Source organism: Anas acuta, chromosome 1 (assembly GCF_963932015.1).
Source record: "Anas acuta chromosome 1, bAnaAcu1.1, whole genome shotgun sequence".
NCBI lineage: Eukaryota > Metazoa > Chordata > Aves > Anseriformes > Anatidae > Anas > Anas acuta.
In genome coordinates, this window is record NC_088979.1 from 10,744,051 (window position 1) to 10,816,139 (window position 72,089).

Consider the following 72,089-nt stretch of genomic DNA (forward strand, 5'->3'; position numbering starts at 1 on the left):
TTTCATCCATATCCTGTACCATTTCTCTGTAACTCATGCAACCCTCACCTTCTGCCAGCCAAGCTTCACTTTATAAAGCTAGCTGTTCTTTTTCCTTTTTGTTAGTTTTAAACATAGTGTCATTATACCATGTTCCAAATAGAGTCTCCATTCTATGATTCTGTCTTCATTTGATATTTTGCTTTCAATCATATCCTCCATGTCAGGAATACCAAGTCTGGAAGTACTTCATTTCTTATTGAATTAATAATCATACTGAGTTAAAAAACAATTCTGAACCACGTCCGCAAACATACCTCCAGGCCTTTTGTCCAGTTAATGAATTCCAGTCAATGCATGAATAGTTAACATCTAGCATAAATATAACTTTGTCCTCTAATTTGATTTTGTCCTCTGTGCTATGAGAGTGCCAGAAGAAATGCATAATTATTTGTGCACCCTAGATGAAAAAATAGTTTGAGATTCTGTTCAGTCCTTTTTGAGACTGACATACTGAAATCCTAAACTAGATGTATAATTTCAACAGTAAGTAGAAAGAGTCTAGTGCAGTGAATGACCCCATAACCCATAAAACCACACCCCACCTCAACCACTTCAATAGATGAAATTCACCTGGAATGAAGTGCTCACAAGAGCACTACACCACTTCAGTCACTATAATAGCGTTTGAGAGAGAAACCTTAGTAGTCTCAGTTTCTGTCTCAAACACTATTATAGTAACTGAAGCAGTGTTTAGACTTCATGTTAACTTTCATTGGAAAGTGTCACATGAATGCATTTCCCCAAAACAGTAACCGTAACTAGGGTGGCAGATAATTTAGTGGGTCAGCTTTTGTTATTCAAGCAAAGTAATTAATCCAGACAATAATTTTCAATTTACATAATCTGTTGTTCTGTCTCCCAAGCCTGAGAGTTGTCATCTTTTACTTCAACTGAATACCACCGTACCATCATCCATTGCTGACTCACTGGTACTCTAGTTATTTATCAAAGTGAAAGCGCAGACTCTTGCCTCTGACTCATATGGTAACAGTGAAAAAACAAACCCAGCTAAGCATGTTATTTGGTCAGTGTGAAGCTGGTTTTCAGAAAATGATCTGTTCTAATCAAGCAATTGCCAAGTCTGGCTTCGTTTTTATTCCCACCAGTCCATCGTGTTCCCACTCCAATTTCAGTCCTTATTTCCCTGGCATACAAGAACCAAGTGGATACAACACCTGGTAATCTGCATAGAAGAACCCTAAGTAACCAACCTCATGTAACCTGAATTTCCCAAGGAAATGGGATTTATGATAATCAAGCCTTCTATTAACACATCTGTTCTTTTGTAAGTCTTTCCAAATCACTTTTAAACATTAGCTAAAGCACACCAGATTTGAGTCATGGCTTTGACTCCAGGTTATTATATTCCAAGTGGTTTTGTGAAGATCAGGAGCTGGCTAGAAGTGAAAGAGCCAAAATTCCACTCCTTTGAGAAGAAGGCAGTTATAACTCTATGCCTTGTTTTTGTTGCATCAGCCACCTGGTCAGTCTACATTGCACACAGCCAGACCAACCTGAACATACAAAGCCTATGGGAATTTGTTATGTTTGCCATGCCAAGTGGAGAGGGAACAGGAAAAGGGTCTGTGGACATAAGGAGTTATCCTTAGAAGATTAGGGATATGGAAGAGAAAACCACGGGATAAAGAAACACATGGGAAAGACACAGTAAGAAAGTAGATTGTGGAACAGCCTTGAAGGCTTGCATTAAAACTTGGTTAGAAGGAGAGGGATCTGTAATCCTATTCTTGCCTCTCCCCATTTCCTTTTATCCTGAGTTTTAACAATAGAAAGTGTGATGTGGATGACTTTTTCTATGGATACAGCAGCTAATCGTTTGCTGATTTTCTTAACTGATGCACAATGCATAACAGTTGCATTTAAAAATACTGGAAGATGATATTAAGGGTCCTGACGAGGAAATATACAGGATAGTAGTTCCATAGATATTTCCCATATTCTTCAAATTAAAGAAATCTGCACCCTTGCTTTCTGACACAAAGATAAAACTCAACATGTCACATTTTTGTGTTTTGTTTTTCTTTTTTAAAAACATTTTATCTTTAAGAATGAAGATGAAACTTTCAGCCTACATGTTAACAAAAGCAATAAGCAATTATGGACAAGGTATTTCTTGGGGATTAAAAAGTCCTTGGAATCAATGGTCCCAGGCTGCAACTGAGCCCATTCAGCCCTAGGTACCCTTAAGCCCCAGGAAATTTCCTGCACCTCAGTCCTTCTTGCTGTCATCAGCATACAATTCAAATGCCCACTCTATGTTCTAAACAACACATCTTTAGTGTTCAATAAAATCTTGAATACAGTTACTTGCTACTGTTTTCCCCAAGCCTGTATTTGATAAAGACTTTGCATGAAATTTCTCTTACTCTTCTTTGTTCCTGTTAGGGAGATCTGGCATCAAATACCCGACCGAAGCATTGTCCAGCTTGATTACTATTATAACTCCTGAGGTCATATCTACATTTAATCCTTAGCTGATGGTTATTTCTCCCATATTCAACAGCATGAATTGAAGGGGTAAACTCACTGCCCAATAAAAAGGAGTTTCACAGACACCCAGACGGATGAGTGCTTCATTCCATTCTCTCAGCTGATACCTTGCCACCATTGCAGAGCTCAAGACAGCACAGTTCATACTGTCTTTGGGACAACACTGATGGAAACAGGTTGTGAAGGATGAAACTTGACCCACCTCCTCATAAAAAAAAATATATTAGTTGTGACCTAGTTTGAATCACCAAACCCAGTTCTCCCCTGGTTGGAAATTTCAGCTGTTGTTGAACTCATGGTCAAATTTGTGAAGCAAATCATCTGTTCCTGCTCATACTGGCAGAGAAAGACAGCCTATTTTTAATGCAGCATAGGTCATCCATGGCTTTTCTGCATTAACTTAAGCAAAATACAATACGCTGCACACCAAAATTAAGTACATTTTAAGTAATTAACTAATTAACTCTCAATTCCCTTCTGAGACATACATTAGAGTGTTTCCTTAGCCTCATTTTAATGCAACAAAAGAGACAAAGAAATGAAAACAGATTTGCCATGGCTGTGGCAAATCCATGGTACACTCACTGCTAGGACTTCAGAAGCTCCTGGCTGCTGGTGCAAAGCTCTCTCCAGCCCATCTTGGCCTGCTGGCTGTGAAAAACTAGCAGCTGCTTGCAAAATAAGCTGAAGGATAGAGATAACAACTCCTGATTGCTATACAAACAAGGAATTGTGGTAGCTCACTTTAATAATATAAACCAATTAATTTCTTCTGCCTCCATTTTCTATCTTAAATGGGATTGGCCAAAGGGTTATGTGGGATTATGGAATTAGCCTTTCAACCCCACAAAATATAAATTTGAATATGAGGTTGGGTCAGAAACGAAAATCAGTTTCTTTCATTCCAAGCCTAATGCTTACACATTGGAAAAGCACCACACAATCTAGCAGAAGAGTCCTGGGAGTGAAATAGCAACAGTAGCTTGTATATAAGTATACAGAGGAAGTGTGTGTGTGTGTGTGTGTGTGTGTGTGTGTGTGTATACATGTGTATATATATATATATATATATGCTTACACTGTATATATATATATATGTTTACACTGAAGAATAAGCAAGGCAGAATAGATGAGCATATTTGAAATGATGACACTGGATCAGAATCAGGAGACCAAGTTTTTGTTTTGGCCTTGCTGAGACTCCTTAGAGTAATCTTCAGAAAGAAAGACTCACTTTTAATCACCTAACAGTGAAGTATCTAGTCAAAGCTGGTCATCAGAGCTCCTCTTCAGTTTCTGCAGAAAGGCAGGCACTAGGTTGTGCCTCCAGCACTTCATTCCAACTGCATTCAACACCTGTCCAACAGTGACAGACATGCACTTCCCTTTGGATGTCTCTCTCTCTCCCCCGCTCTCTACCCGTCCCTCTGTCTAGCCCCCTCACCTCCCACAACTCTCCCAAGCTGACTTACAGACAAGACAGATGACGAATTTACTACTAAATGGCTGAAGAGAAGCAATGAGATATACCCATCCTGAACCCCTTCATTCTCCCCATCCCCTTTGTTTTGCCCAAAATATTTAGATAAAAGTTTCAAAACTAGGAGACTCTTTCTATTGACATTTCATAGCAAAAGGATCCTGTTATGGGTGATGGAAAATCAATCTGACTAAAATACCAACAAATTATTGAGAATTAGATGGCAGATCTCATTTTGTGGCAGGAAATTTCTAGCAGGAAAAAAAGGGATGGAAATTTATGGACAACAAAATAAGCCTTCCCCCACTAAGACTTAGATTTCTACCTAAAAATATTAATATTGCACAGTGAAAGAAATTGAACTCAGAGTGGAAAATGTTGTCAAGTGAATCTTCTGTTTCTACAAAGACAGCCACTCCTTTCTTAAAGGAAATACAAATTTTCTGTTCAGGCTCATAATCAGTAAACCAGCAACGGACAGGAAACAGGCTTTTGTTTAAACAATGGTACTTTGGCTTGAATTCACTCAAACTTCTACATATTAAAAAAAAATATAGAAATGGAAGTAGCACAGGAACCCAAACTCCAGCTTCAGCCATGGTGTACACTATAAAATTAGTTAACTCAAGCTGATAAAAGTAAGAACACTTTTTAGAATGTGCTTTTTTAGCTCTGAGTATCCTTCGATCTTCTTGAAATGTGTGATAACATAAGCATAGCAGAGACGTAATTTCTTCTGCTGCTCAAAATTCAAGAGATGATGCCAATAGGAATTTCTGTCTTCTGAAATTTCATTCATGTTCATGAAGATTTTTTACTTCTGTAACCAATTAAAGATAAGTCTCTTCAAAAAATCAAATCAACAAAACCCAGAAAACAAAGAGCATGAACATATCTCTAGGAAGCAGCCACTTGTGTTCAGAATGGGGGAAAAAAATGGCAAATGAGAGCACAGCCTCCAGCCACTGTGTGAAGTACGGAATAGTTGATTGTTCCACCATCTAGGCAATTCCCAGTCTCAGCCTACAGCACAAGTACAGTTTGCTTTAGGAAACTTTCGGGATTGCTTTCAGAAATAAACACAAAACACAGTTACTTTTCCTAGAAAAAGAATTATACAAAAATCTCCCGAAACTTAGAAGGGTCTTAAAATTCTACCCCTTTCTTTGACATGGAATGCTTTCTGCAATGAAATAAATCATATTGGGTTGTGAGGCACTGGCACAGGATGCCCAAACAGGCTGTGGATGTCCCATCCCTGAAGGCATTCAAGGCCAGTCTGGATGCGGCTCTGGGCAGCCTGCTCTAGTGGTTGGCAACCCTGCCCAGGGCAGGGAGGGTGAAACTAGATGATCTTTAAGGTCCTTTTCAACCCAAGCCGTTCTATGATTCTATGATTCTATGATGATATTAACTGTAATAATCAATATGTTTAAACACACATTTCACTTTTGAAAAGAACTGAATTAATTTGAAATAAGGTCACTAAAATGCTGACTAAGGACTTCCACAGTGTTTAATGCAGTTTAATCACTCATTTAAAAAAGCAAATCCAATTAACTTTTATAACATATCCTTGTACAGATAACCCTAAATAAGCATTCTGACTTATGCTACTGATACAAATGAACAGAGTGAGAATTCATATGAGATGAAGAACCTGCTCTTTACAGATTGCTGAGGCAGAAGGACTATCATTTTGATTCCGATCATGTTTTGTCACTGTCAAATGGCAGGGCAACCATGGAAGACAGGTTGCTGTTACAAAGCCAGCAACACTTACTTCATCTCATACTTTGCAACAGGCTTGTACTTCAGGCCAAGTCCAGGTTGTAGCTTTCTAATTTTTCTCTAAATCACTTGGCACACTTTGGGGAGCTATAAAACAAAATGAGTGATGACATATAACAATTGTGTGTGGCAGGCAAAGATGTACAGCACTCCTCTTGGGTGGATAAACATAAAAGCTGGAGATTGCCAGGAGTACAGCCTATCTCCAAAAGTCACATTTATGCTCAGGGACAGTTTAAGCCTTTAACAAACACTTAAAGATAAATCCTGTAGTAATAACACAAGGACAACAAAATGGTACATTTTTCCTAAAAGCACTTATGTAGACCCTGGAAAGATGCCCAGAAAGAGCCCAAGGCATGTAAACCAATGATAATGTTTATATGTTCTTCAAAATAAGACAGTGCCTGTACTGTCTCATTAATAAGACTAGAGTAGTACATAGATAATGGTCGCTGAGGATAACAACTTTCTGAAAAGGGAAACTGGAACACAGGCAGATAAAGGAAGACACTATAGTGCAAAAACTCTTCTTACAGGTGTATTATTATTCACTGGGGAAAAAAAAATAAATGTTTTTGCACTGATCAATACAGAAAATGGGCGTTTCCTTGGATAAACTTCCTTTTAAATTTCTGGAGGAAGGAAAAGAAAAATCAAGTAAACTTCTGCTTACATCAAGAAATAGTCTGCTCTGCAAATGTGAAATACTTTCCTATAGCAATGACAGAACTGCAAAATAACTATTCAGAAGCGATACTTCTCAGAAGACAGTCCTTCTTTGGTTCAAGCCATGAATCATCTGTAGTTTGAAAAGAAACAGGATACCTCACATACCTTACATACCTTTCTACATTAAAAAAAATGTATCAGAGGTATGGCTTTTTTTTAATTGGTGCAAATAAAACTGGTGCAAAAATCTACATGTGCACTTTTATGAAGATTTCAACCAAAATTATTTTAGTGTATCTAAGTGATTATAATTTGACATCCATAAACTATTTTAAACTGGAAAAAGAAGTACCTAGAATAATTTATAGTATTTTAAATAAACCAGTGCACATCTGTGTAGAGGTAAGTCTCAAAGAAGCAATATGCCATATATGTGCTGCTAGAATAGACAGAAACTTGCTCCACGATTTTTGCAGATTAATTTAACATAGGTGGGTTAACTCAAGACCTAATTCCTGAAAAACTATGGGGCATACTTATCCCTCTGAGTTGAGGAAACACGGAGAGGAAGAATATAGCTACATGGTAACCTATTCTGAAGATGTAGCTTCAACAACATTTTCAAAAGTGGGGCAAAACCTTCAAGCAGAAGAAGGACCCAATGTAGTTTGGTTAGCCTGGCCCTGAAAGCAATACAAAGTAGGGCACAAGACCCTTTGGAGTTATGTCTGCTGTGAGCAGCCTGAATTGTCAGCATGTGCCATGTGAACCCACTGATACACCATCAGTGGCACCTGGTAACTGTGCTTGCCATGCTGGAAGCCGGGCACAGGGACATGCAGGGCCTGTCCTCCTCTGTCCCATGCATTTTCCTTGTATTACAGAATCACACAGAGTCACAGAATGGTTGAGGTTGGAAGGGATCTCCAGAGATCTTATTTGATGCAAATAAGAGGCACCTGCCACTGTGGGACCTCAAACCAAGCTATACATCTCGAACTTAATTTCTGAAAAAAAAAGTTCATTCTCACTCCACTGTCTACCCCTGCAGCTTGAAAGGAAAAACTGAAATACATGTATTTTTCAAAGCTGATACTTTTGGAGCTGTTACATTGCATGTCCTGTCTGTCACTTTTGCAGTTGTCTCATAGAATCATGAAGGCTGCAGAAGACCTCCGGAGCACAAATACTGTGAGGAACGGCTAAGGAAACTGGGGTTGTTTGGTATGGAGAAGAGGAGGCTCAGGGGAGACCTCATTGCTCTCTGCAGCTACCTGAAAGGAAGCTGTGGGGAGCTGGGGGTCGGCCTCTTCTTGCAGATAACTAGTGATAGGATTAGAGGGAATGGCCTCAAGTTGAGCCAGGGGAGGTTTAGATTGGAAATGAGGAGACATTTCTTCTCAGAAAGAGCAGTCAGGCACTGGGATGGGTTGCCCAGGGAGGTGGTGGAGTCACCATCCCTGGGGGCGTTCAAGGAGAGGTTGGACGTGGTGCTTGGGGACATGGTTCGGTGGGTGACATTGGTGGAGGGGGACGATTGGACCAGATGATCTTGGAGATCATTTCCAACCCTAATGATTCTATGATTCTAAAATCATTGGGGTCCAACCTTTCCTCAAACACCCCCAGGAGTGGTGACTCCACCACCTCCCATCCCAATACCTGTCTCCCCTCCCTTCCCTCCATTCCCTCCCTCAGGAGCTGGGGACGTGGCCTAGCGAAGTGCCCGCCCCCCGCCGGCCCCGAGCCCCGTGAGGGGAGGGGCGGGGCGGGGCCGTGCGCGCGGCGCGGCCGTTAAAAGCCTTGCCGCCCCGCCGCCTGCCCAGTCAGCGGAGGGAGGGCGGCACGGGGCGGGCGGGGGTTGTGCGCGCCGGGCGGCGGCGATGCTGGAGAATGGCTCCCTGAGGAACTGCTGCGACCCGGGCGGGAGGGGTCGCTTCGGCTCGGCCGAACGGGAGGAGGAGGCGGCGGGCTCCCCGCGGCCCGCCTGGGTGGTGTCGGCTCTCTCCAGCGTGCTGATCTTCACCACGGTGGTGGACATCTTGGGCAACCTGCTGGTCATCGTCTCCGTCTTCAAGAACCGCAAGCTCAGGAATTCAGGTAAGGAAGGGGTCGAGCCCCCGGCAGAGGGCAGCGGGAGCCCAGGGGTCCCCAAAGCCCCCCCTCTATGGGGGCTAACAGTGTGAGCAGGGAGCTCAGCCCTGCCCAGCTGTGCCGTGCCCTGGCACTTAAAGAGGCGTTGCAGGTCATTAAGCGGCTCTTAATGAGGCGTTATGTAGTCTTCGTGGAGCTAAAATATTAAAATACCAGAAGCTAAGAGTGCCCGAAAGTCTGGGAGGAAGAAAGAAGTTGGTTAAAGCGTGGCTGTGAGCTGTGGGAGCTCACAGCATCCTTGGGACACCGTCCTCCTGGCTGCTCACCCAGTGCCCTACAAACAGAAATAAAGTGGTTTTCTTCTCACTCGTGTCTATAGTTTTTGTGTGTGTATGCTCTGAAATGTGGCTCCGTGTGTTTTAAGTGCTGAACTTTTTGCTTCCCATCCTTGCCGGGCTAGCTCCACGTGCCTCAGACAGCCAAGCTCTATAGGTAGCAAATTCTTGGATTTTCCTTGCCCTCCACCACCTTATTTTGTCAGGTTCGCCCACCTTCCCGGTGCTCGTGGGGCAGGGATGCTGTCCCCTGTCCCTGCCCAAGGTCTCATAGCACCAAGCAGCTGCTGTTTGCTGTTTCAGGTCCTAAAGACCTTGTTTCATGATGGGTGTGCAGGTCTGGGTGACAAAACTTTGACTGAGCAAAGTCAGGTGCGTGGGGGCTCTACGTTGTATCTGCTCAACTTCAAACCTAATTAAACAACCGGGTGCTTCCTTATGGAGGGGAGGAGGCACTGGGAGCTTGAATTTCCCGGTTCTTTTTTTTTTTTTAGTGGGTTCCAGTTCCTCCAGAGTTTCACGTGCAGTGTGACTAGAGTGCCTGCTAAGCAGGATTGTGTGCTCATGCTCTCACTGGAAAGGGAGGCTGATCCCTGGCATCAAATCATGGCTGAGGGGGAGCAGAAGAGGGGATTTTGGAACAGCTTCATTTGCTCAAATCTCAGCAGAGGGAGGGTTGAACTGGGAGAGTTTGCCTGGGAGAATAAGGTTCAAGAGTGATCAGTGTGCTCCATGGCATCCTAAGACTCTTGAAATAAGACATGGCCTTATTACCTAATTCAAATATATACTAATTGAACTACTTCTGGGATCATCCCTCATGTGATGTCACTTGACCCTATCACAACCATCTCTTCATCTTTGATAAGTACCATGAAAAACATCAGGGAATCCATTCTGCATAATCTTCATGAAGTTAAATACCTTAAATAAATGGCCAGCTTTTAGTTTGCCATCAGGGAGAGATGGGTCTTGAGGATAAAGCTGAAAGAGGGTGGTTTGGTAAATGTTCAGAGATCTTTCCAGAGAGAAATTTATAAGGAGGGAGCAGAGTGGTAGAGAGTTGTAAGGTGCTGCAGGTGGAGTGATGGGGGAATGGGGAGATGGTGGAGATCTAAGGCAGTGCTTGGGAGCCTTTGGTCTCAGACAAGGAAAGAAGAATTGCCCACAGGTGGACTTAGAGTTGCTCCTTTCTGAGCAGACCAAAACAATGTGTTAGCACTAACAAGAGTATGTGGGAGAAAATGAAAAGGTGAGGGGAAAATGATGTGCAGGGGGTTAGACTTGTAGGAAGCAGTATCAGAGAGCAACCAGGTGAAGCCAGTGTAATGATTGTGATAGGAGAGAAAGGGTATGGATGACTGCAGAAACAAGGAGAGGCACCATGAACACCTGATTCTTTGAAGAAGTTAATGAGAGAGATTTTTAGATAGGTATGAGAGTATGGAACTTCAATTAAGCCAATGTTCTATCAGAAATAAATCAGGCAGCTCTGCCTGCTTCTGTAGTACAGATAATAATCTTCCCTTCAGAAAGCAAATCAGGGCTTTATCATACTTCCAGGACTTATCAACACTATTCTCTTCTAGGATTTCCAAGGAAACCTGATAATTGCAAACAATTTAATTATACATCACTCCTCTTAAAGTCAAAGCATGGTCAAAAGCAAATCTATTTTAATGCTGTTATATAACATGAGACATGAGGATGGAGTGAAATAAAATGACCTACTACCCTTTCTGTTGGTAAGTATTACGCTCAGTAGGTGAGAAATGGAGAATGGGTAGAACTGAAGTTTGTAGAGATTGCTCATTCACTCCTTAAGCAGTGGGAATTTTGCCAGCCTTACAACAGGAAGATCATTTCATATCATGCAGAAGCCTCTTTCCCACACCTCAATGTTTTCGGAGGGGGAGGGGAGGACTTGTGCAGGCTCTTCTAAGTAACACACAGCATAATTGGTATGAATCAACATGCTTGTCTTACATAACTGCACCCAGCCTGCTTGTGAGAGGCTGAGCAATTTCTGATCTCTAAAAGTGACCAAATTTATAGAAACTATTGCTTTTATCATTTCTAATTTTAGAGGGAAAGTAGCTTGGTAAAAACCCTAGAAAATTAAATAAAAACTTGTATATCAGAGAGATTAAATAAATTAGCTTTTCTATTTGGCATTGTATACTGAATTTTCAAAAGAGACTATTGATTTTGGGTGTCTTCATTTAAGTATGCCTAATTGGAGGCAGCCTTTAAACTGCTAAACTTTTCAAGTGCTAAAGTTCACCTGTGCTGAACAATCAAGCTGGATGGTCAAGTGTTCTGAAGGTGTTTCAAGTTCAAAATCATGAGATGATTTTAAGAGTTTCAGGACACGCTCGTATAGGCATAGCTATAGAACATTATGGGCTTGGGAAACTGCCTAACTGGATGCAATTCAGAAAGTAGGAACTGACCAGGCATCTCCTATGGGAGGGAGATAAAGCAAACCATTTGTATTTTAGTGGCCTTAAAGCCAGCAGAAAACAGTGAGGTGAGAATTAGGCACATTAACACCAATATAATTTCAAATAACTGTGCAGAACTGGGAACTAATTTTTATTAATCTTGGTGCACTGCCAAAGAATGCATTAGCAGAAAGTGATATTTCTAGTGCGTTGTGTCAGCCCTCTTTACTCTCTTCCTCCGCTATTTTCCTTTCTATATATAACTAACACAGCGCAATAAGACTGATTTCTTTTCAATGGCAAGATGATCTTACCATAGAAAATAAATTAAAATTCATGGGGTTTTGTTCCCACCCATATGAACACAGATACATTTGCATGTTTAATTAAATAATGATTGTGTATGTGTGTGTGGCTGTTAGAGTTGGACATGTTACTCATATGCATAGACATCTGCATGAAATGAAACATTTTTACATATGGAATTATAATTTTGTACTTGTCTTATACTAAATAAAAATGTTTTGTAATATAACCAAATGTTGTACTCTTCTTCCTGTCTGTTTCCCTCTTTGTATTCTTCACTCCACGTTTCTGTCTGTAATATAGTTTTTTCCACTGTTATACCCTGTTTCCAGTTATTCTTCATATATTTGACTACACCAGTTCTCTTTCCCTACTGTATGCCTTTCCTATTATTATTCCTGTGCAATGGGATAGAGGACAGCTGTCTGCTGGGAAGGAATTTATCTTACCTAACTTTAGAAGACTACAGTGGAGATACCTGTTTCTGAACTTCTTCCTTTAGCATCCCCTTATAATCATGGGAGAGAAAACATAATTTTTAGTGCGCAGTTAAGACGTTATTTTTTGACATCTATGTTTGGACAACATGATTCAGCCCACAACATTGTTCATTACTCTCCACTAAATAGAACGAGAATGAAGACAGACTATCTCAGTGTAGATATCCACTTCAACTGATGAAATCAACTTATGATGGTTTCAGGTAGGACCACACTAAGCAGAACTTTTGTATTCCTGACTTCTTGGATCCTGGATCTGTAGATTTATTTTTCCTAGGACTGTGTGTATGGCCAGCCAGCCTTCACATTCTTTCTCACATTCAGGATCTCTAGCCTTGAAGCTACTCAATACTGAGGAATTCATGGGAACATGACTTCAATGTTCACAAAAGTTCATTGAACCCAACACTTAAAATAAAGCTCTGTTATCATCTTATCACATTATAATAATTCTGTCATTCAAGCTTTTTTTTTTTAATATAGTTTTAAGTTTTTGCTTATTAGTTGCTAATTTATAGTGGGCTTTATTTGTGGAACTAAAATTCTCATTTAACTTGGATATATTATTTCTCTCCCTATTGAGAACTTTTATGCCATATTAATAGAAAACAAACAACTATTTCTCTCTCAGCCTTTGTTTTTCCAAAGCCAAATGCTTTTACTTTCCTTTAAACACTCTTCATTTCCCTGATTGTCTCATACATTTCAATTCACCTATACAAGCTGAATTTATCTTTATTGAACAAGAGAGGACAGAACTGATAAAAATAACAAAGATGAAGTACCACCAATACTTTCACTGAAATAATATTGACATCTTATTCTGTTCTGTCCTTCCCTGGGTGGACAGAATAGACATGATATGTCTTAAGACCTGTTTTATGTGATAGCATCATATAGATAACTCTTCTTGGTGCAGTAACTTGCTAATACAGGTTTTCTTTTTCTTATGTATTTTCAGGCCCCACGATTTCTTACTTGACCTCATACCCCATACTATTATACTCTATCCGCTTTCTACTCTTTTAATTCTCAAGGAAGAAACAAACAAACAAACAAACAAAAACAGATATTGACAATTCCCTATAGCAATGTGGGGTCCAAACTTTGTGTTACAATAGAAATTCATCCATTCTCTCTCTGTTCAGTGACCTAACTTTTCTGAAGTAAAGTTAATCTAATGTAGGTTATCTCCCTCTGGTCCAGCAATTTTCTTTCATCACTATCCAGCCAGTGGTAGCAGCAGAATGTGTGGTACCATAGCAAATGTGCTTCCAAAGCTAGATCAGTTTAGAGCAATTTTCCAGGTACAGAAAGTCCTGCTTTTATTAAGTAAAGATGATCGGATTAGTTTGTACTGCCTCTTTTTATAAACTTACATTGAAATTTACACCATTAGCCTTTACCTGCATCTTTGTTTCTTCTTTCCTTCCAAATGTTGTTTCTATAGCCTTGTCTGCAGTTAAAGTGAGATTAAAAAGCCCAAAGATTTCTCAATCCATTCATCCTCTCCAGCTAATTCCCCACCTAATTCAGGTGCCGTGTTACTACATAGGATACGATCAACAAATGGATCTTCTAGAGGGATTAATAGTATTTTAGTTTTTTCATTACTCGCTGATAATTGTTTACCCAACTCATTGCAAGCACCATTCATGCAAAACGGAACAGCAACTGAACCAGCACCAGGGAAGGAAGGGGAAGATGGGTACTAAAGTGTGGGAGCACCACAGCTGCAGGGGAACCATGGCAAAGCTGCTGTCAGGGTGCATGCAGAGCAAAGCTCTCTGCCACAGGCTGGCAGAAATCAGGGCTTCCTGACCAGGAGGGAGAACAAGAGAGCACAATCATCCCCCTTTCAAACATCCCACAAGTAACTCTGTCCTGTCAGAGCCCATGACACCACCTCTAAGATAAAGGACATTAAAAAATTCTTGCTATCAAGTATAATCAATCTTTCTGACCTGCAGACACTTTTGCTTTATTGCATGTATGATAATTCCTCATCTGACAGACTGCCTTGTCCCTAAGCTCACCATTACTGTCCTTTTTATAAACTGTAGCAAAATCTCTCTTCAGACCAGCAGCTGGTTTGAGTTGATTTTAAGTTTCTGTTCAGATTCTTTCTCCCCCGGTAACTCCTTTCTCCTCCTTCCTTTTATGTGTGGTGAGTGGGCACTTCATTACAAGTCTTTGCAAAGCCAATTGAGTTTAGGTTTTTGCCAGTTCCCACTTTATCCATATTATTCTCTCTAGAAGTTTTCTTTTGTGGAAATATCTTTCAGTTCCATCTAGCCTCTTTTCTTGTCCATGGTGTCTTTGCTGAGAAAACTTCTCCTGCACCTAGATATGGAACTTTTCCTTATATTTTTCCTTGTTTTGGATGCAAGTTCCAGATATTTATTTATTTGTATCTCCAATATGAAGAAATGCCAAGCTTCCACCACATTCAAGTCCCTAAGGTCCTCAAAACAGTTGACTTCTCTTTCTTAAATATCTTGTTTTATTTATCCAAATGTGTGTTGTTGTTTGTTTGTTGGTTTATTTTTTAACAGAAGGAGTTTTGTTGGATATTTTCAAATATCCAACAAAGTCAAAGAAGCTAATGCTACAAAAAAAAAAAAATGGAGAAAGTACAAAATGTGTTACTGATAGATTTAAAACAAATCCTAACACCTAAGGATTAGAATAAAATTCTAATCTGAAGTAGGTTATTGTACAACTGTAGTGTATTTTGTGTCTTCCTTCAAAGCACCTGGCAATACCGTATTAGATGAGAGCTCCAAATATTTTATTATTTTTTTTTAATACTGTACAGAAAGTAATCCATTTCTTGATAAATGAATAGGAAACATATCACCAAGATAAACTCCAAGATACTTCTATTTTAGAAAAAATTATCAAGTTTTATTCTACTGGGTAAATAGAGCTATTGGTGTTCTTATCGTTAGAGGAAAGAAAATGATAAGCATCTAGTTGGACTGGGGAAATGAAAGAGTTTACTTGAACCTGTAAGAGAAGAATCTAAGGATATATTTACACTGTGTGTTTCAGTTGGCACAAGCTTACGCTGCTCATGCTTTGAGCTAAAGGAAAGCCAAATGATGATGTAAGCGTGATGCTTTGCATGCAGTACCATAACCAGGCTCTCCATAGATCCAGCTGTAACACAGTCACACAGCCTTTTTTTTTTTTTTTTTTTAATATCAATTCAGTATGAGTAAGCTTGCTTTAATCTCCCTGAAACATACAGTGCAAACATATTCTCAGGGATAAGAAATTAGAAAGACCTCTTGGCAGCTGAGAATGCAAATTCCTATGTCTCTTAGCAGCACTCCCTGTGCAGCCAGCTCTCTCCTGGACTCTGGACAGGCTTTTCCTTCTCAAGACTCACTGACTGCATGAGGCATGACCTCTCTGCAGTAAAGCTCTGTTCTTGGTTGGACCAGCAGAAGATCTTCAAGGATTTATGGTGCTCTTTGACACAACCAGCCAGTGAGCTAAGAGACCAAATCTACTCACAGAGAGCCAGCACAGCTGAAGTTAAAAGGCCATAATTTTTCAAGTGTTCTTAGGAGACATATATTTACCAGGTGGCTTGAACCATTATATGGAGGTTGCTATGGGAGACTATAGTCAATTCATTAAATCAGTGACAAACCATGCTCTGCCTCTAGGAGTAAATCCTACTCCTACTCCAACTCAGACTTATTCTGAGTAACGTTATCTTTAGATATGCTCCAGATTTTAACTTCTTCTAAATTATCATTTACAAGGAAATACTGGTACCTAGCTTTAGAGTGTCAAATACATTACTTTATTCCCAAGAATACCTATGAGAACAGTCATATTATCCGGAACTGATAAAATGAAACCTTTTTCTCCTTTGTGGAGAGGAAGAAAGGCTATGGTAGTATACATCTTTCTAAAAATCAGTCTGAGCAGTTGCTCTGGTCTTTAAACTTCCACCTTCATAGGGATATGAAACAGATTTCCAGCAAAAGCTAACAAAAATATGTCTAAATCACTGTGGGTGCAGCTTCATTGGGCTCTTTAACGAGAGTAGCTACTTTGGCAGCTCTGGAGTCCTGCTGGCCTCGATACTGGTAGTGAATGAGCTGTATCGGTCAATGTTTTCCTGACATTGCAGCTGAGTATGGAACAGTCATGTCTCGGTATGACAAGTGATGACGTTAGCCTAAACACATTCATTGAACGGCATTATTGATTGCCGGTATCTGGACTGCTGGGATTCTTTCTTAATTATTTATTATTTATAGAGATGTTTGATTATACTGTCTAATAAATTCTGCTTACACTATGTGTAGAGAAAAAAACATACCAATTCTCACAAAGATACTAATTTTCTTCAGCCACTATTTATGGACTTGAACTGGGCTAATTTTCAGTGTTTAAATGCCCATATGAAGACTATACCAATATTGCATCACTTCCACAAGCATCATATTATTTCTGCTATAGAACAACATCTGTTCATCTGTTCTGTTAGACTGCTGTATTTGCACAGTGAGCGCAACACCTGCTGTCAGGAAATCACATGCAGCCACTGGAGTTAGCAGTCTGGCTAATAAGAAATAATATCTGCTTAATACATTGGCCTTGTAAATTTCATTATGTTAACAAAATATAAATTCAGAGCTAACATTGAAGAGTAAAATATATTCCAATATAAAAGACAGGGACCTATAAAGGACATCCTCATATCTCCAAGGTTGCTTAAAGCCTGCCTGAAATTCTCGGTGTCCTCTCATACCAAAAACAATTATTTATTTTTTTCCCAATTATATCAGTATACACAATATTTAATTTGAGTTCAAATAGTGAAAAGGACCTTATGGTCATCACATACCAATATTGTTATCTGATCAATCTAGGCATTTTTATTTCCTTCTGTCTCATAGCTTGGACAGTCTGTTTCATTAAAGTAAAAATAATCTACTTTACTGAATGTTATCTGCATAGTTTAGAAAGAACGTGGCTATTTAATCTAGTCACACTGTGATCCTGCCTGTGGTGAGGTTCATCAGCAATGTAGTTTTTAGGGCTCTTTTTTAGGCTGTTCTTACAAGTAGCCAACTCTATTCAGCTTTTCTACTGACAAATAAGAGAATGTTCTATTAGGACATGATGCTTCACTTCAAGATCAGGCAAGATACGTAGGTGGTGTAGTCACTACGTGCCGACTGGGAGTTATTTACGTGAACCACAACTTGTGGTTCTGAAACACTCTTGGGAATCTAAGTTGAAGATTGAGTGTTCCAGCAAACTCATTTAAAATTGGGTGTTACCCACTGGAATGCACAGAGTGCAAACTATGGGTTGTTAGGAAAAGTTTCACACAGCACCTTAACTGTAATTTCTGTCTCCACTTAGACAAACCGTCTGTGACTGAATCTGCAAATGCAGCCTGCAACTTTAATTCACCTTTGTACATTGTTCCATGTTGTCCTTTAAAAATAAACAGGTATCCTTTTTAGATTCTCGGGTATAGTTAATTCCTATATTTTCTCAAAAGAATCTCAGCAAATCCATTCTGATGTAGTAAAACGTACAGTAGTTGCTACTACGCTGCTCTGAAATAAAGCCACTCATCACTGCAGGTGTTTTTAGCCTAATTCATTGAGATTGTTATCAGTTCTGGGTACTGGCTTGAGGACCCTATCTCACATAGCCAAGAGCTAAGAAAGGCAGGTGTCACCCACCATATCGGATATAGAGATTTGCACAAGGAGTCAGCAGTACCCAACAACTTCTGGATAAGTATGAAATGAAGGTAATAGATTTCCCAATGTTGGATGTCAAGCTGTTCAGAATCTGTAGCCCCCACATTACAGCTATGTGCAAGATTGCTTAATTCCAGTATGTACGAACTTCAAATTTACAAAACCCGGATGTCAATCTCCCTACACAATTAATACTTGTATACATTCTGAAGCAAACAGATTACTTTTTCCAAAGCCTTCCTACAGACACCAGATAATTACACTATCCAATATGTAGTAGCTCCACCAAAGTTTTTCATACTTTCTATTTTCAGTAAAATGCTCTTGGATTCTCTGTGCTTCATTCATGAAACATAAATAAAAATAATCTGCCAAGGACTGAGAGAGAAATACTTTGGAAACTCTAAGAAATGCGACTGTATATTCTCTTTTACCCCCAAACACTGCCAGTACCACTGAGGCCAACAGAACTTACTTGAAGATTTGAAATGCTTTCCAAATCACTTACAGAAATTTTATTTGTAATAGTAATTTACAAGACAGATCTGTGGATAACATCAGCCTATGAGAACACGTGACATTACTAATTATTTTCCTGTTCTTGGATGTCATTTTTTAGGTTAATTACCTCATAACCTAAGCAAAGTTTGCCTTAATAAATGCTTGGAAGACAAGCAGTCAATAAAATTACAGGATGCTATAAGAAGGTAACACTTTTGATTCAGCATTAAGGTAATGAATAGTAAATTAACTGATCGTGGAAAACATTTCCATACATATGATGGACAAGAAGATGATTGGTAGTAACCAGCTTGGATTTACAAGTGCATAATTATGCTTATCCAATCCTCATAGCCTTCTACAAATACATGATTAGCTTGGGGAATGAAAAAAGAGCACTAGATGTTGTCTATTTTGACTTTAGTAAGGATTTGGACATTCTTTGATAACATATTCTTAAGACTAGCTGGGGTTAGATAAGTGGGCAGTGAGGTGGATTGAAATGAATGACTGAACCCAGAGGGTTGTGATCAGTGGCAAAAAAATCCAGTTGGAGACAAGTCACTAGTGGTGTGCCCAGGGGTTCACTAAGATAAATACTCTATTAATGACCTAGAAAATGAGGCAGAGTGTACCCTCAGCAAATTCATGGTGCACAAAGATGATCAAAGTAGCATATGGGAAAGGGTTCTGCAAACTGGGTACGTTGAATCTAGCATTTGAATATCTAGATGAGGTGAGAAATTCTGGCCCTGCCCAAGCCAGTGGGAATTGGTTTTCAAAAGTCTTTTTGCTCAGATCTGGTGCTTCTTCCCGTTTTCTGTGCAGCCCTCACCACACTCCACCCCCAGCCTCCCAGGTCTGTAAATTTTTGTTGGTACAGATTCTCTGTTTGTCTCAGACCATTATATCCAGACAGAGACTGTTCAGATTTTACTGTCATAAGAAATGTGAGGAAAGAAGCACAGTCAAAAAAAAGTCCTACCTGCTCTAATCTGCATTAGGACCTGTTGTTCTGACCAAGGAACTCTATCTCTTTGTTAGTATGTTGTTTTTCCTACCTATATAATAACTGGTAGATTCTTAGGTGTCCTCTGCTATTTAGTAGATCAAGTCTTTTTGTCTTCCCCCTATTCCCTAGTAAGAACAGTAAATGTGCTGTATACCTGCTCCTGCCTGGAGCAGGTTACCCAGAGAGCCTGTTGAGTATCCATGATTGGAGACACTGAAAACCTGATGGGACAGAGCCTTGAACAACCTGCTGTAGGAACCCTTCTCTGAGAAGGTGGCTTGGACTAGATGATCTCCAGAGACCTCTTCCAACTTCAGTGATTCTCTGGTTATAAGCTTATGTCTACTACCTTCATTTAACTAGCTCACCAGTATCATGACTCATGGGCTCAGAACAAACTGAGTGTATTTCCAGTCTTTTTGCAACATTTTTAGCATCTCAGAGGAAAGACCTTAATTCAGGAAGTGGTCATTATACACTTTGTTTAAATTGAGTTGAAGCACAAACCAGCCAATGCTTTAGAAGAGAATATATGATCACTTTTTATAAAAGCATTTTATTTACTCATCAGTTTAAATGTTGTTTACAAACCTATGAGTATCATTATAAGATGAATCATGTCAGTGTACTTTACTTTAAGACCTTGTTTCCAAAGAAGCAGATGGCACAGACTGACAACATCTTCTGAAGATATTCAACTCCATATGCATGTGCAGTTATGGGGACTTCTAAAAGCTAAGAACAAAAAGGGTAAGAGTTTTCTTTACTGAAAGGTTTATAATGGCTCTTTTAATCAAGTGTCATCTATTCAAGGTAGAACTAGATGATCTCAGAGGACTCTTCCAACCTGAATGATTCTGTGATTCTGTGATTTTCTTCCTTGTCAAAATAGGAAACAGGAGAGAAAAAAATAGGGATTTAAAAAGAAAGAAAAAGAGAGACAAAGAAGGGAAGGAAGGAAGGAAGGAAGGAAGGAAGGAAGGAAGGAAGGAAGGAAGGAAGGAAGGAAGGAAGGAAGGAAGGAAGGAAGGAAGGAAGGAAGGAAGGAAGGAAGGAAGGAAGGAAGGAAGGAAGGAAGGAAGGAAGGAAGCAGTTGACTAAATCCTTGTGGAAATTACCACTAAAAGCCTTGATCTGAATCAAGTTTTAAGCTTCAGGGTTTTGGTTTTATTTATTTATTTATTTATTTGTTTGTTTATTTATTTATTTATTTTTAACAAAATAAGACACTAAAATTGCTATGCATTTCACTTTTTGTATATGAAATACAACATAGAGTTGGAAGACTAAAAAAAAATATACATTATTAACAAAAATAGGTTATCTAGCAATTTATAGGGTCTGACTAGATGCACCCATAGTGTTTTACAGCTTTCCATATTGGACTCTTCGTCAGCAGCAAATGAGGTTTTGTACTTGCTGTTCTTCCTGTAGGCTTCCTATTCTTCCTCAGTTGAAGCAATTGACAGCTGTGGTTACTTAAAATGAAGGAAAATAATCTGCTATGTACTTACAGATGCAGGAAACACAACTTCCTTCATGTATTAGTGAAAAAAAGAAAACACACCACTCTTCTTGTTGTTCAGTTACTGCGCTCAGCAACTGGAGGTTTTTAAGTTGGCCTATCATGTGTGCCCACAGTGGTAAGCACTTGGTGCAAATGTCTTCCCTTCATCCCCTACCTGAAAAGCAACAGTACCCTTAGGTAGAGACATTCTCTTGGTAACAAGAAAGGCCTTTCACCTTCTCAGACTACAATGAAGGCAAGATCCTGACCGCAGTGTGAGGGCAGTTGTGTAAGGGAACTTTACCCCTATGATCACTGCAAAATGCAGCTCAGTTGCAGGTGGATGAGACAAAAAAAAGGGTATTGCTCCTTCAAACATTTTGTCAACAAAAATGGGCTGCTTGTGTAGAGGAGTGGCTGGTAAGGATCTGAATCAGGATGTTGCACCATACAACTGAGTTTGGCAAAACGTGGAGGCTTAGAAGGAGCTGTGCTCCTGAATAGTGTCACTGAAACCTAGTGTCCTCTTCATAAAAGCAAAGGTATTGATACAGACCAGGGTCATAGCTAGCCTTATACATTTTCTTTAATTGTAGATGTAATCAAATACTCAGGGAAAAAATAAGAACAGAAAAACCATAATAATAGTTCCCCTCTGTGCTCTCTCAGTTTGTGATTCCTTGCCGCTCAGAGGATTTAATGAACCTAGTATGTTCTATCTGTTCAGTGACCTTCAATTTATACCTCTTTCAAGTACTTTTCCAACCTTCCATTGAATATAAGTAAACTTTCTGCATTTTCAAGTTCCTCTGTTAAGTAGTTCCACAATTTTACTACCTATTGCAGCAACCACTCCTTCTGTCTGCTTTGAACCCTACTAACTTTACTTAATAGCTCTGACTCTTCTGTCGCCCCATTCCTCTGTACCAGTAACCCACTGTGGTGTCATTTTGAAGCAGTATGCTGGACAGGTACACATTTTTTTTTTTGCAAGCTGTGCCTAATAGAGGTGGAATTATCCATTAATGAAGAAAAAGGCTCATGAACCATGACTGTTCTTCCAAAGCTCTGTTTTGGGAGAGTCCCTGCATCTGTCATCTCAGTTTCCCACCAGTTAAGTCATAAGATTATTTTTTTTTGTGCTTTCACACAGAGTGATGAAGAGCACTTGTACTAACCACTAAGGCAATAGCGTATTCTCTAGAAGAGACTGTCTTGCATCTTTGGCTTTCCCTTTTCTCTCAGAAAAAAACACACAGTACTAGGAAAGTTCATTCAGTCTTAGAAAGTATCAGAAACTCAGAAAAATATTTATCACCCCATAAATGTACTATCTGAGTAGTGATCAGATTTTTGCTCTGGAAGAACAAACTTTTTTTTTTTTTTTTTACTGTTAACGCAGTACAATTTCTTGTCTCTGGTTTGGCTAGCTCTGGTGCAGTAGGTGGCAATAGAGAGTCACCACCGTCCCTACTTGTTCTGAATAATTGCACCAGAGAAACCACAGACTAGTAAAATTATAAGCCTACGGGTTACAAAGCTCAAGCATTTACTAAATTTTTAACAGCACAGCATTATAAACATTTTTTTGAACCTGCAGATGGCAAACTCAGAACAGGTACTAGTGATCCCATGTTTAACCACAGGGAGAAGTCTGAGCATGCAGAAAAAAATGAAGCTTTGCTCACTTGAATTATATTAATACCTAGCTGCTAAGCATGCCAAAGTCATGATCTCCAAGAAATACTAATCAGCAGTGCAAGTTAGGTGCCTCTTTTCATCATGACCATGTTGGCAATTGAGACCTATAGCTTACTGGCCTAAAATTCAACTCCTTCAAATGTAGCTTCCAGCTACAATTCACAGTTGCAAATGTGGAGCCAAGAAGACCAGTCTGTCCCAGTCCAGCAGTCTGCTGGTCTCTAAACTACAATCTCAAGCTACCTTTTACATTCTGAGCTTCTAATCCTGTGAATCCTGTATTCTTTACATTGGAGCACATCTTGAAAAGAAGTGTACAGAGCATTCTCCACTAAAATAAAATAAAGTCAGGTGTTCGTATTGTTTTATCTGAAAACGAGGAGTGCCTTTCTCATATTCTGCATAACAGCATGAAATCAGATTGGAAAAAGCATTGTTCAGAATGTGTATGGCTGGGGTTTAAACCTGATTTGGTCTAGATTCTAGACTTTTGTGTGAAAACTACTGGGGAACACAGACTTCTGACTTTCAAGGTATCTAAGCCTGAATTTCTTCTTAACAGAAAGCTCTCTCAAAGCCCATAGGTAGCTACACATGAAAAAGATAACTCCTACAGTAAATATTCTCCTTCTGTTCTGCATATAATACTCCTAGAAATATTAAAGAAATTCCCTTACACATAGCATAGAATAATGCAAATACACTGAAGTCACCAAATATTTTAAATGGTTTCAGAGAACATACATTTCCTAAAAAGAAATAAACTGAACGTTCCATTGGTCAAAAGTCCAGCCACAATTCACTGTTTATGTTTTTTTTTTTTATTTGTTTGTTTTGCCAGAATCTCCAAAATACTGCAGTTCGAGTGAAAACTTATCACCTGTCTCTTCCCATTACATTTAGATTGCAGTATGTCCCACAAATGTGATATCATGAAACAAAACTACAAAGGAGTGCATCACTGCTTTCAAAAGTCATATTCAAAGAAAATAAAAACCTGTCTGACACTTTCTCAAAGCATTATGGTAAATCTTCTGTTAGTAACACATTGTTGAACGTTACACTACATTAACACTTCTCAGTAAATCAAAGATTACCATAGTGACTTGTATTGTCACAGGGAATTCAAATGTCAGTCTGTGAAAAACTTAACCTACTATTTCACCTGCTGCTGGTGTCCACTTCTGCTGGCTTCATTCCCACTGATATGAGTGGAGTTTCATCTGCATTGGGCAGTCAGGATTATACAGTTCACTGGGTTAAGATCTGGCAGAATGGCCAGGCTCAAAGTGTCATTGTGAATGCAGTTCAGTACACTTGGGAGCTGGTCACCGGTGTTGCTCCCAAGGGCTCAGTATTGGGGACAGTTTTGTTTAATATTTTTATTAGAAATCTGGATGAGGGAACTGAGTGCACCCTCCATGAGTTTGTGGATGATACCAAGTTAGCCAGCACTGTTGATTTGCTTGACTGTAGGGAGGCTCTGCAGAAGGATCTGGATATGCTAAATCAATGGTCCGAATCCAGCTGTGTGACATCCAACAAGGGTAAGCGCTGGGTGCTGCTCCTGAGGTACAACAACCCCATGCAGTGGAATGGGCATGGGGAGGAGAGGCTGGAAAGCTGCCTGGTGCTGGTTGACAGCCACCTAAACACGACCCAGCAGTGTACCCAGGTGGGTAAGAAAACCAAATTTCCTGGCCTGCATGAGAACTAGTGTGGCCAGCAGGACTGTAAAGGTCATTGTCCCCTTGTATATGTTACTGTTGAGACTGCATCTTGAGTACTGTGTTTGAATTTGGACCCCTCACTGCAAGAAAGATGTTAAGTTGCTTGAGTGTGTGCAGAGAAAAAAAAAAATAAATAATAAAAAATAAAAAATTGTTTAACCTGTAGAAAAGGAAAAGGAGGCTGAAGGAAGACCTTATCACTCTCTGCAACTACCTGAAGGGAGGCTGCAGGGAGTAGGGTGTTGGTCTCTTTTCTCAGCTGACTAGTGATAGGACACAAGACAACGGCCTCAAGTTGCATCACGAGAGGCTTGTACTGGATATTAGGAAAATGTGTTTAGATATTGGAACAGGCTGCCAAAGGAAGTGGTAGAATCCCCATCCCTGGAGGTGTTTAAGAGATATGCAAATGTGACACTAAGGGACATGGTTCAGTGGTGGGACTTGTTAGGTTGGGTTGATGGTTGGACGTGGTGATCTTGAAGATCTTTTTCAACCTAAATGTTTCTATGATTCTACGATTTATTCTTCCTAATAGATGGTGAGAAAAAAAAAAAAGACACAGGTGATTTTAAACAGATTAAGAGGCTGGTGCTTAAATACTTTTAAAAAATATACTGCGAGAGCTTAAATATATTTAAAAATACTAATCAAATAAGCCAAAAGTAGAGAGAGAAAAAAAAAAAAAAGTGACGAAGATGAGACATCCACATTCTGTTTATAAGTTCCAGTTTAATTTGTTTGATACTAACCAAGTAATGCTCTCACTTCTGTGGTTTGTTATGTCCCAGATCAGCACATGCCAATCCAAGGATGTTAGTATCTGCGGTATCCCATGAACAACAGAGAATGAAATCGTGGTGTAGGGTTAACACTCAGTCCCTGTTCCCCTGTTCCCTTTTCCTTCATCTGGGATGTAAGAAGCATCAGCTTGTCTCCAGGAGCAGCTAACATCTCCTGGCATGCTGTTTGATCCAAATTTGCTGGGAGCACTCTGGAAACGGAAACAAAAATGACTACCTACCTGGTGCCAGTTCTTCAGTCCCTCCAGAGTCATGTTTTGCTTTCCACATTGGGGTCTAGAAAAAGGATTTAGGCTTGGACCTAATAAGATGACCATGCACAAGATAAATTCCATGCAATAGAGCTACATAGTTTCTATTATTAATTACAGACAAGGGGAGATTAAGGAGGGACAGTCGTCTTGGCTGAAGGACTGCTTGCTTTCTTCAGGTTTTTGCATATGCCTCTTTATCTCCATCCATGTTGGTTTAGACTCAAACAATAGATCAAATGAGCCACTTGCTGTGATGAATCCTGGCTAATATGCCTTGGGGATAACACACTCTTATTTCTCCTTGTTTGATGGTAAAATCTGCTCTTTTAAAATTTGTAGGAGCTGTGAAAGGGGCTTAGACTTTGATATTTTTTTTTCTTTTACATCCAAGTATAATTCTAGGAATTGTTTTTTTATTGCTATTGCTCTTGTTATATGGACCAAATGTTTTCAATGATTCACATTGTTGTTAATAAGAGGTCTTTATTTATTATATCTTTAATGGTCTGATTAATGACTCCTTTAAGTCTATGGCAATTTTCCCATTAACTTCAGCAGTCATTAAGGAGACTTAAAAGGCAGATAATTTATACCAACAGTAAAAGAAATAACATTGAGTTCAACATTATAGAAATAACATTTTGTTTCCATTTCTGGTAGTCACAAACAAAAATTGTAAGCAACCAGCAACTTTCATACCATACCTCATGTCAGGATCTTCATTAGAAAGAGGTGATATCACAACTGAGGAGGGATTTTTTATGCAAGTGGAATATAACTTGCAAAACTTTGGAATTCTGATTGAGACTGTAAAAGATATTTTTCCCCTTTAATGAATTACAGGAATGAAATAAAGGATTAGACGCACCTTGTGCATTTTGTGACCATTTCAAAAAACAGCAGAAAAAAAATATTGTATATGCTTAGTGTTTATATATAAGTAACTTACAGGTGGATTAAACAACACGTCCATGAAGTGACACCTTGTGCCTTTGACTAGAAGGCTGTCTACAAACTGTGCCCTGATGTTGTCTTTATACACCAATCACAACTAGAAAGCTATCAGAAGACTTCCAGAACTCTTTTTTAGATTATTTTGAGGACAGGTTATGAGTCCAGAAAATTAATAAAAAAAAGGGGGTTGAAGAGTGAGCTAGCACTAGAGATATGCCTGGACAGTCTGTCAGTCTAACATTTTCTTGAGAATATCTATTACTGTGAACTTTGCCAAGGAATGATCAAGGAGTGATTTTTTAAAATGACAAAACTCCTATTTGCATCATTAAAGTCAAGATCTTACTGTTCTTAATAGTACAAATAAATACCTTTAGGTAACTGTCAGAGTAATATCATAAAAAGATCTGGTTTATATAACTCTTGGCCAGTATAAAAGGCTATTTAATTATAGATATAGTGCTGGTTTTTATAGTGCTAGAGGTTTTTAAGCCCTAAGCCCAAACAAAAAGCTTTCCCAATAACATTCCACAGGAAGACATAATGAAGTAAGAAGTCTGCAAGAGTAATTCTGAGTTTTCCCAAGGGAAAAGTGTTTAGATATGAAAATGGAGGGATAGAAGAAGTATCTGTAGTCATCAGTCCTTGGTGTTTCAAAAAGTGTGCCACTACCTTACAAACTTACTCATTCACTTTCTGTCTTGCCTGTCCCTACTGCTTCTATTTGTCCCAGGTTTGGCAGTAGGAGAGAAAGGAGTTCTGTGGCATTTGTATAACCTTGTGGGCAGAACACCAGTAGGTTTTTCAATTAGAAATTAGAAATCAAAGACAATTACAAACCGTCAGGACAAGTCAGCTATAAACATTTAAAACAGTATAAGTATGTATCTTTTTGAGTCCCTGCCTAGATATTTGGCTTCTGGTGGCTATTTCTTGCAATTAAGTGGCCTTTCCATTCCATTGAGCAAATGTGTTTCTTATAAATAAATATAATCTTCTATCTGATGAAACTGAAATCTAGGAGCTTAATGTGTTGGGTAAATTAACAAACAATAATAATCATTCCAACTAGATGAGCATTCTGTGGTTTCTATTTTGTTAAAGATAGCCAAAAGTTTCCTCTGATTTTCTTATCAATATCATTAAAGTCATTCCAAATGCTGCTTCTTAGGTATACCAAGGAACATTTACTTTCTCCAAGCACTTAAAAGGCCTCTAGTACCTTTGGTTTCCCAAAATGTTGAATGTTGATGACATTTCTTATGAATTAGTTTTTTTGTTTGTATGTTTTTTTGTTTTGTTTTGTTTTTTAGATTATTCATTTCAGTAATATAATATTAAAATTCATTCTGCAGTAAAACATGTAGAAAGATAGAAAAAAAAAAAAAAAAAACCACTTTTGATCTTACTTTGTGGTGCACAGAGAGAACACCCAAACTTGTGAACAGCTGTAAAAATGACAAATTGCTTGAGGTCTTTATACATATTACAATATCTTTCTTCTATGTTGCAAAGTGATATATTTTTGACAATTTCATTGCTAACTGCCCCTATTCGTGGTAGATGGAATTTTCAAGAAGTTCTAAACTACATACATGATTTAGAAATTCACTTGCCTTCCAACTACAGTTGAAAGAGCTGCTTGCTCAGTTGATTTTAACTGAATACTTACATTTTAACTATTAGGTGATGCTAGGAGGCCTGAGAGATTTAATAGATTAATTTTAGCATGCATTCTTATTAAATAAAAAAAAAAAAAAAGTTTGTTTCTCCCAACTTCTTTATTTTCTACTGTCAGATACAGTAAGAAAAAAGGGTTTTGTTGCTGTGATGTAAGTATATGCTGGTAAAGATGCCCCTGCTCCTTTGTTAGTGTTATATTTTACCATAGTTTTCATATGGCTAGAAAAGACCTTCAAAGTCATGTTTCATCCTTCCTGTGCTCAAAACAGGGGTCAGCTGGGCCAGTAGGCCAGTGCTGAGAACTGTTTATTTAACTTTTTCTTACAACTTCCAACAGCAGGCATAAAGCAAGATGTTCCAGCACCACCTTCTTCATGCCATTAAAATATCTTTGTCCAAGTCTAGACTGAGGCATCTTTGTTGTAAATGAAAATTGTGCTCACTGCAGACATGGGAATATATTACATCCTTCCTTTTTCACTTACTTGAAGTTTGTTATCATCTACCCCTCATTTTTTTTCTCTATTTTTTTCAATCTTTCCTCACAGATCAAAAAACTAATAGATATTTGCTTTGCTCTAAATTAGCTCTAGCTAGTGTTTACCATGTCAGTGAATTGTGGCTGTGAAAACACTTATGTGGCCTTGGAAGTATAAAGAGAGTGAGAGACAGGCTGCCAAATGTATAACAAGGAAACTTCTAAAACTGTACACCTGTCTTGAGATGAGCTGAGTTTCTGTGGCTATGCATTAATAATCCCGTTTTCCATTAAGTTCCCTGTCTCGTGGAAATTCTGATGCTCATTCCTTTCCTAAACTGTATGATAGAAAGAGGGTTCCCCATTCTTTCATTTTGATTAAACAATGTACAGATGCAGAAGCAAGTGGAAGAAAACAGTATACAAGTGAAATTCTGCCGTTTTAAAAAAAGTAATCCTACAGGATTCTGCATTTTCCATCTCCCAGCTAATGGCCTCCTTATCCACAGCAGTATTTCTGTGCTTCAAGTTGAATGTATGGAGAATATCTGGTTTGATGAGGACTAGAAAGCTCAGAATTTGTAGGATTAGTCACCTAATTACTCTTTTCAAAAAATAGTGTTGCCCACACAGTTTCAAAAGGTGTTGTGTCTTTTGCACTTCAGTTCATGCTGTGAAGGATTTGAAGCAAAAATTGAGTTTGGGAGCCAGAAATATGTTTAATGCTACCAAGAATCTAAAGATCATACCACTCCTTTCTATCTCCTGGGAAATTCTTAGAGAGTTATTTCCTATTTTTCCAAGAAAGTAAGCGGGACACTACTTGCCATGGTAAGAACCTGATTTTTCAGGAACATTGTTTAATATCTCACTGTTTTATTAAAGTTACCTTAAGTGCAGCATCCAGAAGTTTCAAACTGATTAACAGCTCACCATTTAAAGACAGACAGTAAATTTCAACCATATCACTAAAATCTCTTTGAATATAATCAGCAGAAAATGATCTGAAGGCTCCTTCTATGCATTCAAATGCTTTCTTTCTCTTGTAATTGCACATTTTTACCATGTGCATATAATTAAATATGCCTTTCTACATGAGATAATGAAGGCAATTCACTTTTCCTTAGTCAATCCACTGGCAAAATAACTGCAGGGTAGGCCATTCATGCAGAAAATTTCTGTATTACAGTTTATTGTGTAGCAATTCAGGGTATACTTAAAACAATGCATTCTTCTAATCCCTGTAGATTCAGCCTTTATGTATTCTTCCCCTTGATAACTGTCAAGCCTGTTAGTTTTCCAGTTATAGATTAGAATGTCATAGTAGCCTGCCCACCTGGAGCAATTTGGACTTTTTTCTTTTTCTCCTTTTCTATCCAGCTGCAAAGTTAGCAATACTGAAACACCTCAGCACGTGCTTATGTAATGGGTCATTGATGGTTATGTTTATTAAAGATCAAAATAGAAAGGAGAGTATAATCCAGTCACCAAAAGATCTGAAACATCCTGTTGCCGTAGCTATTTCTGTGGTTGTCTAAGTTGAATGACAAAATTATTTCCCCTACAGACCTATTGGTGCTATACAGCTGCTGTTTGCTGACATCATCAATAATTTAATATTGCAGATGTCCAAAATAAAGTAACACATTTTTTTCTTGTTCACAACTATACTTGCTTACAGACTTATGTCTATGTATTTTTATTTTTCCCCTAGGTAACGCATTTGTGGTGAGCTTGGCTTTGGCTGATCTGGTCGTGGCCTTGTATCCATACCCACTGGTGCTCTTAGCTATTTTCCACAATGGATGGACTTTGGGTGAAATGCACTGTAAAGTGAGTGGCTTTGTGATGGGACTAAGTGTAATAGGCTCCATTTTCAACATCACTGCAATTGCAATAAACCGATATTGCTATATATGTCATAGCTTTGCCTATGATAAAGTGTATAGCTGCTGGAACACAATGCTCTACGTCTCCTTAGTCTGGGTATTAACAGTAATTGCAACTGTACCAAATTTTTTTGTTGGCTCTTTAAAGTATGATCCACGCATCTATTCATGCACTTTTGTTCAGACTGCAAGCTCCTACTATACAATAGCTGTTGTTGTAATTCATTTCATCGTCCCTATCACTGTTGTGAGTTTCTGCTACCTTCGAATTTGGGTTTTAGTGCTTCAAGTTAGAAGACGAGTCAAGTCAGAAACAAAGCCGAGACTGAAGCCAAGTGACTTCAGAAACTTTCTTACCATGTTTGTGGTTTTCGTGATTTTTGCCTTTTGCTGGGCACCTCTGAACTTCATAGGACTAGCAGTAGCCATCGATCCTTCGGAAATGGCACCAAAAGTTCCTGAATGGTTATTCATTATAAGCTACTTCATGGCCTATTTCAACAGCTGCCTTAATGCAATAATATATGGACTTCTTAACCAGAATTTTAGAAATGAATACAAACGAATTTTAATGTCACTGTGGATGCCAAGGCTTTTCTTCCAAGAGACATCCAAAGGAGGAACTGATGGCCAGAAGAGCAAGCCTTCTCCTGCTTTAAATAACAATGACCAAATGAAAACTGATACTTTGTAAGTGTGTGATAGTCAATGCAAGAGTCTGTCATCGAGAGTTCCAATAATATAGTTATAATGTTCTCATCATTCTTGCTTGCTTGGGGGCTTTTCATTTGGATAGCACTTTGTGACTGTAATGTTGTCTTCTTGATAAAGCACATTGCTCTCAGTTCATAATTTATACAAGATATCAATTGAAATACATTTCAAAATTAAAGTAACAAGTGAGTACAAGCTGTTTTAGTTCTGAGAGCTGAATTCTGCTCCAAGACATGAGGTATTTTTCTCTCCAGGAGGAGCTTTGTGTGCTTTACCGAAGGTCGGGATTCAGGTCTTACAAGGTGCAGTGAAGGTACTTGTCTATGGGGACACCAGCTTGTCAAAGATGCAAAATAGTATTCTCCTTACTATTTGAACTGAACAGAGCCAGTCTCTTTTCAGTGGTGCCGATTGCCAGGACAAGAGCAATGGGCACAAACTGATACACAGGAGATTCCCTCTGACAGGTGACAGAGCACAGACACAGGTTCCCCAGAAAGGTTGTGGAATCTCCCTCCCTGAAGATCTTCTAAAGCTGCCTGGACATGGTGCAGGGCAGCCTGCTCTGGGTGTCCCTGCTTGAGCCAGGGTTGGACCAGATGGACCCAGAGGTCCCTTCCAACCCCAACCATTCTGTGATTCCATGAAAGGGTGAAATAGATACTCTATTTTCCATTTGTAAGCCAAACATCAGATTTCTGTGCATGTACTGGTGGCAGTAGTTGTATCTTTGAATCAACCTTGTGAATTGGAGAGAAGAATGTTGGTATGATCACAGATATTAACATTAGTATCTTTCCTGACAGTTTTTTGTTTGTTTGTTTGTTTGTTTTAATTACATACACTGTATTCCCCATCTCAGTGTATTTATTGTTTATCTTCTGTAGTTTAGTTTATGGGAGAGAATATAATACAAGTGTTTGATTTCTTGCACACGTACTTTATGCAAAATTCTTCCCTTAGAGAAGAATGAATGTTCATTTTGTCCCATTTTTTTTTCCCAAAAAATATACAACTAATATCATCTGATGCACTTTGACATACCTGACACATTTGCAACATGATGGAAATTATAATCTGGAATGGCAACAGGACACCAAGCAGTATACCCTAGATGACACTAGACTCCAGTGTGTGGCCAAATGAGGAAGCCCTTTTGATTATAACTGCAACTGAGATACTTGCCTCATATGTAGATGTAATCTTGAACAAAATCCACCCTTGGTGTCTAAACCAATGTAACCTAATGTAGACTGATGAGCAATGCAAACTCTGTGAATAGATATATAAAGAAATTTAACTTTTTTCTCTAGACTAAAGGTCTAGAGATTTAGAATCCACTACAAGAAGTAGTTAATTAAGACCTATGAAAATTTGTCAGGTAACTTCAGCTTGAAGAAGAGAAGACTCCAGGGCAAACTCATAGCAGCTTTTCAATACTTAAAGGGAACTTATAAAATATGGAGAGCAACTTTTTCTTAGGCAGATAATGGTAGGACATGGGGGAATGGTTTTAAACTAAAAGAATGGTGATTTAAATTTGTGGTTAGGAGGAAATTCTTCACTCAGAGTGTGGTGAGGCCCTGGAACAAGTTGCTCAGAGAAGCTGTGGATGCAATGAACAAATAATTGTTCAGAGAAAGAAATGCTTTAAAATTTGATCCTTCTTCACAAATTATAGGATATTGTTGAAACAATTCTAAATTACTACATATGGATTCTACACCACGACATTTCCTGAATGGGATCCTGCTCTGCCTGGTGGCCACAAAATAAATGTAGATGTAATGTGACAGATACCGAGTCCTGACATGTGGACGATAACTCATGTCTCTTAAAGTAAGTTTTTATACTAGACATTACTCCAAATAATTGTATTTCATTTGACCTGGAAATCAAATGCATTTATAAAATTTAAATTAATTTAGATGACTAAATACAGCTCTTCCATGCTGAAACCTCTTTATGTATCAGTATTTTTTCATATAGTAATGTATCAATTTACCTCCATAAAATGCCTTAAATTATTTTTCTCCCTTCACTTATTACAATTTAAAATCCATTTTCCCTATATGAAGAAAAAAATGAAATGCAATTTAAAATATAACCAACCATCAATATAGGTGATATGCTTATAACATGGTTTGAAAGTATACTCAGGAAGAATGGTTTGAAAGTATACTCAGGAAGAATGTATCAACAGATCTACGCATCTTTGAGGAAGTTGTTATCTCAGTTATAAAGACTCAGAAGTATTTCTATCAGCAGACATAGATACATTAAGCAAAAGAAGGAAGAAAGTCATAGACCCAATGTTCTGCACAGCTAACTAGTGAAGGCAATACCAGGGCCTTAGGGACAAAGTCTGTTTGTAGAAAATGTGGTGTGTTTTCAAATACTGAATTTTATCTTTATTAAAAAGCATTGTGTTTGTGTTTATTAAAATAAATATTGTATTCAATATTTTTTTCTTACAATAGAGCTCTATTAGAAGAAAACTTATCCTTACGTACGTGGGTGAAGACCACTCCTAAATCCTATTTCAGTAAGGAGTGAAATGGAAATGTGGTAAAGTCCAAATGAGATTGAAGAGATGCAATAGCTTTATGCTGTCTCTCTGTGCAAGTGAAAATGTCATGCTCAAGGAAGAATTAAAACTAAGGCTAAGAATGCAATCATATTGGTGTTGACTTCAGTGAGATCAGGTTTTCATACCAAACTATTGGCTAAATAGAACAAATCTATCTGGCTCATTCTCAGGGGTAGAAATGCACTCCAGTCTCTCCATTACTTCTTTTAAGTACATATTTGGATTTAAAATGTTTACTTTTATTTTCTGCTCATACGTTTAAAGAACTGCACAAGTCTGGGAATTTCACTATGAATGAATATCTATGGAAGATTGTATGTATTTCTTTATATGTATATAACAAAACTTTCTTCATCTGAACAATTTCTGTCATTTAAGGACGTTTGTAGACTTAATGGAAATTATGGAAGAATATTTTCAGTCATCTGTTGATATGTTGCTATTTTATGTGTATCTTGCACATGGTCTATAATAATAAATTAAAATTTTGCATCAAGTTATAATGAGCATGTATAGAGACTGCTGTGGATATCAGTTTTAAGAGGTATAACTGATTCCTGTTCATTCTCTTGTTAGTAACGCCTCCAGTCATAGTAAGAAAAATAGCTAAACATATATTTTTTAAATCTACCTTTTTGTACATAATTTTGTAAATAATTTATTTTGGGGTAAGAACCACATTAACTGCTTTATCAAAAAAAAAAAAAAAAAAAAAAAAAAAAAAGATACTTGGAAAGTAACAGCTAGATTTGGAGGTTGAAACTACAAAGAACACAACCAACTGTGTCTCTCTGGACCTGGTCACAGAGGTGGGATTGCCACACTCTAACTGCAGAGACTTGTGTTCAGCCCCAAGGACTTCAGTCCTTGATGACATTTGGGACCATCCCATGGGATATTTTTGGTGTCTACTCACAGAACAATTTCATGCTCTTGTGTAGGCAAAACTCCAAATTGTTCATTGGCTCCAAAATAAAACCCTGAAATTGTTGCATAAATAATTATTCTTTGCAAGAATAAAGATCTGGCTACAGAAACAACATTTTTAAAATTGTATTTTATTTCTGCAATATATACCAACTAATTTTACTCTTCTGTAAACTTGCTGAAGTTCCCTTCTACCTACAGTTGTGATAAAATTCAGTAAATGTATGTCAACTGAAATTATAGGTAGTGACAAGTGGGTTCCATTGATGCCAGCTGTGCTTTTTAATTACAAACTAATAAACATTGGTGTTTTTTTTCCCTAGAAAAAAAAAAATACAGAACAAACCAAAACAAAAGCCAAGCCTGTGAAAACAAGCCATGTGACCATAATTTTAAATTGCGTTATAATGAAACCCTGTGGCAAACCACCTGCTTGTATGTGTTTAGCGAAAATGTAACCATTTCATCATGGAAAAAAAAAAAAAAAAAAAAGAAATCCAAAAGGTTTTGCAAAAGTCCAGACAATAAGATAATATAATCCTTGTCCAAGACAGAAGGTACTCTACCATAGACACCCACACTTCAGAATTTCTAACCTTCAGAACTCCCCAAGAAACACTGAAGACACACATGGAATTAACATGAGAGCAAAATGTGAAAGATTGCACAAGGATGCACAGCAATCTCCAGACATGGAGAATTTCACTGCTTTTTGTTTTCTCCACAAAACAGATGTTGCCTGATTACTGTGAACATAAAAGATGAGGATGAGAATCCTCTACTGGCAGCAATTTTCCAGGGCTTTATCTGTGGCTCTTCCCTGCACTTATACCTTTTCCTCATGCTGCTCCATTCTTCATGTCAGGAATAGCTTGGTCGAGCCTTGCTTCCTCAGCCTTGAGGTGGACACATTGCTTACATGGCTGAGGGGCCTTAAAATCTGTCCCTACACCTGATGCAAACAGCTTTCTAGGAAGGACAACCTCTCTCTCAGCCTCTTGCTTTTAGTGTTAGCACTTTTTCTATGTTTTTGGACAATTTACTAAAAGGAAAAAATAATTTTAAGGAACTTTAAAATAAAGACTACCTCTGGCCTTAAACATTCACATCTGTGTGGTAATCAGTATATAAGTAGCTGTAAATTTCCCCTCTCAACCCCAATAATACCATCAGAATCCTCATAGTTGTACAGGAATCACTCCTGTGATCCAATCCATCCTGTCTGTCTTTAGTCAGTACACAGCAAACAGGACAATATACAAAAGACAGGGAATTTATCATTCTGTTCCTGTTAAATTTCTGCTACTCCTGGGAAGGCAGTCTTTAATGGAAAGAAATGTCTCAAAATTTTTATTCATGGCTTCCTGAAAAATCATAAAGGCATCTCCATGGCATGGGAACCTCCTAGACCTTATACACCACATGCAGGCTATTACTTGTACATATTGAATGCTCTCCAGAGCAGCAGGAATCTCTATTACTGAAACTATCCCTACATGGCAGGCTGAAAATGAAACCCAGGTAAGCCAATTTTCTGCCTTTTTTTTTCTCTTTTCACTGCTCTCTATAAATCTGCTGACACTACAAATCATACTTCTGTAGAGAGCAAAATGCTGAGTAAGAGGTCAAATTGTACTGCTTATGAGGACAAATTTATTGTGAGCTGCTGTAAGATAAATGATCAAGCAAACAGCATTTTTCTGGTTCTCAGAGTGACGAGACTCTCATTCTGGAAAATGCCGCTGTTCTCATCATATTTACAAATAACAGCACCTCTCACTCTGCTGAATTTCTCATACCCTCCCATGGGAGACGAGTAAATGCTTGCAAAAAAACATTTTACAGACCATGGCAGATTGCTCAGGAAATGGTCACAGAGGCCCATGGGACCTCAATGACTATGGAAGCAAAATTTACTGTCCTGCTGCCTCAGTGCTGCCACTAACATTTGTATCATGAGGCTAAACGGTAAAGAAAACAACTGTTATTACTGTAGAGATAAGACCAACCAGAAGTGTTAGAAACAAACAGAAGAAAAAAGAAAATAAAAGTGATTTGGGGAGTTTTGTTTGTTTGTGGTTTGTGTTTGTGTTTTGTTTTGTTTTGTTTTGTTTTGTTTTGTTTTGTTTTGTTTTCCCAGATGATATTTCTTATTAGTTTGAATGGAATGCTTTAAAGGTTAATGACACAAGGCTAAATCATTCTGTATTTTCCTTGACGCCATGGAAAACTTGAAGCAGGGGTATTGGTTCAGTGTCTTACAAGTATTATTTTCCCAGCTTAGACAAGGCCTCCTTGTGACTGTGGTAAGGTAAAGAGCCAGCACTTCCACCAGCTTTCAGTTCTGGCTTCCCAGATTTGCTCCATTGAGGTCCTGGGCTCTGTTCCCACACAAACCCTAGGGGCACTCCACAACCTCAGGCACTTTTGGACAGCACTGATGTGGCTGAAGAGAGGACCTTGGCTCTACAATGTGCAGTTCCTCAATCCTCAAAGGCACTTAAATCTTTCTGGGAGATGTGCTCCCCACCAGCCCTGTGCTGCCTGTGCTTTAAGAAAGATTCGGTGTGCAGAGCTGCTCTGAGAGTTTGGTGTGCTGGCAGCAAACACTTGATAGTTTACAATTATCAGCTACAGATATACGTCAACATATACTACCATAAAATAAATAAATAAATAAAAGATCCCTAGAGCTATTATGCCATAAAAGACTCTTATTTTTCCATATACAAAGCCACCATAGGCCTTTGGAGGTAACAGGGGGGATGCAATTAGGAAATAAAGACATGCTAGCTGTTAGAAAGTCTGATTTTAGGTCTTCCACTCATCCCACAGAGTGTGAAAATCTCACGTAAAATTTAATGCTCCATCTTGTTACCCTGTTTTCTCCATTTTATGGTAAAGTGACCATTTGGACTGGTAAAAATGGGATGAAGAGTTCTGCAACGCAAATGACACTTTTCAACAGAAGCATGCAGAAATATTTTTCCCCCTGGAAACGCCAAGACACCAAAGTACTTTTGTAGTTATAACAGTAAAAATTTCTTTCATTCTTCCCCTCATACATCACTGAATACCAGAATTAAAAAAAAAAAAAAAAAAAAATTATAGGTTTTAACAATGCAGACCTTAAATTTTACAAAACTTTACATATTAAGAAATCAGTTATTTCTTTAGAAATTCTGTTTTATACAAGAATGTATGTTCCTGGAAGGTAAGAATAATCCTTACTCATTAGGCCATAAATAGTCAATGCGGTCTTTTTTTCCTAGTGGTTGACAGCTTACATGGCTGTTGCATTTAGGCTGTTTCTTCAGAGTGATAATTGGATAAATTGTAACAGAGCACTTAAGAATGAAGGAAAAATATTTTTGAAAACCTCTTAAAAGAAAATGCTTGGGAAACAAGTTTTTTATTACCTCACAGCTACTGTGTGGTTCCTTTTGCCTGTGCTAGATCTGCTGATAGACCTCTTCATCTGCAGTGCAAAGCACCAGGAAAGAAGAAACAGATCCCCAAGTTATCTTTAGGAAAACAGGATCAATTTTTGTTTGTAAAATTCTATTCATATCTACTGTATGAGATGTGACAGTAATAAGGGCTGAATCATTTCCTATGTTTTTTTTCAGAGATATTAGCTGTGGGAAGGATAATGGCTCTCTCACTCCTCATTCAGAGATGAGTGCTGCAGATTCGATTAAGGATCCTTTGGTCACCCATATATTAAACTAGCTTATTCTGAAAGAATGAGTAAACTAAACCATAGATATTTTTCGGATACCCTTCAGCAGAAGAAAATATACTTGTGGTTGCAGCCAAGTTATTAACTGAGAAGCTACACTTGAATAGAGGTCAGTAGCTCTCAGATTGCATTTAGCATTTATAAAAAGCATTTGGAAAAGACCGTTGCAATCTCCCGTGCTGCCACTAAACTTGATTCTTGAGGGTTGCTTCCAACTCAGGATATGTTATGACTCTGTGGTTGCCTAAATCAAAAAAAAAAAAAGGTATTTAATGCTGTTTCCAGTAAGCTGTGATATCTGAGGCTACACTTAAGGCATGTATGGTGAAAGACCTATGGGACTCAGGAGCCATTCTGGAGAAACCCTAGGGCATTCCAAATCACCTAAGATGTCTCTTCATATGTAGGTGAATTGAGCCCCTAAGAGTTGGTTAGCTGTTTGCTTTCAGTGCTCCACACATTTTATGAGAGGATCTCCACTGGCTTCAGATGTGAGCTTAGACACTTGTCTCACACATAACAATTTTCATTTTGATGTCTTAGTTTAGAATTGAGTCTCATTGGTAGTGACTTCAGTTGCTGTCAGATCTGATCCCACCACAGCTCATCACCATAGCGAGCCCTGAAAACAAGCAACAAGCAACAGCAAATTTTCTGGTGAGCAAGAGGGACTGATGGACAGGCAGCAAGACTCCTCCTTGAGCTGTTACTTTCCTTTAATCAAAAACAGAAACACAAACAAAACAAAACCAAAAACTCATCAGAGGGGCGTTTTAATAGGGAGGAGTAGTCATTAAAAACAGAATTACAGAGCCCTTGAGAAGGTAATTAACTTTTTTTTGTCATCCTGTGTGGCTGTAATTGAGGGGCAAGTAGTTCACTAATTCAGAAAGGTCCTTTTTATTGACAGCCATTTGTGTTTCATTAAACAACTACACAGAATATTTATAGTACCTGCAGTTTGTTCATTATTCATTTGGAAACAAATACAGCACATCCACAGTAGGTGAGTTAAAACCCCATGTTACGACAGCAGGGTGGAGGCAAGAGCCTTCCATACAGCATTTAGAGACTCTCCCACACGGGTCTGAGTCACAGTGTGGGTAGGGAGGTGGGCAGCTCTCCCTGCTGCCTCTCCCTGGCTGCCTCAGGGGGCTTCTCACCCCCAGAGCAAGGAAGGTTTTCAGCAGGGAATCTTGCAAGGTATAAGGCAGGCAACTGATGTAACAAACAAACAAACAAAAGGAAATGTTTCAGATTTTAAAGCTTTACAACATTAATAATGAACAACTGATATCAAAAAGCACTTCAAATTTACACTTCTGTCTTGTAGGGCTTGGGAGATTTGGAAAGTGATGGATAACCATGAACAACACACCAATTCTGAGCACAGCCTCCACATCCACCAAAACCAGGTCTGACTCAGGTAACACATGATGTTTTCAAATTTCTTCATATTCCTAAATCACCAATTTTCCTGGAGAATACAGCTCAGATAATGAGTAACTTGTCAGCTTCATTTCATGCAAACATCTTTAGTACAAACACCTAGCAGTACAGAAACTACTTTTAACAAGAGTTTGACTTAAAATGATTAAATAAATTAAATAAATGTACTAAAGTCAATCAAAACTCATTGACAGTAATAATTATGTCTAATGTAAAAAAGCGGAGCAAAGCATTCCTCTTTCAATCATTTTCTTATGAAAGAACCCCAAACCTCTAGGATGTTTTCCATGAACCCCTAAAAATTAAATAAGCTAACTGAGAACTGGCTTGCTTTTACAGATCATAGATCTGTAGTCCCCAGTGGTGCAGAGACCTCAGGCTGAAAAATCACATCTAAAACAAAAGCAGTTCCCAGGGTTAAGAAACACAACATATGCTGAAAGCTTAATAAATTTAAACTCAGCTGTCAGTGGGGGATAGAGCTGATCTGTGGAGGACTTGACACATCATTCTGCAAACTGTCAGCTCTCTGAGGAGGAAGAAAAAATGGTTCCTAAAATAACCAGGTGAAATACTTCCACTCTTTTTTTAGGAAGGAAACTATCTTAAGGTTGAGCCTGAGGTTTCAATTGTTTATGCTCTTCATTTAAACTACCTGTTAGGCTAGATTCAATCTCCAAATCCACTCAACGCTAATCTCTCAGTAATTTGTATCTCAATGTCAATTTGACACCTTGGTGTGTATTCAATAGCAGGATCTGTTCCTTGATGGCCCACATATATTACCTGTATGCAAAATATCCTGAGATTGATGTCACAAATCCTGTCTTTGGCTGTGGCTGACCTTGATGAAAGATTTTCTGTCTCTGGCCTGTGTTCAACAGCTCTTCCCATCCATTGGGATAACTGTCTGTATAATCTCTTCCTAAGTGAATTTAGTCACTACAACTAGAATTACAAGAGATCGACTTTAAACAGTACAAGAGAAGCTAAATCATGTCTAATGAATTGGATTAGACAGCAATTTCACAAATACTTAATGGTGGTATATCTGAGACATGATCATTTCAGACGGAGAATAGTGAACGGCAGATAAATGCAGGCTATAGGGTGTTAAAACTTCTATTTAGCTCATCAGTGGCCACACATGGATGAGTGAATCTAAGCAACCATAAGAGGTGAAGAAAGTATTTTACTCTGATGAGCTCACGCAGAAGATTTTCAGAAATGTATTAAAAGTCAGCACTGATGACGGCTGGATGAGCTAAATATTGTTTCCAGCATATACAGAGGATGCCTTAATCAAAAACTGAGACTAGAAATTATTAAGGAGTGTTTACTGAAGTTCAAAGTCAGCATTAGTAGCTCACTGAAGACTGATGCAAGTGAAGCTCTTCTAAGCTCTGGAGACATCTGACCTCAGATGGCAGACAACACGGGAGAATTTTCTCATCTTTCTTTGTATGCAGGCAACTGATGTGGTGTGACATTACTTGGGACAGTCTGTTTCAGTCTTCTACTTCAAGAGTAGGAACCTGAAAAGAAAGAATTGGAGTTTGAAATTGCAGCAGGAAGAACTGATGTCCTTCCTGGTGCCTTCCAGGCAGGTTACAGTGCTTGGGTTTGGTGGCAACAAGTCTTCCAAACAGGCACCTCTGCCCAAGGGTAGGCAGTGCAGAGGCAAGTGAACAAAATATATCACTAAGTGTTGCTGAATAAAATGGTTAATGCAAGTTTAGAAAAACTCAGCTTAGGGTACAGCCCACAGCTCTGATATAACTTATTCTTCTTCAGAATTTGCTGTTTACTTAGAAAAATCAGGAGGGACCAGAACACGTACTGTTCTTCACTTCTAAGAGGTCTAATCAATAACTAGCTCTGCTGTTAGTACACAGTAAGTGCCATATATTTTTTGACAGATTAAACCAAAATCTTTGAATATTTTAAGTAGTTTAACTTCAGAAATCTAATAGTAACAGTTGCTAGAGCCCAGCCACAATCTCACATCTGAAAAGGTGATGATACTGCATCAAAATCTGACAACTGAAATGTGCACTCTTAGAGTTCAGCCTGTCCACTCAAATGCCAGAACAGAGGGAGAGTCCTGCTATTTGCCTGTCCCTCTTTTATGATATTAGTGGTGGCTGTATATTAAATGATGATTAAATGCACACAGGATTCTTGGGGAAGGTCTTGCTAAATCATTGTTTCATAAGTGAATCAAATAGAAGCAACGTTGAAGAAGCTGTGAGTTTTTACACAGGGGAAAAAAAAAAAAAAAAAAAAAAAGGCAAAAAATAAATGGCATTCCTAGTCCAGCATTTGCATCGTTCTGTTATGACCATCCTGACAAGCTTTGAAGCTTGTCTTATTTTTGTGACGGCTTGGCCTTTACAAGGATTTCTTCTTCAGCTGCAGCAGTCAAGAGGTCTAGTCACATCTAGAAGAGAGTGAGGGGCTGTAGTACAAATACAGAGTAAAAGAGAATCTTGTCCTACAGAGCTCCCTATCAACATAAGTTTTGAGAAAGGGAATAAATAACCTCTTATTATGTTTACATTTTTTACTCTTTGAGCTTTTAAGTCATTAAAATGGGGCAGTGGCTTTATTCTTATTAGCTATTTATCAGAAAAATGCATTAATTTGAAATTAACCTAAAAGTCTATGACAATTGGGTAAAAAACCCTTCCACAAAGCAACAGAACCCATACTGGAAAAGAAGGTAACAATTAGAATAGAACCCAGAGACATGCAAAGAACAGCTGGGAACACAAGAAACTGTCATGTTATCTTGATAAACATCTCACTGTTCAATAAAGTGCCCGTTCAACTTTAGAAACATAAGTTTCTCTTCTATTATCACTTGGTAAGCAACAGAAATGATGTACTGAGGGTAGGTAGTATTATAAATTGCTCACTGTTTTCATATTGCAACTCCAGTACTTGTTTACAGATCTGATTTCAGAGCAGTTCCTTTATCTTGCATTTATGTCTATAAAAATACTTTTGAACATCCAAAGAATGCTCTTTTCATTTTTAACTATTAAAAAAAATGAGAGAAATGATTGAAATTTGGAGAATAATTCTTTTCATGAAATTTTCAGCTGCAGAAATCCGGGTGAATTAGCATAAGAACATCTTCCTCTCTTAAAGTATTTTGCCTGCACCTGTACTGCTAAAAACAGTATTTCCTGTCCCAATCTGAATGACTGTCCAGGTGTCAAGAAAAAGGGAGAATTTTTTCAGACTCTGCAATTTAGGCATCTCGATATTCAACCAAAAAGTCAGTAAATGTTGTTCATTGTGTCTCATAACCAAAACATTTATTTAGGAGCCTAAATATGGAAGTACAACTTAAATAACCAGACTAAACTGTCTAGTGTGTACATCAGATTCTTGCGGGCTTAATTCAGTAATCTTTCAAAGGACTTAGGGAATATATGTCTAAAAGACACCTGGACCATTGAACCTCGTCTCATTATCCCACATGCTTCCTCACACACATTTCAAAAAGACATATGTGGTCTTAAAATTTGGAATTTTTTCCCTGTGACTCATATTTGAAGGTTCTTGTAAAACTTGGCTTCACTGGTGGTGGGAAGCCCTTCCACACATGACCTCATGACACTCAACATTTCCAAATTTTTGTTTGGTAGCATCAGCAGCAGATCCAGAAAAAACGTTTTCAGATCATTATGGTTTTTGAAAATTCTCAGATGTCTTAGTCTATTTCTGATTTGGATGAAGCCAATGGAAAACTCCTCTTACTCCAGCTGAAGCCAGTGGGTTAAGGAAGTCTCTTTGAAAATCCCAGTCTCCAACTTTAAAAATCTGTCTGCAAGTTTATGATAGTCTGACTACACCAAAGTGGTAAAATAATCTGGCAAACTATTAGGAAAACTTAATAACCTTCATTTCCTTAGGTACATCTGTAACGGATGTTTCCTGGCTGTTAAGCTCAATTTCACACTGTAATTGTTCCTTGCCTATTAGTTATGGAGCAGGAGTTGTTCTGTTCTACCTTGCACATTTATTCCTCAGTAATAGTATTGTACTGAAAAGTTAAAATCCATTCAGACTTTGTTTCTTCTATTTTTCTGTTGTTTTTGTTTGTTTGGTTGGTTGGTTTGTTTTGGTTTTGTTTTGTTTTGTTTTGTTGTGTTTTTTTTTTTTTCAAAACAAAACAGAAAAAATATGTAATGGAATAAACAGCAGTATCTTTTAAATAGACTTCTTTTTTTATATATGAATTTAATTCTTCTTCTCATTCTCTCTCCCCTCTACTCCTCTTTCATTCTTTTTCCCTGAATTTGAAAAGATTTGTGACTTGATTTTTTTAGTTATGACAGAAGGACCATCTGCTTTCTTGGGTCCTCTTGACATTGGCAAAAGACTGAGCAGTACAAATTGAGTGTAGGGGGGAAATTCTGATTTATGCAGAGTAAGTGATTTACGAGCCAATTTGGAGGAAGACCTTATGCCTGGGTCTCTGATCCTCCATTTTACATACACTAAATAGTTCTCAGTCTGGGACCTACGTTTCTTGAAATAACTCCTGCAAGCCATTGACACCAGCTCCCCTTCCCACAAACCAAATGGAGTCGGAATTGCTCTCCAAGGGAACGAGAGAGACTTAACTATACGAAGGAGATATTCAGAAGAAGTTAAGAATTTGTTGTTGTTGTAGAAAAGGCTTTAGAGATTCAAAGGGATTCAAAGGGAAAATGTGAAGTAGTAGTTTATCCTCCCCCAGAAATTAATGTTACTAAAGGACCAAAACTTCAGAAGGTGTGAATATTGTATTTAGATATACTGGTTATGCCGACAAGGTTTGTGATAGAAAGGAGAAGCTAAAGCCTTTTTAAATCAGCTACCACTGTTGTCTTGATCTACCTGAGGAGACAGGGACAGCCACTCAACCACATCACAGGTTGTAAGTGGAACTGTACTGGAACACAAATCCTGTGAGGAGCGGCTGAGGGAACTGGGGGTGTTTGGTCTGGAGAAGAGGAGGCTCAGGGCAGACCTCATTGCTCTCTACAGGTACCTGAATGGAAGGTGTGGGGAGCTGGGGGTCAGCCTCTTCTCACAGGTAACTGGTGATAGAACTAGAGGGAATGGCCTCAAGTTGCGCCAGGGGAGGTTCAGGTTGGAAATAAGGAGACATTTCTGCTCAGAAAGAGCAGTCAGGCATTGGGACAGGTTGCCCAGGGAGGTGGTGGAGTCACCGTCCCTGGGGGTGTTCAAGGAGAGGTTGGACGTGGTGCTTAGGGACATGGTTTAGGGAGTGATACTGGTGGTAAGGGGATGGTTGGACCAGATGATCTTGAAGGTCTTTTCCAATCTTAATGACTCTATGATTCTAAGTGTGCACCCTTCTGGGTGGGGCTCTGTGAAGAATAAACCATGAACCTGTCCCTTAAACCAGTGCAGAAGAAAAGAACTTGCAGATATTAATTAAACACTAGAATCTTGGGTTCAGAATAAAATGCAACCAATATCTTTCAGCAACCAGTACTTCAATTCACTAAATCATAAAGTGCTTGGGGGGGAAGGGGAGGTGGAGAAGGAGAGAGACATTAACCCTTTTGAACAGTTCTGCCAGAAAATACTACATCCACTTCTGAAAATCAAGGCATTGAGAGGTAAGTACTTTATGAAAGTCAGACAGGAAAAAAGATTGAAACAGGAGATTTTTGATTCTTCTGTACAGGAGAAAGCATCCCCAGTGCTTTCAGATTAGCCTAGGCCACATTGTGAGTGTTGTACATTTACAGAGATACAAAGCATTTCATTTTTAATTCACTCACAGCTTGTGTTACTGGAGGCTAGTTATTTCAAGGGAGCTTGGAGCCCCGTTGTGCTCAGATGCTATCCACACACAGCTCTGTCTGACCTGCAAAACAAGCATCTAAAGGCTGACAGCAGGTGGAAGGTAAACAAGATTATAAACCCCCTTTCATAAATGGGAACCAGGTTTTGTGAAGATACAAGGGTTTTGCCTAAAGTTGTACAAAGTTGTTGTAATACTAGGAATTGAACACGGATTTCCTAAACTGTAGGATACTACCTGAAAGCTGGATCCACCCTCTATTGTCAAGGTGAATATAACATTTGAAAAGCAAGGCACAGCCTTTTAGTTAGGTCCTCTGTTATTAAGTAATAAGAAGTAGTTTTGATACTTGATGTAACAGTACAAACTACATCCACTTTCAAATACCAGATATCACATATCTGTGATAGCTCAGCAGATTCCTGTTCCCTTTTTTCAAATCTAACCAGAATATCTGAAAGATCAATACCCTGAAAAGTGGAGGGGGAGCTGATTGCTGGCACCATGACATTGCTTGTTATGTGAATGGGTTTAACTTGTGAAATTTACAGCTTAGTCACAAATTTCCTATATTTGATGTATGAGTTGAGCTCAGTTACTAAGTATTAGACCTAAAAGAGAACACTTCAGTGCTCAAGAGAGCAATCTGCAAAGAGATGATTCATTAGATCGCTTCTAGATCCTACATCCTATGATGGCCACACCAGTACAGGAAACAAATCAATAAACTGGAGCAAGGTCAGGAGAGGGCCACCAAGATGACCAGGGCTGGAACAATTGCCTTGCGGGAAGAGGCTGAGGCACTTTGTTTTATTCAACCTGGAGCAGACACAGCTTTGGGAGCACCTAACAGCGGCTTTCCAATACCTACATGCTGTCTACTTGACATCTCTGTCATCAAGATGAAGAGTGATAATCTTTCAACAAAAGTAAGGGGACACTACATTACTTGAGATGCCTGATTATTCTACTATAATTTCCACAGTCAGTGCCTAGCAGTATCCAGCAGGCAGACATTTACAGCTGCTTTATGAATAGTGCGGACACAGAACTAGAAGAGTGAGACTGAACTCTGCATGCTGTTCAGAAGGAAAGGCAGATCCAGACAAACTTGTGGCACAGGGATTACAATTTGAGACAAATCCCTGTGCTCTGTTAGCTATTATTTCCATTCTCAGAAGCTATTGCACTAGCTAAAAGTGATGTTTCTGGCTTAAAGGATTATTTCCATGCCCTACAGATTGTCCGGGGATGGGGGGGAGATCAAGTTTCACACTTTGGGAACAGGGCACAACAGGACTGGCCACTGTTACAGTGTGGTCACTTGTGAAACGCATGAATACAAATGGGGTTGGATTTTTTTAGTTGTTGCACTTTCCTTTTTCCCACATGAGAGGAATAAGGTGTTCTGTAGTCCCAAAGACTTCCCAGCACTTAGACGATGCCCTCACAGATTGACTGAGTCATGTAATATTTCATCTTCAAGAATACATAAGAGTGCAGCTGAGACCATCAAGCCACTGTGATGCCTCTTTCTGAAAAGCTTGTCCAGTAAGAGAAGTCCCTTCTTGCTGCTGCCAGCAGCTCATGCCCACAGGCTTCTCTCACTGTGCTGCAAAGCCCAGGACAGCTATCCCACAATCTTCTGCGTAGAAGAAAGGCACAAAAGATTTACAACTCAGCTGCTATGTACAGCTGTTGCAGAAACACTACACAGCACCTGGGAAAAAGAGAGGGTCTTTCCATTTCTGGATGCAGAAATAACACAGTGTATATGCTTGAGGTTGAGTTAGAATATACTTTGATCTCCAAGGATAACTTATTTCTTCTTTATTATATGTATTAAAGCCACAAGATGATTATTTAGTTTTGAGGTGACAGAATAAGGGACTTTAAACACACTTACACTCACATGCACATAAAGAAGATCCTTCTCGTGTAATTTTTACTCTTTCTTTTTCCAGGAAAGCTGTTGGCAATGTCCTGTAAAGGTACTGCTTTCATTAACCTTCCCTCACATAAACTTATGATTTAAACACAGTGGAGAGACATGGATTTGATGCATGGACCACTTGGTGGGTAAGGAATTGGCTGGATGGTCACACTCAAAGAGATGTGGTCAAAGGCTCCATGACCAGGTGGAGACCAGTGATAAGTGATGTTCCTCAGGGGTCAGTGTTGGGACCAGCACTGTTTAACATTTTTGTTGGTGACATGGGCAGTGAAATTGAGAGCACCCTCAGCAAGTTTGCCGATGACACCAAGCTGTGTGGTGCAGTTGACACACTGGAGGGAAGGGATGCCATCCAGAGGTCCTGGACAGGTCCTGGTCCTGGACAGGCCTGAGAGGTGGGCCTGTGCAAACCTCATGAGGTTCAACAAGGCCAAGTGCAAGGTCCTGCACCTTGGCTGGTGCAATCCCAAGAACAAATACAGGCTGGGGGATGGTTGGATTGAGAGCAGACCTGCAGATAATGACTTGGGGATGGTGATAGATGAAAATCTGAACATGAGCCAGTAATGTATCGTTGCAGCCCAAACAGCCAATTGTATCTTGGGCTGCATGAAAAGAAGTATAGCTAGCCTGCTGAGGGAGGTGAGTCTCCCCCTCTGCTCTGCTCTCATGAGACTCCACCTAGAGTATCTCTGGAGTCCCCAACACGATGACATGGACCTTTTAGAGCAGGTCCAGAGGAGGGCCACGAGGGTGATAAAAGGGCTGGAGCACCTCTCCTATGAACACAGGAAGAGAGGGTTGGGGTTGTTCAGCCTGGAGAAGAGAAGGCTCTGGAGCAGCCTGCCAGTACCTAAAGGAGACTACAGGAAAGCTGGGGAGGGACTCTTTGTCGGGGGTGTAGGGATAGGACAAGGAGGAATGGCTTTAAACTAAAAGAGGGGAGGTTTAGATTCAATATTAGGAATAAATCCTTCACTCAGCGGGTGGTGATGCCCTGGCACAGGCTGCCCAGAGAAGCTGTGGATGCCCCATCCCTGGAGGTGCTCAAGGCCAGGCTGGATGGGGCTTTGGGCAACCTGGGCTGGTGGGAGGTGTCCCTGCCCACGGCAGGGGGTTTTGAACTGAATGGTCTTTAAGGTCCCTTCCAGCCCCAAAAATTCTGTGATTCTATGATTAAATAGTAGTTGTCCCAGCATGGACCCTTTGAGGGATAGCCCAGTTCAGTGAGAAGCACCAGCTGCCAGAGGCAACTTGCAAGGCCAGTGCCTACTCATTGTGAATAGATCTTAAAGTTTTACAATAAAAGATTTTTTTGTTATGCATTCTGCTCAGTTCTCCCTGTGGGCAAGTGTTAAATCAATATCTTGATTAGCTGTAATACGTCACTTGCTCTTCTGTTCAAAAACAATTCCTTATCACTGATAGTGTGGGAGGAGGACTGGCTGAGCCAACTCTTTTTGTAAGGATGGGTAACTTACACTATGAGTAAAAATAGTACTTGATTACTTTGACCTTTCATCACTATAACTTTGCTTAATAAACTAATAAGAATATGTGTTTCATTTAACCAAAAAAGTGATAAAAAGTCATTCCTTCATGGTATTTTTAAACATCAGAAAATTGAGAATTCAAAAAATTAGTGAATTGCCATTTTCTTTCCTGTATCCTATATTTTCAATATAATTTAATTTCATTTTGTGAGATCTATAAAATTAGGTCAAATCTCAATTATTGCATTCTTTTGCTTGGCAGCTGGAAAGGTGTCACCAGAATCATTTAACCTTTCTTCCTGGGTTCATTATTTGGGACAGATAAGCCACTAATACTTATAAATGGTGTAAAGAAGAGGGATTAATCAGGGCATGAAAAAAGTGCTCCACATACTAGTTGAGTAAGACAGGAAAATCCAGTATGATAACTGAAGGACCCTCAGATATGCAGGGATAAATTTAGGACTGCCTTGGCCATTTGTCTAAAACCTAAACATTCACATTCTGGAATAATTTTGTAACCTGTGCTCGATATTTGCTTTTCAGTACATTTATCTGTGTAAAGATTTGGCTGGATGTTTGGAAATTTGTTTGATTTCCTATTCGATTTATTACTTTACAAATGCAAAAAGCTGAAGTAAGGAACCTACCATTGACTAGTGGTCTCAGGTCTTCTTTCCTAAACGTATATCTACACAAAGTTGTCTAATAATATGGAAATGCAATATGGAGATTTTGCTATGTTTCCTTCTTCCATCTTTTTTTCTTTCCAAATGTTTTTTTGGCTTTGTAGGTGGCAAGTTTCATAGAGTAATGAGTTTATTTGTGTTTTATGCAGATGAGTAGGAGCAATAATTGTTATATGGATATCATATAGGTTAAACATAAGATCAAGAATCCATTTTCTTCACGTAAACACAACTGTTGTGGACTTGTTTGCTTGTTTGTTTTACTTTACTTTCAAGTATTGTATAAGTACGGCCCCATAAAGTAAAGTAAAGTAAAGTAAAATCTTTGTTAAAGCAAGAGATTAACAATTGGTAATATTATTTCAAATGACCAGACATAAACAGCAATAACATGCAGTTTCAAGAGATGTGAAATGGTAAATTACCTTGTTCATACCACCCCACTCTTTTCATTTAGACTGCCTAGTTTGTGTGTGTCGATTCTAAAACTGTGTCATGAAGCAGAGGCACCACACTTGGCAGCATGTATCAGCAAAGCATAAAGAGTTATATAATCTCCAAGGGGAAGATGCATGCTTTTTTCTAACTATATTGCTTTAAACACACACAAGTCAGGTATGTGCTTTGCTCTGCAAGAGGCATTTTCCTTGATAGCAGACAGGAGTGTCACAGCCTTTATGCTGGAAAGAAATTGCTCAACTAGCAACCCTCAGCAAGTTTTTTTGTCAAATGTGAAGCCTCCTGACAAAACACAGAGATCTTTACTCTCCTAAGTGGTGAAATAACATTATTTTAATAGCAATAAATCAATTTTAATTGAAGAAAATGTTAAATAATCTTTTATTCAGACTACTATTATAATCTGTTCAGATTATAGCACAAAGATTCTGTCCACATAGGAGTTCGCTTGCAGTATAATATGGGCAACTATTTTAAATCATTCTCTTGCCAAGAGAGGAAGGGAGTGAATTTCTATTAGCTTCACTGTGGCATGTATCAGTTTCACTCACCCAGTTTCAAAACCAAGGATAAGTGTGTGGTGCCATGGTCTGAGTTATATATATTTTCCAAAATAAAGGCTTCAAAAATTCTCTGGAATTGAACAAGTGCAAGACTGTATAATCCTAAAAGAGAAACTCTTTCCTGCAGAGCCTTAATAGTGATGTTCCTTGTGGCAGATAGTGCAGTTTTTCTTGAAGAGGACCAAACTATTTATTAAGGAAATAGACACCTGCTATGCAATTTTTATGAGATAATTTGAAAATACTGGAGATTTGTGACCTGGAAAACAATTAGGTAAAACAGAGTTGCCCTTTCACCCAAAGACTATGTTGAATCTCTCATAAACTAAGTATATGTTTAAACAGGAACAAAGGGGTCACATCTACACAGATACCTTTGAAGCCCTTCTTCTGCTGGCAGATAAGCACACTGCGGTTTTTTAAGGTACCTCCCAGGGCTGTCTGAACAACAAGAAAACATCCTTAGGTGCTTTGGGGAAGGCAGACTCCAGACCCTCCAATGATGAAAACTTCAGGGTCTTAGGGTGCCCATGGGCTACCTTGTGGGATGAGCAAAACCCAAAGGCTATAAGAGGAGCATGATGACTGATGCTGTGGTCCCAGTTCTCTTCTAGCACACAACAGATGACAGAGGCCAAGGGATCTCCCTGGAGTAACAACTGAGCCTTCAGGGTCAGTAAGGAGGGTCAGTAAGAGTCATGCTCTTACAGAAATCAATATTTCCTGTGCTGAAAGAGATGGGAGTTTCTTCCACTGAAAAGAGGATTAAGGTGATCAATAGGAGCCAGGCCAATTTCCATTTATTTGAAATGAAGGTGATTGATAGTTTACTTTGGAATTAGGAGGAAAATCCATAGGTTTGTAACAGTATTGTGCAGTATAATTACAGAAGGAAATATAGCCAGGCCTCTAGGGATTTGATCAACATTGGTGTTCCTCACTAGCTAAATCTTGAATCATCTCTGGTTTTCTTGGTTCCTTTATATAGTTAGCTTGTTTATTTTTCCAGATTTATAGAAAAAAACAGTAAAGATCTCTTGATGATGTTATAGACACCATAATAAAATAAATAAATAACAAATGATAATAAAAATAGAATAAATGAATGCAACAAGCAGACACAATAACCTCAAAATAGACTGAGCTTCCAGATCCTGGTAATCATTCTTTTCTCTCAAAAAAAAAGAAAAAATACAAATAATAAAAGCAAACAATATAGGTTTTTCATATGTCCTATTTCAAATCAGGAGTTGAAGTGGCTGCTAAGTTTTTAGACCTCTTACAGAAAATGCAAGTGTACAAAAAAACAGAACGAACATGTAGAATATCAACTATAGAAAAAGCACAAAAGGGAAACTTTGAAGTGGGAAAGTAGGAGACCTTCATGTTTTAGGGACATTCATATTTTCAAACTGCTTGAGGCTTTCTGACCAACACATTTCAGAAAACAGTTTACCAAAATATTTTTGTATTTTCTGAAAAAACTTTTTTTTCTTTTAAAATGTGTCACTGGGCAATACTGAAATATCTTTTTAGATTTTTTTTTCTCTTCAAGATTGATGTTTTTATTTTATTTATTTTCTAAATTTTCCTCTCTGCCTTATCTCTCCACACCCTCTTCATTCTTACCAATAAATCATGGAATTTCAGGAAAACTGTGCTTAAAAAGCCTGCTGAATTTTACTTTTCTTCCAAAGGAGAAAAAAGTAAGCTAAACCACAACTGACAAATGAATGCATATGACAATTAATCTGTTTTCAATGGCCTCTACATTCATATGTTACCACAGGGTAAGCAGCATGTGCTCTCAGTTGCACACTATGAAAGCACCAGCCTGGCAAGATATACCTTGCCCCTTGCATGATTTCAGACACATTCAGCTGCAAAGGAAGATGACATACAAAATCATGGTTATGCCTTGGGCCTTGAGGGGGCAGAGCAGACTCAAGGCCAAGTGCTGTGGAGCGCATGCAGGGCCCATCTGCTCTAAACAAGGTTTATTCTCAACAGCAAGAAGCAAACCAGTGTGCCTGCTTGTCCTCAGACACAAAGATCAGTCCTTGTCTACCACCGTTTAGCAGAGCAGATATCGCATCCATGTTCCTTTCACAGCTGGCAGTGATTCCTCATATCTCAAAAGATTTGTGCTTTGGATGATTATGCTTATTTCTCACAAGGTGTCATCCACATTGTTCATTTGCTGGTCCGGTCTTGTGTCATCTCTGTTTTCCTCTTCATCACTGCCCAGAGATTTTCAGCATAACACCACTCCTACAACGTTCAAGATCTCAGATCTAGCATGTTTTTGATATGCAAGAAACAACTACTTCCTTTTGCCCACACACTGTACCATTTTATATTTACATATATTCACATATATTATGTGAATTTTCTTACCAAGTCTATTCTATAAATTAAATCCCATTTTGATTACCTACATTAGTAATTTCAGGTTCACAACTATAATCCTCATGTTTCTCATGTTATATACAGAAACTCACAACATTTGGCAGCCTATCATTGATCCTGTTTGTTGCTCCTACAGCCTTACAGTAACTAATTATCTCCTCTAGTTTCTAGGCTTATGTCCAAGTCAGCAAGTCAGCACTGTTTATACTCATTTGTAGTCCATTGTCCTATACTAATCTTGGTCCTGAAATATTTTTTTCCTCAACAGTTTTGCAAAGCAATCTTCAGAGTTTCTCCTTCCCCTTTATGTATTTTGGACCCTGACATCAGTTAATGAATGACTCGCGACATATTCTTGGATGAAGCGGAGAAAGCCCTCCTTACGGCACCAGCTGCTCAGCTATACATTCACCTACTGGATGCATCTTTGTGTGGATATGCTTTGTCCCTTCACTGAAGGGACAGATGGGAGACCCCAGTCAATCCCTTCTCCTTCCAGCATCTCACAGCCGCTTTGGATCTGTGCAGGATCATTAGCAGGGCTCACATGACTGAGCAGAACCATATCTTGGCCTGCAGTCTGGAAGTTCAGGCCCCAGCTGCTTGCAGTAATATTTCACCTCACAGGTACTCTCTGGCACATCTCAAGGAGTTTCCAGGCCTCTGAGCACAGGCTGTGCTTACCATCCTCACATGGGATTTTCCATTCATCACAGCTGTTGCTTTTGCCTGGAAATGGAGACAGCTGTGAATCTCTCACCCTTTGTGGTGTGCAGCTTCTACTCTAGTGGAGATGGATACACACTTCAGAGCTGTGCTTGTGCATGCTCTCAGTGGGTACCTGGAGCAAATGCCCTTTCCCTCAGCAGTTAATTCTTCCTCTGCTGCTTGCCTTGCTACAGACCTTGCAGCTGTACTCTTCTTTGTCCTTGAAGATCCAGAATGTATATTGTGTGACGTGGTCACAGCTGCACACAAGGGGGATGTTGAATTCACTTTTTTTAATGCAGTCTATTCAAAATATTGTGGATTTTCCCTGAATTCCTATCTTTAACTGACAGACTTCCCTCTTTGTTTCCTGGGCTGCTGGCACTCAGTTTTTCTTAGAATCATAGAATCATTAAGGTTGGAAAAGACCTCCAAAAGCATCTGGTCCAACCATCACCTTATAACCAGTGTCACCCACTAAACCACGTCTCTAAGCACCAGGCCCAACTTTTCCTTAAATACCCTCAGGAACGGTGACTCCACCACCTCCCTAGGCAACTTGTCCCAATGCCTGACTGTTCTTAGAAGAAATGTCTCCTCATTTCCAACCTGAACCTCCCCTGGTGCAACTTGAGGCCACTCCCTCTTGTCCTAGAAGACAATTTTGATCCCATATTCCCCAGCTGTAAACTCACCCACTTGGGTCTGCGCCCCTTTGGCAGCACAGGTTACCCAGCTGAACAACAAAACTATTATAAAAAGGGAACAGCTATTGATCAAGAGGTAGAGATAAGGATCTGGCAGATTATGTAGTATACAAAACTATCAGAACTTGGAGAATGATTTGAGAAAACTTCCTTTAAACATGGCTTTTGCATGCTTTTTATTGCATTTTCATTTTCTACGTGTTTCTTAATCTAAAGGTTAGGCCTCACTTTTTACCAGCTACATTAATATTTTTATCAGCATTTATTACTGTATTTCTAAATCCTACCATGAGAACCCTTCATTTTCATTACATTACTAACCAAAACTGAGTCTAGTAAGGAATTTTAAAAATGTTAACAAAAATATACATTATTAATTGGTTATTAGCCTGCAGATAAGGTCCCTGTAAATCCCCTAAGCCGTAAGATTACTACTGTAAATTGGCGTATCTGCCATGCAACTCCCTCACACAAAGTAATTTTCCTAATCCTGATTTTCCCTAATTTGTATTTCCAAAAAGCCAAAGCTCCTAAGTAAAAATGAATAAATAAATAAAACATTCTCTGTAGGTGATCAGTTGAAGGTCTCAATGAGTTGCTACCATTTCTTCCTCTAAAAATAGTAGAATTGGCTTCCTGCTTTTATCTGATACAACTCCAGTATTACTTAATGCAGCCTTCAGTCTTTACTTTTTTTGAAAGAGATCTTATATCTATCATTTTACACAGAATTTGAAGATGTTTTAGACCAGGAACTGGGCATGATAACATTAAGAGTTTCAGTGTCACAACTGGACACTGGTTCATTGTTAAATAGGATTACCAGGCAAGATCTGAAAGGCACGTAGCTCTTAGGTTATAAAGTCCAACTAATCAAATGAAGGCACTTGTTATATCTTCTCAATGTTATGAATTTCTCTCCTCTCCTAATGAGATTGAACAAGAGCCAGATAACCCATTGTCCCTGCCAGACAATAATACTGAATAGCTTCAGAGAACCTGCAATAAGGACAAAGCTGTGCTTTTTTGATTTCAGGTATCTTCTATCTTTCCTGTATGTGATTTTAAAGGACAATAAAGTGTTTTTTTAAGTTTTGTTATTTAGCCAATAGTTCCTCTAAATTATAACAGGATCTTAGGTTTAATAAATAGGAAATGAGACACAAGTTAATATTTTTTGTATTTCTAGAATCTTGAATCTAGAATCTAAAGCTCTTGTGTCTCATCCCAGTACCAAAGGGGACAAAACAAAACAAGCTCCACTTCACATTCGTGCTTACAGCCTTGCATAACCTTTCTAAGCTATAGGCATGTTGATGTGGTGATAATGATGTACTTCACCCCAAAGAAATTTCCAAATGAAATCCCTTTTGAAATGCTTTTTATAACTTATTTTATATAGTCCATATTTTGAATTGCAAGCATTTTCCAAAATGTATTTGTTGAACAATACATTTAATGATGCTTTAGTACTGAATTCTAGCAGAAAAGCCAAATAATTAATTTATATTTTGTCAGCCAAACCCTTATCACCATATTGTGTTAAGACCATGACTTTATTACTACCTTACATTTGCCTTCTATTTTGTTCTTAGCCAAAAGCAATTCCAACTAACAATTCCAGCTTATTTTTTTTTGTTGCAGTTAAGTCTCTGCCACAGGAAACTGCTGTACTTCTGTGGATAACATGCCAAATTCAGTGGATTGTGCCCAGAATTCAGTTATATCAAGAAGCCAGAGTCTTAATGAAAGGGATTTTTCAAGGTCTGCTTCTTTTCTGTCTGCATTTCTGTTAGTCTAAAAGATACCTTTGTACAGTTAATGTAACAAACACATACTGAGAGCACCAGGCTGCCTTCAATACAAGGCTAAATGATATGTTTTCTGTTATTGGGAAATTTTAATATTTATGCAATTAATCAGAACTGCATGCTGAATTTAAAAGTAAATTTTTTATTGCTGTTAATAAGTTCATTATTTGTAAGGTCTTTGTTCCTAACAGGAGTTGGTAGAAGCCCACCTGCAACCTAGCCAGCAGACAAGTCCTGGCTACCCAAAGTCATGCCCAAGAAGAGTTAATTTAAGTACCAACAACAGACTGACAAATTAACAGTGGCCACTCACAACTACACTAGGTGTAGTTGATTTCTCCAGGATCTTCCCATTAGCAAGGGGAAAAACAGAAGGCCATAAGCTATGATACACAACTGAACAAGTTCTATCATCTGTGTAGCAGACACATCAGATGCTTACCTGCCAACTCCTTGTAGCATTTTGGTAGTATGCACAGATATCCATGAAAACTAAGATTTTGAAGGCCTTTAATATATACAGCAATCTCCCAACTATTTCTGTCAGCAAAGTGTTTTCCTTCAATATCCCTCAAGCAAATAATTCCTTTCAGTAATTTTTCCAAACTCATTAATTTCACAGAATTTACAGAATTTTCTAGGTTGGAAGAGACCTCAAGATCATCGAGTCCAACCTCTGACCTAAAACTAACAGTCCCCACTAAACCATATCCCTAAGCTCTACATCTAAACGTCTTTTGAAGACTTCCAGGGATGGTGACTCCACCACCTCCCTGGGCAGCCCGTTCCAATGCCTCACAACCCTTTCAGTAAAGAAATTCTTCCTAACATCTAACCTAAAACTCCCCTGGCGTAACTTTAGCCCATTCCCCCTCGTCCTGTCACCAGGCACATGGGAGAACAGGCCAACACCCACCTCGCTACAGCAAAGCAAGGTGGGTGTTGGCCACCTCGTGTTAATGGTGTAACATCTTCTGGTTCCCCTTCAGCAATGAGTATTCCCCACTTTTCACTGGGGTGCAATCCTTATATTGCACCCCTGACAACGCTTTAAGGTACCACACTGTTAGTGACACTTTCAGTGTTACTTCCAGCAGTGACACTTCCAGCAATTCCAGTAGTAGTGATACTTCCAGGAATTCCTTCAAAAACTTGTCACAGAATCACAGAAATGTGAAGGACCTTTGGAGGTCACCTGGACTCACCCCCAGCTCAGAGAAGGACTAGCCTCAAAGCTGAAGTTGTAAAGGCTTTGTCAAGCTGAGTTATAAACATTCACAGGAATGGAGGTCTCTACACTTCTCTAAGCACCCATGCCAGGTGAGGATTTTTGTTTCCTTATGCTGAACCATTTTCCTTTGTTGCAACTTGCTTCCTGTCTTTTCATTGCACACCAAAGAGGAAATGCTGGCAACATCTTCTCAGCAGCTCTACTTAAGTGAGTGGACAACTGCAATTAAATCACTCCTTAGCTTCCTTTACTCCAGGCTAAACATAGCCAGTTCTCATAGCCTTTCTTCATAAGTCATACTCATTTCCATGCCAGCAGGCCTACACTGGGCTCTCTCCTGTTTGTTTATATTTGTTCTGTGCCAGGGACCCCAAAACTGGACAGGATACTCCTGAGTCAGCTAGGGAAGAACCCTAGCATGAGTGCAAAACCTCACAAGTTCTGGAATTGCACCTGTTTGGGTTTTGTGTTTGTAGAGCACCCAACACCATAAGGCTCTGCACCTTTGTGGACTTTGTCAAAAGCAGGGAGGGGTATCAGGATTAAAAGATTACAGGCTTCAAGCCTGGAAATGTTTAACATCATGCACAAAAAGTCCTTCCTTCCTTCCTTCCTTCCTTCCTTCCTTCCTTCCTTCCTTCCTTCCTTCCTTCCTTCCTTCCTTCCTTCCTTCCTTCCTTCCTTCCTTCCTTCCTTCCTTCCTTCCTTCCTTCCTTCCTTCCTTCCCTCCCTCCCTCCCTCCCTCCCTCCCTCCCTCCCTCCCTCCCTGCTCCATATTAAAAGCAACCCACTATGATAACCTGAAAATACAATTGCTAATGAAATAGGATGTTAGTCTAAGCTGTCTGACTGTGATGATTGACAGAATGAACTTTGGAAAGGTACGTCTTCTTCTACAGCATGAGATGAAAATTAATTGTCATCATGTACCTGCAAATCCAGCCACTATAATTATTATTTCATAAGGAAGCACTTATTTTGAGATGTTAAGTCCCTCTAAAAGATGCTTGAGCTCACTGAAGGGCCATTAAAATTTGTCAACATCACATCACAGAGATCTTGATGATTTTTTCTTCCTGTTATTTCAGCTAATATAGCCTCACTGACCTCAGCTTTCATTTAAATGTCACATTGAGATTAGATCCAAAGCATGGCTAAATTCTGACCACCCACTTTAATGTCAAAATATATGGCATGGCTGATATGACTCACATTCATAAGCATATTTTATCATTTTAAGTAGCCAGAAAAGTAGCTAATTTTGTTTAGGAAGACAAAAAGGAGCCTGTAATGGGAACCTACTGAGGACAGAAATCGCATGTGTCAGGAGTCCAGCTCAGAAAAGAGAAAAGCTGCAGAGAGCAGCAGCATCTTTTACAGAGTATTTCTTCTCCTATGCTCAGGGATAAGACAGTGTAATTTGACACAGACCAAGATAGAGTTCATCATTTTACAACAACAATTTCTGTAAATGAATAAAAGCTTTCATATCTAAGAGAGAAGGATAGATACTGCCTGTGTAGAAAAGGGTAATTTAGCTGCTCTGCCAGCACATGAGAAGTATCCTTTGTCCTGGCAGGTAGAGCTTATGAGCAAAATACTTTTCTAATCAGACATATGCTGACACATTTGATTTCCTCTGCTCACTTCAAAATCCAACTCTTTGCTTCTAGTCCAGGTTCCAGCTAACAGTCAACAGCCTGAACCGTCTGGCCAAATCTCATGTGAAAACAGTCACAGGTCAGATCCCTGCAAAATGGAGACTAAAATCATAAGATTTATAAGATAACAATTGGAAACCCTGCTTGGTTTTCCTAGGAGCCTTCTGCCTTCTAATCTTCAGGATTTACACACTAAAGTTTATCACAGAAACAAAAAATGTCTCTTCTTCCAGTTGGGATGGGGTAGGGGAAACATTCAATAGCCCTCAGATATCATACAAACAACAATAACAAAAAGCTTTATAATAACTGCCATGGACCTTCAAAGTATTTTGTGTAACAATATTAATGAATACCTGTGCTTCAGCTGTCAAATCACAGGATCTCTGGGTCTAATTCAACTCTAGGAGCTGGAGACCAGAAAAGACATTCGGGGTCATCCTATTATTCTTTCTCTGGAGGATATTTGACTTTGGGGATGTAGCATAGGTCCTTCAAGCCCCAAATTTCATTTCTTGTATTTTTCTCTTACCATTCTTGACTGTATGTGAAGCTATCACCTTGCACATGATGTGTCTTCAAAGCAGACAACAGACTTGTGCCCTTCCTCCTACAATGCAGCTGAGATGTTCAGACATCCTTGCAACTCAGCTTTTGCCAGCCCTAAATACAGCCATCACTGTACTCACAAAAAGAAGAAAGTTAAACTGGCAGAATCAGCTGGCTTCTTACTCTCTGTTCTCATTGCAGGCAGCTCTCTTTCTTATATCTGCTGTCAAGGTAAATGTTTGCTATGGGATTCTCCCTCTTTGCAAGATCTTGCTGACCATGTTCACTTCTAGCCCAGGAGTTTTTCTGCCTTGTGTCATAATGCACCACACAACAGATGCCTTTGGGACCAAATAAGGGTGGAGAAAACTGCTCAGTCTGAATTTAGGTTCTGCCTCATTCCTTACTAGTGGCAACAGAAAAGGATAGATCAGAAGCATGAGGATCCAGAACAGGTGAGAGCTGCCAACTGTGTAACACAAATCAGTAATGGCACCATGTCATATGGGTTTGCATTACAAAAGGTCACACCAAAAGCATCACTTTTCAGGCATTCAGACACATCAAACAGGACACCAAATTCATTGGAGCTTAGTGTTCATAGCAATAAAATGTATTCCTTTGTACAATTTGCCATATATACTGTTCATTGCTGCCCAGAACATAAATTCTGACTATTCTGATTAAACTTCCTCAGAATGTACTGAAGCAAATGGTTACTGCTATTTTTAATAATAGAAACACGTTTTTTCAGCTCCTTCTAAAAAGCCACTTGTATACTCACATCATAGCAAGTGCTCAGCTGGTACCAAAGTTGAATGATCACAATCACCCAAACCCCTAAGTTAACCCAAAATACAGACTCATGCAAGTGTGCCCTGCTTCTCACACCACCATACCATGCTTTCCTTCTTCCTCTTACCCACACAAACACTTATATAAACCTCATTTAGGTGACAGCTCCCCTCACACTATTTCGAGTTGATGGGACTCCACTGTGGCTTTGAAGAGTAACTTTGAAGAGTTTATTTGAGTCTTGAAGTTTGTCCTTGTTTACTGCCTTGAAGCAGAGCTGGAACATATCAACTGTTGTTGCTGTTCCTGTGGTAAATCCTTCTCTAGCTTTCGACTCTTGTTTGATGCCTTCATTTGGCCCGTAGCTCTCATTTCATGCCTTTTCTTACCACTAAGTCTCAGACCATTAACTCCCTACACCTCACAGGCATCCAGCTTTCAGACTGCCAGGACAGTCTCATGTCATGGAGCTCACATTGCCCAATGTTCCCCCAAGAGTGGTTTCTTCTTATTCTGTTTAACAACATCCTGCATTTATGTTTCACAGTAATATGGATCAGATGCTGTCTGAAATAGAATAGTAGCTTGTTTCCCTTACAGTACCTTTCAACCAGCATAATTAACAGATTCAAAATTGAGACATCTGGTCATATTATTGGAAGCTGTAGGGGGAAAGATGGGATTGTTGTACTGGGATATTGTGGGTGTTTTAGTCATTGGAAGTGTGTATTCCTTGCAGCTGGGATGAGATGAATCAGGAATTTTACAGCTTCTTCTGTTGAAGCTAGGATGGATGAAATAGATTATTCTCTCAGTGCATTACTTAATCCACAAGAATAAATTATTCCCTCATATAATTACCACTGGATGAAGCTTATCAATTAATGTCCTTAACACACTTCGAGATTATAATTTGAAAGGCATCACAAGTAGTATTCACATCAATTATTGAAGTGGACATATAACCAGGAGAGAGAAAGAGATTAGCAGGAGGGAAATATTAATGACCAGATTAAATAAAACTTTATGGGCTGTACAACTAGTTGCCACAAATATTAATTAAATACATTCTATAGAAATTGATGTGTGGAACCTATGGACATTGACAAATTCAGTGCTCATTTGAAAAGGACACAGGCTGCCTGCAAACTTCAGAATAAGAAATGGAGTCAAAGCATAATTCAGGTTGTAAGCTCAAAAAGTTCATTATTAATGTTAGTTTTCTTCATTAAAGTTGGATTCCTCCTCATACAGTCCTTTGGCCACATGTTCTTTTTTTTACTTCTGACCAAAAAGCAACAGTATTGCTTCAAAATAAATATTTGAGCACTAAATCATTACAGACTTTTCTTAAATGAATTGTCATTTTCCGCCAGTAAGGCAATTAATTTCAAATTAACTCAGCCAGTGACAAATTCAGGCTGTGGAGATGGAAAAAAAAATAAATTGTCTGTGCTTGAAGAGAATGGGAGCAGCATGGCAATGTGCTCCTTGCATTTGGTGGCTTGTACAGAACTGGGCACATTGCCTAGGTGGAGGCTTTGCTGCAAGGGGATCTCAGCATGGTTTTTAAGCTCCGCTTGAAATTCCACAGAAATTTTCCATCATAAAAACAGTTTCTATCACATCTCTAAATCACTGTCACTGCATTACTAAATTACTAGTAAAGTGATTTTTACTTTTTGATATTTATTTCTGTAAGAATTTGGTTGCTGTTTTTTGGCAATAGGAGAAATACCCTCATGAAATTTGGAAGAAAAACCTCACAGAGAAGTAATGTGCAGTTAGTTGGACTTGAAGGTGGAGCAATTGTGAAATGGGCAGCAAAAAGAGGAGAAATGCAAATTTGGAAGAGACTTCCAGTATCCTACCCTGTTGCTCTCTTTCAGAATACGTGTAACTATCCCAGCATTTCTCTTGAAGGAAGATGTTAGCTCTTCGGTTAAATATATACTGAACAATATGCAATAACACTGTTTAAATTGAATTTTTGAAATCCTGTCACAATCCTTCCCATATTTTATTCCTCACTTCAAGATTCTTGCTGTGATGACAAATCAAAAAAATGTTCCATTTTTTTTCCTCTTGGCAAAATTATTTGATGAATCACAGAAAATCAAGACAGATCAGGTTGTTCTATACACAAAGAAGGCAGCAGTCAGAGAGCAACTGAACCATAACTACTTCTAGAGTCTCTTAGCAATGCACTTACTGACACTTTATGTAGCAGATAAGACTGCAAAGTTTTTATGTATTCCCTCTCTGATTATGTAAAAAGAGGACACAGCACTGCAGCCAAGGTGGCATACATAAGAGAGGAGAAGTAAGGTTATTTTTTAAACTTTAGCTGAACACTTGACATTGTTACCAACCACTTGATCCAACCTCCATACATTTACGCTTCTTCCATTATTGAGACAAGGGCTATTTTAGTATGACGCCAATCTGCCAATCTGGGACTAGAGAAAAATAATGAAAAATGATATTTTTCAGTCTAAGTAGTTGTTGGGAGGAATGGGTTAAAAGCAAAAGATTGGCAAGGAGGACAGGATGAGAATGGAAGATTGGTGAGGACTGTAAATACACTCAAGTGACCTTTCAGCTGAAAATTCATAAATCTGGGGGAGCAGTAATGTAGAAAAAACACATATAATTTACCTACTACCTTTTGTGCTCTGTATATAGATACCACAGGTGTTTGGCAGACTCAGATGTGCTTGAGCTCCTGATCTTGGTACAGAGATCAAAGAAGCACAATGGGAATCACAGCATGGTGGTAAAAAGTGCACCTGCACAAACCCATGATAAACGGGTGTAAAGAGCAGGCTGGTGATCTCTTAGCATGGACCGAGCTCAGCAGTGCCTGCATCCCCTTGTGTGCCTGCATCCCTGCTCTGCCCGAGCATCGCTTTGGGGATCCCCCAGTTGGCAAGGTAATGAAAACGAATTTCCTCTGTGTGTTTCAGCCATGGGTCTGTGGTCGTTCCTGCTGCCTAATCTAAATAGCCTAAGCATTATTAAATGCTGCTATCTTCCTCAAAGTCCATATGTCAGAGTCTACTGACTATGCACAAATGAACTTTCTTATGAAGAACTGAAGACTTTTATCTAGCTATTTTAATTTTGTCTTAAATCTACAATGAAAGCTTGATTCAGGAAGACTCTCGCATTGGAGACCAATCCAGCTGAGATTAAAGGTACACAGAACACACTTATGTATTGAGCAATACAGTCTCTAATGCAGTCACAGCAGTTAAGGCTATTGTAGGTTTAACTGAATTGCTTAATGAAGGGCGGGTATTGCTTAACTGAATCTTAACTGAAGATGTGAAGTTTATTCACCAGAAGGGAAGGTATTCTGTCTGAGGCAGCCTGTATGTGTGTTATAAGAGTTATGTGCTTAAAATTAAACCCTAAACTTAACACAGCAGCTTATCAGTTATTTTAAATTTGAGCAACCTTAACACTTGATAATGCTTAAAGCAGTTACATTGGAACTTTATGCAAATCTACTGTCATTTACAAGCTGAGTACAACCTGTATTTAATGATAAAGAAGGAAGCCTGATGGCAATTAAACTTGAGGACGTATGTAGAATTCTGCATATCTCCTGTTATTCATAATAGCTATACATTAGCCTAAGTAAAGATTAGAAAAATTTTATACAAATAAATCAGTATTTATGTAATGCATTGTGCAAGACAGAAATTGGCTCTTGGAAAATATGTGTTGATACACTGTCCATTAAATAGTTTTATTTTTAGGAATCAAGGGGAATAAGAGTTGTGAAGCTTCTTAAAAGAGTGTACAGAAATTGCTTACAAGTTGTTAAAATGTTATGCATAAAAATAATTAATTTCAATAGTCCTAGTTGGCTATATTTTTCTTAAATCTTTCTTTATCTTGTTTCTGCTGTAGATGTGCTACCTCATGTAATTTCAAAAAAATTATCTTTACTGATTCATCCAGTACAATTTGTAGCATTGTACATTTACATGTAAATGTACAATGTAAATGTACAATGTACATGTACATTGTACAGTTTGGCATTATAACCCATCTTGCAACCTGTGATCAACAGGATGATGCTATATCATTGCCGCTCACTGACCAGTATGTGTTGTGAACTTTCTGCCCCGACCCATGGACCATGAGAAGAGTACAAACATCATAACCCTTCAGCTCAGCACATCATTAATAATCAGCAATAATCAGCCAAGACTAAACCTACCACTCAGGCACAGGGTATCAAGAATGATTGTAGGTAGATTTTTCATGCCCTGCTTTGGGCAGTCTGAGCAGAAAAGCCTACAGCCTCCCCAAGTTTCCAATGAAGTGTGCTGTCTTTATTGCTTTTCTTAATCCCTACTGCATTACTTATGATATATAGGGTAGAAAGATTTGGTATTTCATTTTCTAACATTACACACAAATCAATTTTCAGTAAGTTAACCTTCCTTTGTTAGGTAGTCTATAGCAAGAGATAGGATTTTCCAGTGATCTTCCATCTGAGAATTCAAATTTCTCTTACTCTAGGCCACCTTTTCCATAAAGGCTTTCCATAAGATTTTCTCCTTAGCTTAGCACACTTAAAATTCCATCAATTTAGGCAGTTCCATACCTTGTATGTATTCCAAATCTGACTTCTTTTTTTTATTATTATTTTTTGTTTGTGTTTGTTTTTGTGTTTTATTATTATTATTATTATTTGGTTTGTTTTGTTTTTAGTTCAAACCCAAGTAGTTGGAAAATGTTACTTTATAAAACTGCTTGAAATAATAGAAAAAATGTTCTGAAGCACCTTGTGATTTAGATGTTCAACAACATGTGTCCTCTGTCTGGAAGTTATGTCTTCAAAGTAATGTCCAAAGTAGTGGCCCAGAACAAATGAAAAGCAATTTCCATAAAGACAGTAATTAAATGCAAGTTATCCCTTGCTGGTAGCACCATCTTTTAAGTTGCCCTCTTAGTGAGCCCATCACCATCAGAAGATGGTAGCACAATACATCTCAGCATCAGTTCTCCAGAGCTCTGTCAAAATAATCTGTTGAACCATTTTAAGAGGATGGATAGGTTTTGCAGAACTAATTTTAAAAATGTCAAAAATAAATTCAAGTTATTCCCCTTTTAAAACACCTTTTCTTACTTTTTCAGGTGCTTACTCTGCAAAGCATGCTTATAGAAAACTGTCATCAGACCTCACACAAACTTCTAGCTGCTTTGCTGGGGTCTTGGAGCTGTAGAGCTGATTACAAAGGAGAGAGTACATGTTTAGGGGTTTGTAGAAAACAGACAGTGTAATTAAACAATATTGAAATGAATTTTCTGAAAAGGGACTGTCCATTCCCACAGATGAAATGTGTGCTTATTTGTGGAGAACTTTATGAATATTTGGTTTTAATCCTATTATATAAGTAACAAAGGTTAAATAAACTAACCATACAACCCAACACAAAGCTGTTGGCAAAGCTGACAAAATATATACACAGACCATCATAAGGCTGGATATTAAGAGAGCAAATGTCTCACATGTGAAGATTCAACCACCAGCTAGTTCACTGATGGTTTCTGTAGCAGCTGCCCAGACATGCTGGATGTCTCCAGGCTGGGAGAAGAGAGCAAATAGCAGTTAATGGATCTCACCAGAACATCAGCATAAGAAGGTTTGGCATATTAATCCTGAGAAACTCCCTGACTTGTACTTACGTGACATGAGCTTGTTTTATCCAAATCACGACTTTTAATTTGTCTTGGAATTTCCTCCTTTTGACAAACCTGAAGAAGTAGGTGGCATGATGGTTTGGTCAGCAGTCAGCTAAAAAAATAACAGAACTCGTGTACTGCCGGTTCCTAATGGAGCGTGTCTTCCCCTGGTGTTTTGGAGGGAATCTGTTCCTGATTTCTCTAAGCCAAGGGCAAAATTTTGAACAGCAGACAGTCTGAAAGCATCCCACTGTGTCCTCCATACATATCCCAATCCCAGTGATCGTTAGTCATTAAATGTATTTCTATCCTCCTCAGTCCAGTGCTTCTTTTCTGTTAAAAAGTGAGCTAATTAATGGCTACCTTTGTATATCAGAAATAGACTAATTAATTCAATTTTAAATAAAGCCAATAACAGAAACAAAAGTTCCTGTTTGTTTGAACAGGCTTTAAAGGAAGCAGTTTAGGAAATTATTTTTCAAGTGTTCAATTCTAGTAATTGGCAAGAGCAAACAAAAAAAAATGTTCCACATCCATTAAGGCCATAACTGCTCAGATATCAATGACTCTCTCAGTGACACTAAAGTCAGATTTGCAAGGGAATTCAGACCTCCAAATTCCCAGCCTTTCTGAAAAACTGTGTATTTGCTTGGTGCTGAAATACCTGCTGAGCACTTACTTCAGTCATTAGTTTTTAGAGGCAAAAATTCTGATCCAGTAGGAGGGGGCTGTTCTCCACGCATGCATTACCAACAGGAAAACAAACAACAATTTTCTGAAAACAAACACAAAAAAATATTTTGCTTTTCATCATTTAAGTAGTAAGAAAAAGGTGGGAGTCAGGTGGAAGAAAACAGAAAGAAGAGAAAATAATTCTTTAGGGAAATCCAATACCCAGTATCTGTGTTGATATTTATTCATCTAAAAGACCGTTGTGTACACTCTAGTGCTATAAATGAAAGATATAAAATCTTGATTATTTTCCTGCTAACTGCAAAATCCCCTTGGTGGAAACAAATATTTTACTACTTTTTTGAAGTTTAAACTGCTAATCCTTTTCACATCTAATATTCCTGTTACATAGTAAAAATCCACCAAGGTCAAATGCAAGGACCCCCACTGAGTCTGAGGAAATGAGTCAGGCCACTTTATCAGAAATTCCTAACAAGAGATTTCCTAATAAGAAATAACATTAAGGAACAATTAGCATACAAAAATAATCAGGAATCTGATTTTGCTACCTAAATACAAGCCAAAGCCCCAAAACTGGGAAGTACTCTTCTGTTGGTTAAGACAAAGCTTTGGGTGCTAGCTTCCCCGAGGTCTGGAAAAGGCAAGACTATAGCCCAATTCCTTCCATGGGCTAATCCTTCACCAGTTACACCAGTACAAGTTGCTCCAGTGGCTCTGATGGAATCACTTGCAGAGATAAAAACAGAAAAGAGAAACACACTGCATTGTTATGGCAGTTACTCCTGTGTCCCCTACAAAGACATTCTGCCTGACCTGAAGTGTGACCCAAATAAGCCGACACGTTTCAGTGCTATGATAATTATCCAGAAGTAGGCACTTCCATTCAATCTAGCATTTCTCACATGCAGTCTAGTCTGAAGTGCAACTTTGCAAATGCTGCATTTGCAGCTACCCCACCATTCTATCCAGCCAGCACTCATAGTTAAACATGCTAATTGAAGTGACTCAGTGAAATTCCCAGTTACTGTTACTGCCTCCTGGTGATTTCTGTGGGGAATCTTGCACTTCCCTGCTGTGCTTAATTGTCTGACTGCAAGGAGGTGGACACCTGAAATGGCACAGTGCATTCCACTTGTTATCACACTGAATCATTACCATGACCTGAAAATATTTACATATACTGCAGAACATTGCCTATCAATCATCCTGCACACTCACCGGCTAATGTGTAAGAACGTGAGCTGTCAATATTTAGAATGTGGCAAAAATGACTGATCACAAAATCCTACCACACAGTGCTCCCTGTTACTAGCAGTTCAGCCTCTCACTGATGTTCATAAATATTTGTCTAAATGAAAAGAACAGGATTTGCAGTGATGAGAGCTCATCACCACCACATGAGTCTATTACAGATCATTGTTACATTCTATCCTGCTTGACAAACAGATTAGTTGTGTACCTTGGCATTATTCTATAGCATTAATTAGATAACAAATTTATTATTCACAGAGTCTTGGAAATAACAAACTATGAGTTTTGCTGTTTTGTCCCATTATACTCTTTCTTCCCCTCATTCCAGAAAAGCATTTTATTCTGAAACTTACATTCAACCCCTAAAATTTGACAAGGACCATCCAGAGTACCAAGCTAATAAAGACAGTGCTATTAGGCCTGATATTTTCTTCATTCTAGACAAAAGATAATTATTTTTTTCTCTGATAATTTGTATACCAATAGTGTCTACTCCTGTAAGTCAATCCTAGTCACTTTATCTGCTCTCTTTATTTGCATTACTTCCAATATTTTTGAATTATTCTGCTATAATAACCTTAAAATTCAAACTTGTTAGCTGATGCTATGAAGTGAAATGTGCTCTGATAGCTAACTCAAATGGGATGGAAATGTAGTAATTAATTAGAGAAAGTAACTATTATGCCATTAGCACTAAGACATGCTAATGGTGTTAAACTTACCTCATTTGCTTGCATCAATTAGCTCTTTAACTGCCTATTGAAATTTTAGTATGGGGATTTCACAATGACAAAAAAAAAATGAGAGGAATAAAAACTTGATCAGTAATTCTATCAAACTGTATTATTTGATGTGTTCTGTGTTTGTTATACTGAAAGTACAGGCTTGAATCAAAGGACCTTGATTCAGCTTCAAAATCAAGTGATCAAAAGTTAAGAAAGAGTTAAAAAAAAAATCATGTTGCCCATGCAAGACTAGTTCTTATGTATCTTATAATTAGTCTTTAGTCAGCATCAGGGACCTCTGCTTTGAGGATAGAAACAAACTATGTCAGTGGCTGCTATCTGTAGGACATGAAAGTTGTGTAGCAGATGAAATACAGAACTGCATGATAAAATATCTCTTGCCCTGCTCAAATAGATCTTCTGGCTCAGACATTCACAGTACCAGCTCTAGTCTATCTTCTTTCCTCCCCTGCTCCATCTCCATGCATTCTGCTTGCATAACTCTCATCCCACTTTCTTCCTGCACTCTCATTTTTATCCCAACCCAGTACCTCTTTCATGACTCCTTAGCCATCAGCTATGTCTCGTCTCTTGTAGCAGCTTCCGTCTGCAAGGAAACTTCACACACACATCATGTGCTTACCTCTACAACATGAATCTTAAAGAATACTAACTTGCAAGCGTTGGTGAGAGGATAAATAATAATATTGCCTTTCAGACAGGAATAGTCCTAGGAGGGAATGTCATAAATATTTGCAGCAAGTAAGGTTACAAGAGCTTCTTGGGGTTAGAGAACGGTTTCATAGCACTTTTCTTGCACTGATGTACAAGAGAAAGACATTCTTATGGCACATTATACTTCTTTAACTCAGCAGTGTTTTCCAGAGGATTGTGTGACATTGTCAGCTAAGAATTACTTTTGAATTCTAATCCTACATGACTTTCTGCACAGCCCATGCAACTTGCCTGTGACTGGGCCGTTATACTTTACTTATCTAATAGGAGCATCTTGAATATGAAGGACAATGGTTACAGATAGCAGCCTATGTGTATGACTGGCTGGTGCAAATAAGGCCAGAAGGAGAAGGTGGCTCCCTTAAGCCTCTTTCTTCCCATTTAAATCCACATCATTTCCTACCAGACAACACAGAAAACAGCAGCGTGCCTGTGTAATATCTTTCTTAGTGACACGGGCAGTGAAATTGAGGATGCCCTCCACAAGTTTGCTGATGACACCAACCTGTGTCATCAGCAAACTGTGAGCTTGGCCGGGGAGGGTGAGCGAACGGCTGCGTGGTGTTTAGCTGCCGGCCGGGTTAAACCACGACAGTGGTGCAGTCAACACACAGGAGGGAAGGGATGCCATCCAGAAGGACCTGTGCAGGCCTGAGAGGTGGGCCTGTGCGAACCTCATGAGGTTCAACAAGGCCAAGTGCAAGGTCCTGCACCTCAGCTGGGGCAATCCCAAGCACAAACACAGGCTGGGCAGAGAATGGATTGAGAGCAGCCCTGAGGAGAAGGACCTGGGGTGTTGGTGGATGAGAAGCTCAACAGGAGCCAGCAATGTGTGCTTGCAGCCCAGAAAGCCAACCGTGTCCTGGGCTGCACCAAAAGCAGCATGGCCAGCAGGGTGAGGGAGGGGATTGTCCCCCTCTGCTGTTCTGTCGTGAGACCCCACTTGGAGCCCTGCATTCAGCTCTTGGCCCCCCCCCCCAACACAAGAAGGACATGGAATATTAGAACAAGTCTAGAGGAGGACCGCACAAAGATGATCAAGGGGCTGGAGCACCTCTCCTGTGAAGACAGGCTGAGGGAGTTGGGGTTGTTCAGGCTGGAGAAGGGAAGGCTCCAGGGAGACCTTACAGTGGTCTGTTTGCTTTGAGATACTTGGCAGCCAGGCTGAAATAGTTTTATCAACCAAAGATGCACTTTGGAGAGCGGAAGATACAATTCTGCTGAAAGGACACACTTCTACCCCTTCTAGCAGGAAATGAGCAGGCTGAAGGTTGGAACTATAAAAATACCCAACTTCAAGGGCCAGATGGCTGATACCTTTGGGAAAAACAGTGCTACAGTGTACCACTGCAACATGGTGTTATGGTGGATTTCAGACTCAGTGCTTTCTAGCAGTTCTTTATGAAACATAATTACAACAGCAACAGTGGCACCAAAATACACACATATACACACACCAAACAACAACAAAAAAAAATTGGAAAAAAGAAAAAAAAAAAAAAGAAAGAAAGAAAGAAAGAAAGGAAAAAAAACTCTTCTCTGTTTCTGGTGAATTTATTATGAATTTTGAAACCTGAGTAACTGGAGCTAGGACTGTGCTTTGTGAAACACTGCTATCTGATCCCAGATCTGGTATTTCCTGAAGAGTGTGTTCATTTTCTTTCACACCAGGGATTTCCCTGGGAGATTTTCACAGCACTATGTTAGATGAGATGAACTGCAGCCTAAAAGCAAAAACAAGCAAAACACAAAAACTGAAACCTCCTTCGTCCATTAATTATAAAGAGAGCAACAAATAACCATCTCAGCTATAGGTGTCTCAGTTCAACATAATCCAAGTTCTGTTTACCAGGAATAATCATATAAAAGGCAGCAAATATTCTCAGGCCCTTTGTGAGCTGTGCTCCCATTTATCTGCCTTTTGTCTTCTTTCTTCAGCAGCAAGCATTTTTCTTTAGGTGGATGTTTCAGATGAAGTGAGTCATCACTGAACACCCTGGAATATCTTCAATAGATAGAAATTGGATGGTTGAAAACTAATTCAATTTAAAATGACAGGAGCAGTGGGCTTACCTGTTTTACTAATCTGATTTATTAGTGGTCCCCTGCCAAGTAATTTGGATGAGATTCCAACCACATGAGCCCCTTCATGTTCTTAGTCAATTACAGACAATTAAGACAAAACTGTCATTTCTTTTGGAGTCTGCAGTACAATGAAAACCTAGTGAATTCAATTTCTTTCTTTTACCCAGTTGGTCCTTAACCCA

The 72,089-nt window shown here is 38.9% G+C and overlaps 1 protein-coding gene across 1 annotated transcript; it reads left to right on the top strand.

Annotated features, from left to right (window-relative positions):
- Positions 1 to 8,333: 8,333 nt before the first annotated feature.
- Positions 8,334 to 34,231, top strand: MTNR1B (melatonin receptor 1B). Its single transcript, XM_068669143.1, has 2 exons — positions 8,334 to 8,596; positions 30,257 to 34,231. Exons 1-2 carry the CDS (start codon positions 8,380 to 8,382, stop codon positions 31,123 to 31,125), a joined length of 1,086 nt encoding a protein of 361 aa, XP_068525244.1. The 5' UTR covers positions 8,334 to 8,379; the 3' UTR covers positions 31,126 to 34,231.
- Positions 34,232 to 72,089: the final 37,858 nt, after the last annotated feature.

What these genes read in the sequence shown, in the direction of transcription:
- MTNR1B (XM_068669143.1), top strand. Translation starts at nt 8,380, where the DNA reads ATGCTGGAGAATGGCTCCCTGAGGAACTGCTGCGACCCGGGCGGGAGG. An exon ending in CCGCAAGCTCAGGAATTCAG is followed by an intron (nt 8,597 to 30,256) that starts GTAAGGAAGGGG and finishes TTTTTCCCCTAG; the next exon opens with GTAACGCATTTGTGGTGAGC.